Source organism: Nicotiana tabacum, chromosome 5, assembly GCF_000715075.1.
Source record: "Nicotiana tabacum cultivar K326 chromosome 5, ASM71507v2, whole genome shotgun sequence".
Classification (NCBI taxonomy): Eukaryota; Viridiplantae; Streptophyta; class Magnoliopsida; order Solanales; family Solanaceae; genus Nicotiana; species Nicotiana tabacum.
Window position 1 is genome coordinate 39,152,491 of NC_134084.1, and position 72,089 is coordinate 39,224,579.

General features: G+C 37.8%; 1 protein-coding gene and 1 pseudogene across 1 annotated transcript; one reads left to right on the forward strand and one right to left on the reverse strand.

Annotated features, from left to right (window-relative positions):
* Positions 1 to 31,524: 31,524 nt before the first annotated feature.
* On the forward strand, positions 31,525 to 32,174 carry LOC107762153 (large ribosomal subunit protein eL13y-like; annotated as a pseudogene).
* A 4,582-nt stretch (positions 32,175 to 36,756) lies between these two features.
* On the reverse strand, positions 36,757 to 57,055 carry LOC142180757 (uncharacterized). Its single transcript, XM_075252824.1, has 8 exons — positions 56,884 to 57,055; positions 41,121 to 41,208; positions 39,833 to 40,179; positions 39,396 to 39,654; positions 38,871 to 39,290; positions 37,624 to 38,511; positions 36,974 to 37,546; positions 36,757 to 36,871 (listed from the first exon to the last, which is right to left on the reverse strand). Exons 1-8 carry the CDS (start codon positions 57,053 to 57,055, stop codon positions 36,757 to 36,759), a joined length of 2,862 nt encoding a protein of 953 aa, XP_075108925.1.
* Between the last annotated feature and the right edge of the window lie 15,034 nt (positions 57,056 to 72,089).

Genomic DNA, 72,089 nt, shown 5'->3' on the forward strand with positions numbered 1-72,089 from the left:
TACCTTTTCCAAGTACTATTGCATCCTTGCTTCCCTGGCTGTATAAGTCCCCAGCATTTGATTAACTACGAGTTGTGAATCACTCTTGATTATAATCTGATTTATGCTAAGTTCCCATGCCAGTTCTAAACCTGCAATCATAGCCTCATATTCTGCCTCATTGTTAGTTATGGAATGATATTTAATAGCTTGCCGAATGGTTTCACCCGTAGGTAGTACCAATACTACCCCCAAACCTGCTCCTCTCACGTTAGATGAGCCATCAGTGAATAAAGTCCAAGTTCCTAGGTTAGCTCCATTGAACACCTGTAATTCTTTTTCTGCTTCTAACTGTATTCCCTGACTAAAATCAGCCACGAAATCAGCCAATACTTGTGATTTTATAGCAGTTCTAGGTTGGTATGCAATTTCGTATTCACTTAACTCTATTTCCCACTTAGGTAACCTACCTGATAACTCATGCTTATGTAATATGTTACGTAAAGGGTAGGTAGTTACCACAACGATAGGATGACACTGAAAGTAAGGTCTTAACTTTCTAGATGCCATGATTAACGCAAATGCAAGTTTTTCTAAATGAGGATACCTCGTCTCTGCATCTAACAAAAATTTACTTACGTAATAGATAGGTGATTGTTTACCTTGCTCTTCTCGGACCAAAACAGCACTTACCGCCACCTACGAAACAACAAGGTAGAGGAGTAGCTTTTCCCCAGCCTTTGGTTTTGCCAACAAAGATGGATTTGATAAGTACGTTTTCAAATTCCTAAGTGCTTGTTGACATTCCCCATTCCATTCAAAATGATCCTGCTTCTTAAGGGCTGAGAAGAATTTAAAACACTTCTCTGATGATTTAGAGATGAATCTTCCCAAGGCCGCAATTCTCCCTGTTAATCTTTGAACTTCTTTCTTGTTTGAAAGTATGTCAGGGATTTCCTCAATGTCTTTAATCTGTGCAGGATTTACTTCAATTCCACGGTTAGAAACAAGAAAACCAAAAACTTGCCTGATGCAATGCAAAATGCACATTTTTCGGGATTTAACTTCATATTAAATTTGCGCAAAATTGAAAATGTGTCAGATAAGTGTGATATGTGATTTTTTGAGTACTGAGTTTTAATAAGCATATCATCTATATATACCTCCATTATCTTTCCTAAATATTCCTGAAACATTTTGGTAACTAACCTCTGATACGTTGCACCTGCATTCTTTAGACCAAAGGACATTACTTTATAACAATAAGTCCCCCTGTTTGTTATAAATGAAGTTTTTTCTTCATCTGCCGGATCCATTTTAATCTGATTATAACTTGAATATGCATCTAAAAAACTTAACAATTCGTGACCTGCAGTTGCATCAATCAATTGATCTATGTGTGGTAGTGGAAAAGAATCTTTAGGGCAGGCTTTGTTAAGATCTGTATAATCTACACAAACCCGCCACTTACCGTTTTTCTTTGGAACCACAATAGTATTGGCTAACCATTTAGGATATTTTACCTCTCGAATGGAACCAATTTTTAGCAATTTTTGGACTTCTTCTTGAATCACCTGATTCTTGAAAGTTCCCTGCTTTCTTTTCTTTTGCTTCACAGGAGGATATCTTTTAGTTTATGAGTCATCACCTCCGGTGGTACTCCTGTCATGTCGGAGTGGGACCAAGCAAAGCAGTCCATGTTAGTTTTTAAAAATTCAATTAACTTACCTTTCATTACTTGGTCAAGATTAGCTCCGACATAGACTTTTTTATCAGGCCATTGAGCGAATAACACGACAGGTTCTAATTCCTCTATCGTTGTTTTGATATCTTCATTCTCTTCTGGTTCTTGAAAGGTATCATGCCTTGAGTCTACATCTATTCGCTCTTGTTCAGTTGAGGTTTGTGTTGTGATGTCCTCAACTGCCTTTTGTGATTGCTATTTGCCTCCACTTCTCGTGCTTGTATCTGCAACGGAGTTAATAGCCCTGGACGTATGTTGATCTCCGCTAATTTGACAAATTCCACATGGCGATGGAAATTTGATAACTTGATGCAAGGTTGAAGGAACAACATTCATTTCATGGATCCATGGTCTCCCCAGAATCATGTTATAAGCCATCTCCATGTCTACTACCTGGAACTTTGTATCTTTGACGACCCCTTCAGCAAAAGTGGTGAGTGTTACCTCTCCTTTTGTGATGACACTGGAATTATCAAATCCAGATAGAGTATGCGCCTTTGGTATTACTCCATCTTCAGTTTGCATCTCACGTAGCACTCTTAGCAAAATAATGTTCACGGAACTACCTGGATCAATCAAAATTCGTTTCACATTAGTATCATGCACAATTAAAGATATTACCAGTGCATCGTTATGAGGGATTAATACGCCATCTGTATCTGCATCATTGAATGTAATATTGCCTTCTTCTAGAACATGCCGCACCCATTTCCCTTAGGTAATAGTTACTTTGGAAGTTTTGTTAGATGCAGTATATGACACACCATTGATGTCTTCACCCCCACTTATAACGTTAACAGTTCTTTTGGAAGAAGGTCTTTTTGGAGGCTCCTGCATGTTCTTCATATAAGCTTGCTTGCCTTTCTCGCTGAACAACTCAGTAAGATATCCTTGTTTTAATAAATGATCAACTTCACTTTGTAAAAATCTGCAATCTGATATTTTATGCCCGTGATCATTATGGAACTCGCACCAATGGTCAGGGTTGCGCCTGTTTGGATTCGATCTCATTTCCTTTGGCCATCGAACCTTATCTCCCATGCTTTTCAAAATAGCTACGAGCTCGAAGGTGTTGACGTTGAAGTTGTAACCTCCGAATCCCACTTTTAAATTTCTATCATCATCATATGACTCATAGTTGTTTTGCTCGTTCCTAAATCTTGATGAAGAACCTGATTCTCTGTTTCTTGATCTGTGATCGTGCCTTTGATTATCCTGTTTTGACCGTGAGTCTTTTTCCGCAGGTCCCATATAGGGCTCGTACCTATTTTTACCGGGTCTTTTTTTGTTCTCTGCACGTCTTGAACGTATACTTTCTTCTTTTTGAGATCGGGGAACGGTATCTTCCTCAATCCTCAACTTCGTGCTATACCTGTTATAAACATCATTCCACGTTGTAGCTGGGAATTCTCGAAGGCTTTCCTTGAATCTCCTCGTAGCTTCCGAGCTTTTTTCATTCAAATTGCTTGTGAAATCTATAGCTACCCAATTATCAGGTACAAGCGGCAATGTCATTCTTTCGCGTTGAAATCTTTCCACGAATTCTCTAAGCAATTCTGAATCTCCTTGCTTAATTTTGAAAATATCCTCCGTTCTTTTTTCCACTTTTTGGGCTCCCAAGTGTCCTTTGATGAAAGAATCTGCAAGCTCAGCAAAAGAGTTTATAGAATTTTCAGGTAAAAGGGAATACCATGTTAGTGCTCCTTTGGTGAGTGTTTCACCAAATTTCTTGACTAATACCGATTCGATCTCCTGCTTAGTCAAATCATTGCCTTTTACGCCTGTTGTGAATATAGCCACGTGGTCTCGTGGGTCTGTTGTTTTATCATACTTTGGAATATCAAGCATTTTGAACTTTTTTGGAATTGGGAGTGGGGCAGCACTTGGCTTCCAAGGTTGTTGCGAATATCTGTCCATGTCTACCCCTTTGATTATGGGTGGCACCCCGGGTATATACTCTATGCATTCACTTTGCTCCTTGAGCTGTCTCTGCAAGGTTAGTACTAAATTTTGTAAATCAGAATTAATTACATTACCTGGTTCTCTCTCCTGCGGTTTACTGGGAGGTCCACCCGCTGCCTGAGTTAACAAGCCCGGAACGAGGGTATTCTATAGTGTTATTATTTGGAGAAGGTGTGGGTGTTGCAACAAGTAACTGGTTAACAAGCGCCTCAACAACTTTGTTGACCTGAGCAGTAATTAATTTCTGCAAAGCTTCAGCAACAGCTTCAGCATTTTCAAATTGAGCATACTCGTTTATTTGAGATCCATCAGGAGTACCCTCACGAGATTGCCGCGGAGAGTCCTGCGGAGTTGGAACTTGAATGTTAATATTTTGTGGGCTTCCCTAACATTGTTGGTTCTCTTGGTTTCCTGGGGTGTTGTCATTGTTATTCGACATAATTGATGTAACAAGGAAGGTCAAGTGAACAGAAAATAGATTATCAGATTCCCGGTAACGGAACTAATTTGTTTAACCAAAAAAATAGAATTTCAGTCAAAGTTAGAATTTAGAAGAACGCGGGTTACTGATAATCAAAAGAATATGTAGAAGAAAGTAATTTAGAGTAACCAGAGTGTAATCAGGAGAAAAACAAGTGTATCAAAGTATATTCCGATTGTGTCTTGTCTTTAGAAGTGACCAGATACCTCCCTTTTATAGGTATCTTGAAGATATGCGTTTCCTCCAAATCGTAATGAAGCTATTATGAATAATTAAAGACATTGAATGCCACGTTACACAATCATTGTAATAAATAAAATTCTCTAACGTATCCAGTATTTAATGGCCGTTGAATTCCGTATCTGCTCTCTTTATTATGGTCAGATCCATTCCTTTTGATAAATGATTTAAATAGGTACGAGCGCTGAATCCTTCAAATGTCCTCCCGTGCCTCTTCCTTTGCCTTTGCTCGTTTCTACTGCTGCCAGTGCCTCTTGACTAATTATAATTCTTTGACTATTTGACCAGTCCACGTGTCTCAACATGTCACTTGCATATATAAATGCAATTTTTCCCAATACAAAAATATACTTACTTAATTTGTAGTAAGATATTTAACTTATCGAGGAAAAAATATTATAGACTCTAAGTAGTAGAAGAAAGTGTTTCTTATACATGAAGCATACAGTGAACGTAGTCCACTCTTTGGATCTAGAAGAGTAATTTAATTTCTCAGTACAAAATTTATATTTATGTTGAATTTTGACCCATGTACTTGAATTTCTCGTAGTCCTTTATTTGCATTGTCTACTTTCCGCAAAGGCTTACTAGGGACTGTTTCGATAAATTAGTCCGGCATTTTAATAACTCTCTTTTACTTTAATGCATAATAATAATCAGCGAAGAAGAAGAACCGAGGGAGTAAATTTCACGAGTAGTTCCAAAACTAAAATTACATTGTCTCACAGTAGTATCGAAAACTTAATTTTGTAACTTTAATATACCTATACTGTATCTATATACATTAGAAAGTATTACTCACTGGAAAGGTAAACTTCCGGCCATCTTTATATGAAATAAGTTTAAAATCTCATTAATTTTGTATTACCCATTTTTAAGAACACAACCCAATTATTTATCCATTTGAGAGAGAACCAACCCACTTTTTTAATACTGGTCACTAAGTAAAATAAATAAGAGTTGACCCACTTGACACCTAATAGGCAACCTCACCAAGCGAACCATGTTGTATGAATCTCTGATTTTACTAAACATATTCACACGATAGACCTAAAAAATCTCAATTAGACTAGGAATTTTATAGCTTCTAGGGAATTTCTATGCACAAGCTAGGGTTGCCTCATATATATTCAATAACATACTCTTAACATTACAGCATGAAATGCTAATATAATGATAAAATATGTACATAAAGATGAAGGAACTTTGTGTTTATAGTGCACCCAAGCTTTCTTTTACAATGTAAAAGGTCAGAAAAGGCCCTTCGAATTTGTTGAATGTTCAGCAGTGGTTGGTGTTCTTCATCCTTCTTCCTTTCGTCTGGAAGTCACTGGATTAATGATCTTCTCAAATATATTATTTCAAAAATATGTATTGGTTGAAAATTTGAAATAATTTATTAGTGGGACGAAAGGAATACCTATTAGTTGCAGTTTTCATCTCATGCAGTTGTTAAAGGTTGTCGACTAATAGGTAGGACAGGCAAACTACTGATAATTACTTGAATAGCGTGATTCATAATTTTAATTACTTTTGTTCGGTCATAAATGGTCCATATATTCACATTGACTGTGAACAGCCGTTGACTTTTTTAATCTTTAACATTAAACTATTATGCAGAAAAAAAAAGAGAAATTTAAACAAAACACAACTTTTTAAAGTAATTTACAAAAATTACAACTACTTTCACAAAATTTTACAAATAATAGACTATATGCAATTTTCATATCTATTCTTTCTCACCTAAATATATCTATCCATATCCCTAAAAGATTGCGTTTTGTTTAAATTTCTCAACCAAAAAAAAATAAAAATAAAAATAAAGTACAACAAGAACACAACCCAAAAATTCTCCACCTAGCTACTAATATTCAAGCTCTATAGTCATACCTGCATGTAGGCATGCAAAATTCATTGGATCTAAATTTATAAAATAATTTGGACCATATTTTAAATATATTATTTTAAATAAATATTATGGGCTAATATAATTGGATTAATTATATAAGTTCAATATGTATGAGTTAAATAAATGAGTCTGAATACACTAGGCTAACCCATTTAATTAGGCTACAAGTGATGAACCCATTTTATTAAGCCCAAAATGTCACTTTCTTAGAGGCCCACTTTGGTGTCACGTGTCAAATAACGTGGCACGCAAAGTCGAATGAAAGAGCCAATAAGATCATGACACATGTCAAAATGACAAGGCATGCCAAGTAAAATTAAAAGGCCAATGAAACTGTGCCACATGTGCAAATGACATGCTCTATCCAATTAAATGTGGTCTTGTCACTTCACAACTATAAATAGAGATCTTCACAACACAGAAAAGACACCAGAAATCATAACAAGAAGCAAGAGAGAGCTTGTGGATCAAACGCCACAAAATTTACTAAAAGCTTCAAGGTACCAAGTTTAAGTTCAAGAATCAAGTGCAAGCTCAAGAACAAAGAACAAATCAAGGTTCAAGGAGTATGATTTCAAATCAAAGTCCGTGCTAGTTAAATTCAAGATCATCCTTCGTGGCAATAAATATAGATCCAAGATCAAGCTCAAAGGTGCTTCAATTTATCTTAGAAAAGAAGAATCAGAGGATTCAAATATATTGTTCAATCATATTGTTTGAAATAAAAAATACTGTGATTGTCACAATATTTTTTAGTCTCGGTTATTTTCTTGACATAAATTTATTGTCAACAGTCTGGCGCACTCAGTGGAACCATCTCTATCTTTCATCTCAACGTTTTAATGATTAAAGTTCAAGAATATCGAAATAGTTTCACAGAAAATCAACTCCATATCAACTTCCACTAAGGCCGCTAATTTCAAGTTTTATATTGATGTAGAAAGCATCATCGATGTTACCTTTAAAAGGTTTGGGATAGTTACAGGGAGCAAAGAAAACTTTTTTGGATAGATAACACTCCAAGTGTCGCCTTCATCAACCCTTATTTTCGGATCTTCATCCTCAAAAGGAGCAAGATCCTCTACAAGCACGACCCAAAAAGGAATGGTGTTTCCAAAAGGATCGAAAAGGTTCTTTCCCAACATAGTTTATCTATGTCCAAGAAACCTTTTATGTAAGCCGATGATGATGACTTGAGCACTGGATCTACTTTAGTCTCCATTAATGCAACATCTAAGCTCTATCCCAATAATGATCCATATCATTCTTCATCCCCTACGTTGATCATGCAAATAATGGTTATTGATTCTACCGCAGAAGAACAACTTGCAAATTTAACGAAAGAAGTTGAAGGCTTGTCAAAGTGCGTGCAAGACTAAGATGCTAAACTTTCCAAGTTAACAAATAAATTGGATAGCATAGTAAAACGAGAATCCACATAAACACAATTAAATCTTCAAAGGTCACAAGAGAAAGGAGACTCCTCCGAAAATAAGGGCAACGACAACCAAGGAGATCCAAGTCATCGTTAAAGGTCTGATTGTAATTAAAAAATTGTTGGACTTCATTATGGATGCTATCAAAGATAAGCCTGAGTCGTCATCCAAGTTATCTCACACATATGCAAAGCCTTATACGCAAAGAATTGGTAACTTGAAGATGCATTTTGGTTATCAACCTCCTAAGTTGCAATGATTCGACGACAATAAAAATCTAAAACAACATGTAGTGCACTTTTTTTGAAACTTGCAACAATGCTGGAATGTACGACGATTATATTGTCAAATAGTTTGTTCTTATCTTGCAAAGTTAATGCATTCGATTGGTACACAGATCTCGAATTTGGTTCCATTGATAGCTTAGAGCAGTTGGAACAAGAGCCTCTCAATCATTTCTGTAGCACAAGACACATCACAAACATGAACGAAATTAGAAATGCTCATCAAAGAAAGGATAAATTCTTTTATTGACTTCATCAACCGCTGGAGGAGCTTAAGACTCAACTGCAAAGATCACCTTAGTGAAACTTCTGGCATCAAAATGTGCATTCAAGGTATGCATTGGGGGTCGTCTCTACATCTTACAAGGCATAAAGCCCAAAATTATTTGAGGAACTAGTAACTGGTGCTCAAGATATGGAACTAAATATGGACACAAGTGGAGACCAAGGGCTACCTATCTTTGAGCCTAGAAGAAGAAGGATGAGGAGGAGAAGGAGGGAAAATTTCCATCCATAAATAAAACTGAAGCATCTATGCATATCACTATGCTCCTAAATGCACGAGCCTAAACTACAAGTTATAATGCTCCTCAATACACGAGCCTAAATTGCAAGTTATAATGCTTTTTAGTACATGAGCCTATATTATATGACATGAATCTCCATAAATTTGGACTAAACATTTAAGATGTAAAGCTCTTCAAAATCGAGCAAAGTCTTCAAGTTGTAAAGCCCTTCAAATTCGAGCAAAGTGTTCAAGTCGCAAAGCTCTTCAAATTCGATCAAAGACTTAAGTCGAAAGCTCTTAAAATTCAAGCAAAGACTCAAGTCAAAAGTTCTTCAAAGTCGAGCAAGTCACAAAGCTTTTCAAATTCGAGCCAAACTTCAAGTAGCAAAGCTCTTCAACTTTGAGTTAAATCGTCAAATCACGAAGCTCTTCAAATTCGAGCCGAACTTCAAGTTGATGTTTCCAAATTTTCCAAGTCTTCGAGTTGCAAAGCATTTTAAATTGTAAGCTAAATATTCAAATTACAACTCTCCTGGACACACGAGCCTAAACTGCATGTCATGAAGCTCCTCAAATTTGATCAAAATCATTAACTTGCAAAGCTCCTCAAAATACGAGATTAAACTACAAGCAGCTACGCTCCTTAATGTATGAACATAAATTGCATGTTGCTCTTGGAAGCAGAAGTCTAAACTGCATGTCATGAAGCTCTTCAAATTTGAGAAAAAATCTTCAAGTTGCAAAAATCATCAAATTTCAAGTTGAAACTACAAGTCGCTACGCTCCTTAATGTATGAACATAAACTGCATGTTACTCCTAGACCGCAAGAGTATGAACTGTGTAAATCCAAAAAAAAAGGAAAAAAGTCTACTAGGTTGAAAACCTTGAAAGAGGCGGCCTAGAAAAAAGTTAGGACATTAAAAAACCTCACACATTCTGAACTAAGTTATGACTTGATCCTTTTCACCGAGGTACGTGGGCAACTTAGAGTTTAATTCTACGTTTAGTTGCAAGAGTTCAAAATTATATATATCATCCCTAGCATTGTACGAATTGAAGTATAACTGTCACGACTCCAATATCCCATTTTAGGATGTTGTAATGGCACTTAGTATCTAAGACTAGGTAAACCTAACATTCATTGATAGGTAAAAATAAATAACAAAACTGAGATAATAAAAATCGATGAGCTCATAATAACTTCCAAAATGGAGCATCAACAACATAATCCCCAAAATCGATAGAACTGAGTCATAAGCTCTATAGAATACTCTAAAATCTCTAATACAACATTGTTTGATAAAATGATAAACAGTAATAAGAAGGTAGCAGAAGGTGACTCCATGGCGTGCAAACGTCAAGCATGTATACCTTGAAGTCTCTGAAAATAGTTGAATGATCACTAGCATCCGGCACGGGCAGATGTACATGGATTTGCACAAAAATGTGCAGAAGCATAGTATGAGTAAATCACAACGGTACCGAGTAAGTATCAAGCCTAAACTCGGTAGAGTAGTGACGAGACCAGGTCAAAATGCCTACAGGACAAGATAAATTGAACAAAGTATAATAAAGACCAATAACGGAGAACGAGGTACTGAATGATAAGAAAGGAATATAATAATGTAGGCTAATAACAGAATTTAAGGCAAGAAAAGCAACGAGAAGTGAACATATAATGAGAACATTAATTAATCAAAGGACAAATACAAGTAAGACAGTGAAGAAAATAACAAGAACTGTTCAACCAACAAGCCTTTTTAATCATGGAATGTAAAACAAGAACCACAACTGAGGTACTACACCTCATATTCACATTTCACACATTCAATCACAATCTTTCCTTAAATCACCGCGTGAGCCTTACATTTGTTTAAAAAAAAATATATTTTCGCGAAATAGCTACTCACGTTTTAGCCCTCTAATCTTGCCGCATGGCTTCAAGTAATTCTATTACTAGCAACACACGTATAAATCCCACCTTATCTCATCACATGCATATCAACCCCTTTATTTACACCACTGCATGAGTATCAATATTACAACACAATAATCAACTCGCACCACATGTACACATATGCCACAACACTTGCCGAATCAACAATACTAATGTTACCACAATATATAGCCCATCGCTCAATCATGATGTGTACAAGAATCTCAAAAACAACAAAATGAATGAGGGATACTGAACAAGGAAAGATATCACAACAATTAACAACTCCAACCTCAATATGATAATGGCTTTTAAAACTTCAACACCAATAACTCAACAAGAAGATATTCCATGAAATAACAACTTCAAGTAAGAGTAATTCAACAATAAAGAGGGTAACAAGACAATACGGGAGATAAAAACTTCTACTAAAGTATATAAGAGCAATTACAACAATAAAGGATAAAATAATTGTTAATAGCATCAATTAGAGCATGTGAAAGTAAATTTAACGATGAAAGATGTAACATGTTATAACAAATCCAATTAAATACATGGAAGAAGTATAAAAGTCTAAACCGGTCAAAATATCACATATAACTCATGTACACACTCGTCACCTTGTTTACACGTCTTTCACATAGTACAATTAATACAAACAACCCAAATCCTAAAGGGTTTTCCTCACAAACAAAGTTAGGTAGTATACTTTCTCAACTAGGCCAAATTAACCCTCAAATATAGATTTTCCCCTAATATTTGCCTCCACATGGCTCAAATCTAACCAAAAATATCATCAAACAATGAAAGAGAAACCAATTACAATTGATAAAGATTTGATCTTTACTCAATTCTCCAAAAGTCAACAAAAGCCAACCTTGGGCCTACCCGATCAAAACCCAGGTCCAAGGATAGATTCCGACTACCAATAACCTCATGAGTCCATTAATGTATTTTGTTTACAAATTAGAGTCCAAATCGACTCTCAAAACTCAAATCTTCATTTTCCAAAACATTGACAAAAAAATCCTATTTTTCTCTTTGATTCTCATAAGTTTGATGTTAAATCTAAGATATAATCATGAAATATAGTTGGAAATTGAATAGAATCACTTACCCAATATTTGTAGATAAACATTCCCTTCCAAATCACCTCTTACCGAGTCAAGGGGTTATAAAATATGAAAATGAGACAAAATCTCGACTTTCCATCCCTCATGTTCAGTTGCAGATATCGCAATTGCGACATTGTCTTCGCAATTGTGAAGAAAATATCGCAAATATGGCTACTGACAGCCTAAGGGAACTTCACAAATGCGACATTTGGTTCACAATTTCGAACCATGTACCCATCGTAAATGTGACAATGTATGTCGCAGTTGCGATCCTACCCAAACCTGCCTATGTTCACAATTAGGAGTGAGGTATCGTAATTGTGATACCTGACCCTCACCTGATAATTTCGTAATTTCGAGGCTGGTGCTCGCAATTGCGACGTTAAAGAACCAGCACACCAACAACCTAATTTCAGTCCAAACCTTTCAGAAATACGTTTGAAACTCATCTGAGTCATCGGGGCTCCAAACAAAACATCCGCACAAGTCTAAGAACATCATATGAACTCGCTCGCGCGATCAAAATACAAAAATAACATTTAAAACTACGAATCAGACATCAAACGCATGAATTTCAAAGAAAAGTTCAAGAACCTCTAGAATTCCAACCAAGCGTCAGAATCATATTAAATCAAATTCAAATGACACCAAATTTTGCAGACAAGTTTCAAATATAATTATGGACCTATTCCAAGTCCCAAAACCAAATTTTGAACCTAATAGATGAAGGTCAATCTACGGTCAAACTTGGAAAATCTTCTAAACCTCAAATTGCCAACTTTTGACCAAACAAGTCAAATCAACCTAGGGACCTCCGTATTTGATTCCGGCCATACCCCAAGTACAAAATCACGATACTATACAAAAATAATCAGTCGAATCATTATATTCTCCCACTCTTAAAACAAGCATTCGTCCTCGAACGTACATAAAGACATACCTGAAGGGATGAAAAGGAGAGGATAATGAATCTGAATATCATGCTCGGTCTCCCAGGTCACCTACTCGGATAACCCCCTCTATCGAACCTTTACTAAAGAAATGTTCTTTGATATCAACTTCCAGACCTACCGGTCCAAGATAGCCAATGAATCCTCAACATAAGTCAAATCCTTGTCCAATTGGACTGAGCTTAAGTCCAATACATGGGACAGATCGCCATAATACTTTCGGAGCATGGAAACACAGAACACCAGGTTGATTGCTAATAGGCTAGGGGGAAATACAAGTTTGTAGGCCACCTCACCAACTCTCTCAAGGATCTCAAAAGAAAAAATACACATAGGACTCAAAATTTCCCTTCTTCCCGAACCTCACCACACCCTTCATGGGTGAAACCCTCAGCAAAGCTCTCTCCCCCACTATAAATGCTACGTCATGAGCCCTCCGATCAGTGTAACTCTTTTGCCTAGACTGGGCTGTACGAAGCTAATCCTAATTCAACTTGACTTTCTCCAAGGCATCCAAACCAAATCAGTGCTCAACAACCTAGCCTATCCCCGCTCAAACCAACTAACTAGAGAACGACACTGCCTCTCATATAAGGCTTCATAAGGAGCCATCTATATACTCGATTGGTAGCTATTGTTGCTGGCGAACTCTTTAATCGGTAGGAACTAATCCCATGAACCTCGATATCCATAACACAAGCACGTAGCATATCTTCCAAGATATGAATGGTGCGCTCGGACTGTCCATCCGTCTGGGGGTGAAATGATATACCTAACTCAACCGGTGTGCCTAAATCACGCTTCACGACTCTCCAAAAATGCAATGTGAACTATGTGCCTCGATCGGAGATAATGGATACCAACACGCCATGGAGGAAAACAATCTCACGAATATAGATATGAGCCAACTACTCCGAAGAATAGATAGTCACTACTAGAATGAAATATGCTGACTTGGTCAGCCTATCCACAATCACCCACAATGCGTCAAATTTCTTCAAAGTCCGTAGGAGCCTAACAATGAAATCCATGGTAATACGCTTCCGCTTCCACTTAGGAATCTCATGTCTCTGAAGTAAATCGCCTGGTTTTTGATGCTCGTACTTTACTTGCTGATAGTTCAAGCGTCGAGCCACATACTCACTATATATTTATTCATTCTTATCTAGTAGTATTGTTGCCTTAAATCCATATACATATTTGCGACACTCAGATGAATGGAGTACCGCGAACTGTGGTCCTCCTCAAGAACCAACTCACGCAACCCATCTATATTTCGCACACATATCCAGACCTGCATCTGCAACACCTTATCATCTCCAATAGATACCTCATTGGCATAGCCAGGTTGCACTGTGTCCTTAAATACATGCAAATAGGGCTTGTCATATTGACGCTCTCTGATGTGCTCATAGAAATAAGACCGATAAACCACACAAGTGAGAATCTAGCTAGGCTGCGAAACATCTAATCTCACGATCTGGTTGGGTAAAGCCGAACATCCATGGCCAGTGGACTCTCTACTACAGGTAGATATGCCAAACTACCCATACTCTCGGCCTTTCTATCAAGGCATCGACCAGCATATTGGCCTTCCCGGGATAATACAAAATAGTGATATCATGATCTTTCAGCAATTCTAACCATTTCTGTTGCCGTAACTTTTGGTCCTCTGCTTGAAAATATGTTGGAGACTCCGATGGTTGGTATAGACCTCACATAAGACACCGTGTAGATAGTGTCTCCAAATCTTCAATGCATGAACAATAGTTGTTAATTCCAAGTCGTGCACCAGATAATTCTTCTCATGAACCTTCAGCTACTGATATGCATAGGAAAATACCCTACCGTCTTGCATCAACACCGTGCCAAGACAAATACGTGATGCATCACAACACTAGTTTAAGGCCCTCAGCCCGTAGGCAACACCAACACTGGGTTTGTAGTCAAAGCAGTGTTACGCTTTTGAAAGCTCACCTCACACTCCTCGGACCATCTTAAAGGAGCACCCTTCTAGGTTAATCTAATCAAAGGTGCAACAATGGATGGGAAACCTTCTACGAAATGATGATAATATCTGGCCAAACCCAAGGAAACTCCCAATCACAGTAGTTCAAGAGGGTCTGGGCTAACTCTGAATTACCTCATTCTTCTTCAAATCTAGCTTGATCCCTTCTTTGAACATCATATGACCTAAAACTACCACCGAATCAAGCCAGCACTCACACTTGGAGAATTTTGTATATAAATTCTTCTACCTTGAGGTCTGGAGCACGATCCTCAAGTATTGCTCATGATCCTCCCGACTGCAAAAATATTCCAAGATGTCAACAATAAATACAATGACGAATGAGTCGAGATATGGCTGACATACATTTGTAACGACCCGACTCGTCGTTTTGAGAAATTGCACTTCGCTCAATTGTTTAAGGGCAGGAGTAGCTCCATATGATGTATTATGACTTATGTGAATCATCAATTTTGGTTTTCAGGTTATTCAGAATTGATTTGGAAGAATGATTCTCAACTAGTAGCTTTAAATTTGAAAGGTTTGGCCAAGTTTGACTTTTTTAGTATTTGACCTCGGATTGGATTTCTAATAGTTCTCTTAGCTCCGTTGGGTGATTTTGGACTTAGGAGCGCATCCGGATTATGATTTAGAGGTCTGTAGTAGAATTTGGCTTGAAGTGGCGAAAGTGGACATTTGGAAAGTTTGACCGGGAGTGGACTTTTTGATATTAGGGTCAGCCTCCTATTCCAGAAGTTGGAGCAGGTCTGTAATGTCAAATGTGACTTGTGTGCAAAATTTAAGGTCAATCGGACGTGATTTGATAGGTTTCGACATCGGTTGTGGAAGTGTAAAGTTTCAAAGTTCATTGATTTTGAATTGAGGTATGATTCGTATATTAGTGTTGTTTGATATGATTTAAGGCCTCCACTAAGTCTGTGTTATGTTTTGAGACTTGTTGGTATGTTTGTACGGGGTCCCGAGGGACTCGGGTGAGTTTCGGAGTGGTTTCAGACCATTTCTAGTTGTTGCTTTTTAGATTCAGGGGTGTACAGTGTGTTATCATAGATCTGGCTGCGTTAGCATAGAGAAAATGCGGAAAAATGGAGTTGTGCTATGCAATTGCGTAAGTCTTCCCGTGATCGCATAGAGTAAAATCTCTACTGCACTTACCCGACTTTAAAAGCTTATAACTCACAATCTATAAGGAATTTGAAGATGATCCAAAAATGAAAGTTGTATCTCTTGATGTCTAGTTTTCAAAAAGTTAAACAATTGTAATTTGGAGTTTTGTACTAAAGATTATGACCATTATACTAGAGGTTGTCCAGAAGAGTTGGAGAAGGCTGTTGGAAAAATGTGTTCTACGCGATCGCGGGAGAATGGCCGCGATCTCATAGGGTAAAAGAAGGGCTGGAAAATTTTGTGCTTCTCTATCGCATTAGCTTGTCCGCGATAGCATAGGGTAGATACCTGGGCAGATTATAAAGTACTCTATTTCGAGGTAAATACCTGGCCATTTTAGCATTTTTGGAGCTATGGAGCTCGAATGGAGGCAATTGTTGAAGGGATTCTTTTGAGAAGTGATTGGGGTAAGTGTTCTTCACTCAAATTTGGATAAATTCCATGATTGTGTCTTCATTTTTATCATTTAATTTGGAAATTTGGGGTGAATATTTGGTAAAATGGAAGAAATTTTGGAGAGTTGATTTTGAGAATTTGGATGGCCATTTTATATCGGATTTTTGTGAATTTGTTATGGGTGGACTCGTGAGTTAATGGGATTTTTAGTTTTGTGATTTTTATCTAATTTCAAGACGTGGACCAGGGGCCGGGTTTGAGCCAAATTCGGAATTTTTGGTCTAATTTGATAATTTTTGTATGGGTTTCATTCTTTTAGCGTATATTGATGATAATATACTGATTTTGGTTAGATTCAGAGCATTTGAAGGCCAAATCGAGAGGCAAGGGCATCGCGGGCTAGAGTTTTGGCTTGGTTTGAGGTAAGTAACGCTTCCAAACTTGGTTCTGAGGGTTCAAAACCCCGAACGTTGTGCTATATGATTTGTATTGAGGTGATGCAAATGCCAAGTGACGAGCGAGTGGGCGTGCACCGTAAGAGAGTGGATGGCGTAAATTAAGTGATTCTTTCTTGCTGATATATGTGTTGTGATTTTTTAATTAAGTAAAAGAATTGTAACTTATGCTAATTATCATGTCAGGTCTTCACGCTAATACTATTGAGACCCGAGTGGTTGTTTTTTGCCGTCATCTCATTAGTTTGATTGATATTCTGTACTCAGTCTTGTTCATGCATATCATATCATATCTCAGTCTAGGTTGTTAACATTTGGCACATCATATCATTGTTTCTAGGCTAGTATTATTGAAATTGTAAGCCCGTGTGTATGAGACTAAAGAGTGATGACTAAGTGAGGTCGGGAGTCTGATTATGAGTAATAGTTAGGGGATCAGGCTGCACGCCACAACAGATTATTGATTATACCTTTGTTGGCTTGTTATGGTGCTTGGGCTGAAAGGAGCCCCTCTGGAGTCCACATACCCCCAGTGAGCGCAGATGATACTATTGAGGGATGGATCTTCCCTGGACATGGATCTTGTCCGAAGTACTTATACCTGGAGCTGGAGATGTGTCTTCTCCATAGGACTGGAATGACCTTCCTCGATACTTGATGACTATTGTCAGTGATGTGTATACATTCCGGGATGGATCTTCCCTGGGCCTTATGAGACATGTACAGTACCGAGTGGTTGTGAGGTTGTTATTGTTATTATCTGGAGATGGACTTTCTCCATAGGCTGGAATGGCCTTCCTCAGTACTGAGTGACTGTTGCCAGAGATGTATATATTTTGGTATGGATCTTCCCTGGGCCGTATGAGCCATATACAGTATTGAGTGGACGAACATTTGAGATTATGGGCACATGAGGCACTCATCATGGTGCATTTCATAGAGCATGTGCATTGGCATGCAGACGTAGCAGAGTTACACTTTCTTAGCCTGTATATACCTGCTCTGTTTTTCTGTTCGAGCTACTTATTTAACTGAAAGAATGCCTACGTTTCTGTAAATTATTTCTGTTACCTTTGATGAGGTTGAGTTCGTCACTACCTCTCAGTCCAAAGGTTGAACCTATTACATACTGAGTTGGTGTACTCACGTTACCCCCTGTACTTTGTGTGCAGATCCAGGTACTTTTCGCCCCAGTGGCAGCCACTGATTGAGGTTGTAGGCTGTGGAGTTTGTTGAGGTATCTGTATGGCATTCGTAGGCCTTGGCTCTCCTTCTCACTATTAGTTGTATTATAGTTGCCCCTTTAGACACTTTAATAGACTATGTATTCATCTTAGATGCTCATGTACTCCGTGACACCCTAGTTTTGGGATGGTTGTATCGTAATATAAATCTTTATTTTATGTCTTAAATAATTATTTAAAATGATAAATGTTTTTCCGCAAATCATTCGGTTTTAGTATTGTGGTTTTAGCTTGCGTTGAGTTGAGGCTGGCCTAGTTCCACGATAGCCGCCATCACGACGGGATGAGTTTTGGGTCGTGACAAGTTGTTATCAGAGCCTAGGTTACATAGGTCTCACGGGTCATGAGCGGGTTTAGTAGAGTCTTGCGGATCGGTACAGAGATGTCTTTACTTATCTTCGAGAGGCTACAGAACCTTTAGGAAATTCCACACTCTTGAATTCTTATCATGCGTCATTGATTCAGCTTGAATCATAACTCATTAAATTCCTTCCACGCATTCGTATGCGCGCATGTGCGCTTGGTATCAGCTGTGCATCGACGACTTGTGATTCCCTGAATGAGGGACAGGATGTGGTTTCTGTGTGTTGATGTTGGGCTAGTCTGGAGGACTTGAGGCCAGTCTTTTCCTGTAGCTTGAGCACTGAGGCGTTAATTATGTAAGCACGTGTTTTTGGATTTATATGTTCGGTAATGTCCCTATTAGTGAAAGTGATGGCTGGATGACTACGTGATGAGTATGATGTGACTATGAGATGTGTTTATATGATTTGGATATGTCAAGGAGGGTCTGCTTGGGGGTAGAAAGAACTATTTGGTGCTTGATTTCCGTCTTGATTTGATGTATAACCCTGAGTTATAGGTGTGTTAAAGGATCTTTTCATGTTGTTTAGTTGGGGAATGAAGTAGATTTCATGTCGTGATATGAGTTCAAACTCAGGAAGATTAAGTGATTGCGTGATGTTTATGACAGTAGAAGGGTATAAAGAGATGTTAGTTTGAGGCGAAGCAGGTGGGTTATCTTATGCGGGGTGTCCTGAGGGCGTGTGATCCCTATGTTATTTTGTAGTGAGTCCTCCTTTACCAATAAATTATATGTGCTGCAGTTTGAGTTTGGATCGCGTATGAGAGTTGTCTTGACTGTTATGAGGGTGAATGTGAGATTTGCAAATGATTTGAGGTATTAGATAGGTTGTGTTACATGAGCTTATTAAGGATTTAGTTTAATCTCACTATGGAAGTATGACACTAATAGAGTGTGGGTATCGTGAGTTATTGTATGTTTTGATCTATGACTTTGAGCCAAGTGGGGAGTCTGTTATTCATCAATTGATTGCACGTTTATGTGTTGTATTGGTTGGTTGGAGGTATACTGGTGAATCAGTTGTGGCTTACAAGGGTTGAGATCGAGGATGACTCGAGTAAAGGAAATTTTGGATAAGGGTTGTGTTATGCTTTATGGGTGTATGAGAATTACGGAATGACTTGAATTGTTATTGTGAAGGATGTAATATGCATGAAGCAAGAATTTATTTGGTTGCATTAAGATGGGGTTACTTCCTAGGGTGTTGGAGTGCTAATGGGGCACATGTCATTCAGTTCGTTTGATCAGTTTAATTGAGACCTGAAGAGACTGGATGACTTCCGAGAATGGTTCTAATGGATTTAAGATTTATATGTAATAATTGGGGATCTTCAGGATGTGTATTTGGCTAGAATTTGAGGTTTACATTGGAGGGTGTCAAGACTTGTGGAATTTATATGTCATTATGGATTCTATATATCGATATCAGGAAGGAAATGACTTTAGATTTGCAGGAAGTCTTTCAGGGTAAGTATTTTGAATGTGGTACTTTTGGGGATATTTAAGAGAGTATTCAATGGCTTATGATCCTTAGGGCAGTGTCGTTGTATGCTCGGGTCTCGTGTGGTGAGTTTGAGTTGAGGATTGTGGTGTTATGGTGAGGAGATGTATTAATTTGAAGGTAATTCAGGAGGAACTTGAATAGATAGGATGGCTTGGTAGTATGTTGGGTCGTCATGGTAATGGGTATGATTAGTTCTTTGGGTGTTTATAAGGTAATGAGTTTCTACAGGTGTTTTGTGGCAATGCTCTTAGGTTTTTGGTGACCTGCGTAGCTTGGTTGAATTAGAAGGATTCAGTCCTGACGGTTGGTTTTGTGCAAATGGAATTCGGAAAGTTCTTGATGGTTTCTACCATGGTTAGAGATGTATATTTTCTACTAGTGTGAGGAGCATGTGATGTATAGTGATTTTCTCTTAGATGGGAACAAATGGAAAGTTCTTGACTAGTTGAGTACGTAGTTGCTTGTGACTCGGAGTGGATTATGAAGTTCTCACATTTATCATAGGATGGCATGGTATATGCTGTATGTTGTGTCGGATTGAGATTTGCACGTGTAAGGTCATGGTTCAGTTCTGAAAGGAAGGTCATAAATTCTTAGGCAGCATAAACAGTTTCAGATGACTAGGTAAATGATATTATCAATTGGTATGGTTTGATGAGAGTATACATTCGGAAAGGGCGATGTGCTTGAGTTATGGATACTTTATTGGTATTGCGGCACTCTCTTGTTTGATCGATTCCTGGAGTTCAAATTTTTCCTTGTGGCATAGAAGAATTTTAGAAGTATTCCTCATGGGATAACCGTGTAATTGAAAAAATGTAGACATTCGGGCGGTGGAGTCAAGAACAGAGATAGTGACTCGTGTGTTCTAGGGATTTGGAGGCTGGGAGTTCTCATGATTAGATTGTTTCGTGGTTGTGATTCAGTTATTATGGACTTTTGGAGGGTTACTTATCTATCATGGGTGATTAGAGCTGATTTGGGGATCATTGGTAGGCCCAATATGGGTGTGTGTTCTGCATCGAGTCGGATTTGTTGACTTCGAACTGCTATTGTTAAGGGAGGTGCTATTTAATGGTTGTTGAGCTTATTCATGTTTTGAAATGATCTGTGAGTTACCCTTATGTGTTACGAGGAGTTATGATTTGTTGGTTAAATTCACATATGGTGCAGTTCTATTGGGGTATTATAGCAGAATTTGAGCGGGAAAAGTATTGGCTATTGCTTGGTGGATGGCGTATTGGTTATGTTCTTTCGGGTTTTGTGTGGTGTTGTGTCATTTGCTTCTCTGTGGTTATGGTAATGCACTTTGAGTACTTGATGTCGAATTGCACGTGGTTATTGATTTTGAGCAAGGTGGCTTGAAGTATTTCATGTTGACCAGCGTTTGGATGGGATCATGCATTGTAGCGGAGTTATGTAGAGGTATGATCCTTAGTGTCGGATTCGTGTGTTTTGGTTCTACAATGTGTAACAGGCTCTTAGCATGTTGTTGTGATGGTACTTGTTAAGCTGGCGGGATCGTCATCTCGTGTGAATCTTTTCTATGATCTGAGTATGTTTGGGATGTTGCTATTGGGTGCACGAATTACACAGGTTATGGATTTGGATTGTATTGATGTGTCATGTCATCCGAGTGGTCGTGTTTGAATAAAAGAGGTCATTGGACCTATAATGAATACTATCAGAATTGACTACATCATGGTTGGAAGGATAATATTGGAAGTCGACTTAGAAATCTTCTATAGTTCCTATTGGAGAAGGGGGAGCTCCATGACTGGTTGATTGGACGAATAGTTACGAGTTTATGCGTGTTTCTTTTATCATTGGCAGTATATGAAAGTGTTAGAACGAGGCTTTGATTGATAAGAGGTTATTTACCGGTATTGGGTTGTTTTGAGCAGCTATTGTGATTAGGAGTTATCGTTATGAGTGTTTGAGTCATGTGGAATATCATGTGATTACATCTTGGGTCACGAATATGGTTTGATATAGCTTTTTCGGACTTATACAGTGTGTAGATGCGAGATTCTGATTTTATGGAAATTTCGGATATGAAAAATTTGGTTCTAAGGCTTATGGGCTAGGTTGAATTATGCAATTTCAGTTATTTTGTCTTATCAAACCTAATGGGGTAGGGTGACTTGGGATCACCCCCAGGTATGTGCATGGTAAGGTTACACAGTGATTTGATGGCTTTTGAAACAACTCTGGGCACGTTCGCGAACGAACGTATGTTTAAGTGGGGGAGGATGTAACGACCTAACCGGTCATTTTGAGCAATTGCACTTTGCTCGGATGTTTGAGGGCAGGAGTAGATTTGGATGATGTATTATGACTTATGTGAATCGTCGGTTTTGGTTTTCAGGTTATTCGAAATTGATTTAGAAGAATGATTCTCAGCTAGTAGCTTTAAATTTATAAGGTTTGACCAAGTTTGACTTTTTTAGTATTTCACCTCGGATTGGATTTCTGATGGTTCTGTTAGCTCCGTTGGGTGATTTTGGACTTAGGAGCGCTTCCAGATTGTGAATTAGAGGTCCGTAGTAAATTTGGCTTGAAATGGCGAAAGTGGAAATTTTTGAAAGTTTGACCGGGAGTGGACTTTTTGATATCAGGGCCGGACTCCCATTCCTCAAGTTGGAGCTGGTCCGTAATGTCAAATGTGACTTGTGTGCAAAATTTGAGGTCAATCGGACGTGATTTAATAGGTTTCGGCATCGGTTGTGGAAGTTTAAAGTTTCAAAGTTTATTGTTTTTGAATTGAGGCATGATTCATGTTTTTAGCGTTGTTTGATTTGATTTAAGGCCTCCACTAAGTCCGTGTTATGTTTTGAGACTTGTTGTTATGTTCGAACGGGGCCCCGAGGGGCTCGGGTGAGTTTCGGGGTGGTTTCATACCATTTCTAGTTGTTGGTTTTTGGCTTCAGAGGTGTATAGTGCGTTAGCATAGATCTGGCCGCATTAACATAGAGAAAATTTGGAAAAATGGAGTTGTACTATAGGATTGCGTAAGTCTTCCCGCGATCGCATAGAGTACAATTTCTACTGCACTGACCCGACGTTGGAAGCTTATAACTCACAATCTGTAAGGAATTTGAAGATGATCCAAAAATGATTGTAGCCCTTGATGTCTAGTTTTCAGAAAGTTAAATTAATTACAATTTGGAGTTTTGTACAAAAGGTTATGACCATTATTTTAGAGGTTGTCCGGAAGAGTTGGAGAAGGCTGTTGGAAAAATTTGTTCTACGCGATCGCATAGGTTAAAAGAAGGGCTGGAAAATTCTTCGCTATCGCATTAGTTTGTCCGCGATAGCATAGGGTAAATACCTGAACAAATTATAAAATACTCTATTTCGAGTCATTTTTGAATTTTTGGAGCTATAGAGCTCGGATTGAGGCGATGTTTTAAGGGATTTTTAGAGGAGTAATTGGGGTAAGTGTTCTTCATTCAAATTTGGCTAAATTCCATGATTGTGTCTTGATTTGTATCATTTAATTTGGGAATTTGGGGTGAAAATTGGGAAAATGGAAGAAAATTTGGAGAGTTGATTTTGGGGATTTGGATGGCCATTTGATGTCGGATTTTGGTGAATTTGATATGGGTGGACTCTTGACCGAATGTGCTTTCTAGTTTTGTGATTTTTATCGGATTTCATACGTGGGCACGGGGGGCCGGGTTTGAGCCAAATTCAGGATTTTTGGTCTAATTTGATAACTTTCGTATGGGTTTCATTCCTTCAGCGTATATTGATGTTAATATATTGATTTTAGTTAGATTTAGAGCATTTGGAGGCCGAATCGAGAGGCAAGGGCATCACAGGTTAGTGTTTTGGCTAGATTTGAGGTTTGTAACGCTTCAAAACTTGGTTCTGAGGGTTCGAAACACTAAACGTTGTGCTATATGATTTGTATTGAGGTGACGCAAATGGCAAGTGACGGGCGAGTGGGCATGCACCGTAAGAATTGTGGCCTAGTTCATTCCATGGCACAGCTTAGTGATTTTTCTTGCTGATATCTATGTTATGATTTTGTGATTAAGTAAAAGAACTGTAAATCATGCTAATCATCATGTAAGGGCTTCACACCAATACTATTGAGACCCGAGTGGTCGTTTATTGCTGTCATCTCATTAGTTTCATTGATATTCTATACTCAGTATTGTTTATGGATATCATATTATGTCTCAGTCTTGGTTGTTATCATTTGGCATATCATATCATTGTTTCGGGCTAGTATTATGGCAATTATGAGCGCGTGTGTATGAGACTGGAGAGTGATGACTGAGGGAGGCCGAGAGCCTGATTATGAGTGACAGTTATGGATCGGGTTGCACGCCACAACAAATTATTGATTATGCCTTTGTTGGCTTGTTATGGCGCTTGGGCTTAAAGGAGCCCCTCCGGAGTCTACACACCCCCAGTGAACGCAGATGATATTATTGAGGGATGGATCTTCCCTGGACATGTATCTTGTCCGAAGTACTTATACCTAGAGATGGATCTTCTCCATAGGGCTGGAATAACCTTCCTTGGTACTTGATGACTGTTGTCAGTGATGTGTATATATTCCGGAATGGATCTTCCTTGGGCCTTGTGAGCCATATACAGTACCAAGTGGTTGTGAGGTTGTTATTGTTATTATCTGGAGATAGAACTTCTCTATAGGCTGGAATGGCCTTCCTCAGTACTGAGTGACTGCTGTCAGAGTTGTATATATTCCAGGATGGATCTTCCCTAGGCCGTATGGGCCATATACAATACTGAGTGGACGAGCATTTGAGATTGTGGGCACATGAGGCACTCAGCATGGTGCATTTCATACAGCATGTGCATTGGAACGTAGACGTAGAAGAGATACACTTCCTTACCCAGTATATACCTGGTCTATTTTACTGTTCGAGCTGTTTATTTAACTGAAAACATGCCTACTTTTCTGTACATTATTTATGTTACCTTTGTTGAGGTTAAGATCGTCACTACCTCTTAGTCCAAAGGTTGGACTTGTTACTTACTGACTTGGTGTACTCACGTTACCCCCTACACCTTGTGTGCAGATCCAAGGTACTTTTGGCTCCAGTGGCAGTCGCTAATTGAGGTTGCAGGCTATGGAGTTTGTTGAGGTATCTGCATGGCATTTTCAGGCTTTGGCTCTCCTTCTCCTTTTCCAGTTGTACTATAGTTGCCTTTTTAGAAACATTGATATACCATGTATTCACCTTAGATGCTCATGTACTCGGTGAAATCTTGGTTTTGGGATGGTTGTATCGTAATATAAATCTTTATTTTATGTCTTAAATAATTTATTTAAAATGATAAAAGTTTTTCCGCAAATGATTAGATTTTAGTGTTGTGGTTTTGGGTTGCATTGAGTTGAGGCTGGCCTAGTTCCACGATAGGCGCCATTACAACAGGATGAGTTTTTGGTCGTGACAACATTGTTGATCAACTGCATAAATGTTGTTGGTGTGTTGGTCAACCCAAATAACATCACTAGAAACTCGTAGTGACCATAACAAGTCCTGATAGCTATATTCAAATTATCTGAATCTCAAATATTCAACTGATGATACTCTGACCACAAATCAATCTTCGAGAACATTCTGGCACATTGAGCACCCCAAGGTGACACGCTAAGCCGAATAAAACCCTTATTAAGCAAATCTTGCAACTATTCCTTTAACTCTTTCAACTCTGCTGATGCCATACAATATGGTGGATAGAAATGGGCTGAGTGACCAGCACCAGGTCAATACCAAAATTGATATCTCTATTTGGCGGCATGCCCAGTAGGTCTACTGGGAACATATGTGGGAAATCTCACTACCAAAACTGACTCAATGGTAGAAGCATCAAGACTGACATCTCTCATAAATGCTAGATATTCTTCACATGGTGCCTTGAGAAAGTACGCAACTGTGCTTGGAATATAATCCAATCTACCCCTCCACTCCAACCCCGGCAAACCTAGCATAGCCAGTGTCACAGTCTTGGCTTAACAATCTAGAATAGCATGATAGGGTGACAACCAGTCCATGACCAAGATCACATCAATTTCTATCATATTTAGTAATAATAGATCAACTCTGGTCTCAAAACCACCAATAACAACTAAACACGACCGATAAATACGGTCTACAATAATAGAATCTCCCACAGGCATGGACACATATACAGGAGAACTCAAAGAATCACGAGATATATCCAAATATGGAGCAAAGTAAGGTGACACGTATGAATAAGTTGATCCCAGATCAAATAAGATTGATGCATCCCTATGACAAACCAGAACCATACCTATGATGAAAGCATCTGATGCAACCGCCTCCGTCTTACTAGGAAAAGCATAGAAACGAGCATGGCCTCCCCCTATAGGGCGGCCTGTACCTTCCTGACCTCCACCCCTGGCTGGTGGGGCAGGTGGAGCAGCAACTGGAGTAACAACCATGGCGTGTGAACCTTGTGGACCCTATGGAATCTATGGAGCCTATGTAGTCTGTACAGGTTCACCCTTCCTGAGTTTGGGGCAGCCCCTCACCATATGTATTATATCACCACACTCAAAACAAGCTATTAGTGACTGTGGCTACTGAAATCGACCCTATCTTGGTCGAATAAGCTGAACGCTGAAGGCACCCTATGGAGAAGGTGCACTAGAAAGTGGCTGAGCAAAATGGGCAATCTAAGACCTCGGAATAGCCAGAGCACCACTAGTAGCTGGAGTTCTGAATGAACTAGGTGGCTCACATAGCCTCTTCCTTGAATATGCTACAACTGGAGCTCGAGCACCATTATATCTTCCAGAATATCGAGGACTCTTATCCTCCTTGTCCTCTCTCTCACGCCCCGCATACCCTCCAACCTCCATGCAATCTCTATCACCTGCTTATACGTAGTATACGTCTCTAACTCTCAGACCATACTGAATTTAAGATCATAGTTGAGCCCCTCGATGAATATGTGGGCTTGCTCTCTGAATTTAGAAACCAACATAGGTGTATGTTGGGATAGCTCACTGAATATGATAGCATACTCTAACACTGTCATAGTCCCATGATGCAGCTACTCAAACTCTATGTGCCATGCATCCCGAAGGGTCTGGGGAACAAACTCTCTCAAAAACATCTCTAAAATACGAGCCCAAGTGAGTGGGGCTACACTAGCTTGCCTACCCTTCTCGTAAGCTTGCCACCACTGATATGATGCTCATAGCACCTGAAATGTAAGAAAAGTAACTCCGCTCACTTTCATAATACCCATGGTGCAGATAATATAGTGTCACTTCTTTAGAAAACCTTGTGCATCCTCGAAAGTTGTGCCACCTAAAGTACGATGATCATAATTTTTGAACCTCTCAAGTCTCTTCTGCCCCTCCACAGATGCCATTGGCCTGACCTCAGGTTGAGCCGGAGTAATTGATTGTGCTGGCATGACACCTGGGACCTGATCAACATGAACTCGCTGCCTAGAGTATAGACCACATGAGTTTGAGCTCCTCCCCCAGCCTGAGATTTATCTGGTGCAAGGGGAATCAATCCCGCTTGAGCTAGAGTGCCGAACATGGTCAATAACTATGGTAGGATCTCCTGAAGTCCAAGGGGCGATAACAGGTGACACGAGTGCCTATTCAACAATTGGAACTACTAGTGGCACATCAATCGCTACTCAGGCAGGTGCTTTGGCTGTAGTACGTGCCCCTCCTCAGCCTCTGCCCCAGCCTCGGCCTTGCACGGCTCTAGTAGGGGCACAGGTATTTGATCATCAGATCTAGAAGTGTATGTGAGAGAATATAAATACAAAGATTCAAACTTCAAAGTCAACCAATTCACACGATAAGGAATCAAATGAGTGGAGATTTCCTAAATATTCTGTAGCCTCTCGAAGATAAGTACAATGTCTCCATATTAATCCGCAAGATTTGACTAAACCTGATTATGACTCGTAATACCTATGAACCTAGAGCTCTGGTACCAACTTGTCACTATCCCAATTTCCTATCTTAGGATGTCATGATGTCACCTAGTCTCTAAGATTAGGTAAGATTATATTCATTGATAGCTTTATAGAAATAACTAAGTTGAGATAATAAAAATAAACCGATTAGCTCATAATAACTTCCAAATTGGAACATCAACAACATAATCCCCAAAACCGGTGGAATTAAGTCATAAGCTCTACAAAATGCTCTAAACTCTCAAATACAACAATGTCTGATAAAAGCATAAATAGTAATGAGAAGGTAACATAATGTGACTCTAAGGCATGCGGAAGTCAAGCATGTATACCTTGAAGTCTCCAAAAATATCTGAATGATCACTAGCATCCGACACGAGAAGAAGGTAACATAAGGTGACTCTGAGGCATGCGGAAGTCAAGTAGGTATACCTTGAAGTCTTCAAAAATAGCTGAATGATCACTAGCATCTAACACGAGAAGATATACTTGGATCTGCACAAAAATGTGTAGAAGTGTAGTATGAGTACACCACAACGGTACTCAGTAAGTATCAAGCCTAAGCTAGGTAGAGTAGTGATGAGGCCAGGTAAACACGCCTATAAGGACAAGATAAACTGAACAGAGCATAATAAAAACCAATAACGGATAACAGGTAACTAAATGATATCAAAGCAATATAATAATGTAGGCTAATAACAGAATTAAAGGCAAGAAAGACAACGGGAAGTGAACACAAAATGAGAACCACAATTAATGAAATGTTGACAAATACAAGTAAGACAATAAAGAAAACAACAAGTACTATTCAATTAACAAGCCTCTTTAATCATGGAAAGTACAACAAGAACCACAACCGAGGTATCACGCCTCATATTTACATTTTAAAATTTCAAACGCAGTCTTTCCTTATATCACCTCATGAGCCTTGCATTTATTTTTAAAATAAACATTTTCCCGAAATAGCTACTCATGATTTAGCCCCCTCATCTCACCGTATGGCTTCAAGTAATTCCATTAATAGCAACACGTGTATAAATCTCACTTTATCTCACCGCATGCATGTCAACAGCTATCCTTATACCACCGCATGTGTATCAATATCATAACACAATAATCAACTCGTACCACATGTACCCATATGCCACAACACTTTCCGAATCAACAATACCAGTGTTACTACAACATATTGCTCATGGCTCAATCACGATGTGTACAAGAATCTCAATAACAACAAAATAAATGAGAGATACTAAACAAGAAAATATATCAAAACAATTAACAACTGCAACCTTAATGTGATAATGACTTTTTCAACTTCAACACCAATAATTAAACAAGAAGATATTCCACGAAATAACAAATTCAAGTAAGAGTAATTCAACAATAAAAGGGGTAAACAGACAATAAGGGAGTAGCAACTTCAACTAAAGCATATAAGAGCAATTACAATAATAAAGGATAGAACAAGTGCTAATGACGTCAATTAGAGCATGTGAAAGTAAATTTAATGATGAAAGATATAACATGTTATAACAAATTCAATTAAGTACATGGAAGAAGTCTAAAAGTCTAGACCGATCAAAATACCATATATAGCCTTTGTGCACACTCGTAACCTTGTGTACACATCTTCCACATAGTACAATTAACACAAACAACCCAAATCCTAAGGGATAGTTCCCCTACACAAAGTTAGGCAAGATACTTACATCAACTAGGCCAAATAGACCCTCAAATATAGATTTTCCCCTAAAATTTGCCTCTAGACAGCTCAAATCTAACCAAAAATGACTTAATATCTTCAAACAATACAAGAGAAACCAATTACAATAGATAAATCTTTGATCTTTACTCAATTCCCCAAAAGTCAACAAAAGTAAACCCCGAGCTTGCCGGTCAAAACCCGGGTCTAAGGGTAGATTCCGACTATCCATAACCCCACGAGTCCATATATGTGTTTTGTTTTAAAATCCGAGTCGAAATCGACTCTCAAAACTTAAATCTTCATTTTTCAAAACTTTGAAAAAAATTCCCAATTTTCCTCTTTGATTTTCATAAATTTGATTTTAAGTCTAAGATATAATCATGAAATATAGTTGAAAATTGATTAGAATCATTTACCCAATATCTGTAGATGAAAATCCCCTCTCCATATCACCTCCTACCGAGTCTACGATTCTAAAGCATGAAAATAGACTAAATCCATATTTTCCATCCCTTTTGTTTAGTTGCAGATATCGAAACCTCTTCCCATCGCAAATGTGACAAAGTATGTCACAATTGCGAAATTACAAAATCTGCTTATGTTTGCAATTGCGAGTGAGGCATCGCAATTGCGATATCGGACCTCACTTGCTCACTTCAAAATTGCGAGGTTGGTGCTCGCAGTTGTGAAATCAGAGATACGACTCACGAGCACACCATTAACATGTGTTTCAGTCCAAACCTTTCTGAAACACGTCTGACACTCATCCGAGCCTTCGGGGCTCCAAACCAAATATCCACACAGATCTAAAAATATCATACGAACTCGCTCGCACAATCAAAACACAAAAACAACATCTAAAACTACAGAATCAGACATCAAGACGCATGAATTTCAAAGAAAAGTTCAAGAACCTCTAGAATTGCAACCAAATGTCTGAATCCTATCAAATCAACTCCAAATAATATCAGATTATGCAAACAAGTTCTAAATATCATAACAGACCTATTCTAAGCACTACTGGAAAATGAGCCTATTGCAACAGCCGTAAACCGTTGCAATAGAGAGTTAAACCGTTGCCATAGAGTTTTTGAAACGGTTTAGCAACCGTTACATATGTTGTCGTGCCAGTAGATCTAGAGTAACGGTTCTTGCAACGGTTACCTGAACCATTGCTTAAGGTATATATATAGCAACGGTTGTTCCTCTGTCTGAAGCAACGAGTATTTCTTTCCAGTTGTAACGGTTACAAACCGTTTCCATATAGTTTATAGCAACGGTTGGCAGCCGTTACCATATAATATGTTGCAACGGTTATTTAAGCTATTGCAACGTTTATTTACAAATATTCTAATGGTTTCATTACGCTACTGTAAAGGTTTTATTTCTTTTGCAACGGTTTTAACTACCTATTGTGTCAGTTTGTTGCATATTTTGGAACGATTTGTAAGCCCCAATGGAACGGTTTTGAATACCTATTGGAACGGTTCTTGTAGACTATTTTGGAGCAATTTGCCATACCTATTGGAATGGTTTGCAAGACCTATTGGAACGGTTCTATTAGACTATTACGTTCTGGCTGTAAATGAATATTTAGATATATAAAATTTGTAATAACCTGAAATTTATATAAATAAAAAGATAAAACACTTCATAATCTATATTATCTCCATAAAACCAAAATATTTTAACCCAATCACATAAGTTTTACATCAATACTTACTCCATAAAACCAAAATATTTTAACCCAATCACATAAGTTTTACATCAACACTTCAAGAGTTAGTTCAAATGTTGATAACAAAAGATTCCTAGAACATGGACAACAATTCAAAATTTTTAAGTAAGGTCTAGATCTTCACAATCTCCATCTTCCCTTTCTTCAATTGCTCCACCTACAAAAGAGGATAAATAAATCCATTATCCTTCAAGAGTTGGTTTATCATTATAAGAATGGGTATGGTCCATAAACAATGCATAAAGCACAAAGTTTTCAAATGTACTAGAATGTCGATCTCTAAGTCTTCAGTTCTTTTCGCTAGGATGAAACAATCTTATATCCAGTAAAAATCTTAAAGCACGAAATTTTTCAAAAACAAGTCAGAGATGACAACAAGTAATTGGTTGTCTTTAAATCCATGTAAGAATGCAAAAGACTTTGTACTCCCAAAGCCTCCAGAAGTAGTAGCTAACCAGGTAAGAGATGAATCACAACAATGTTATACCCAATGGGCACTTCAAGAAGCATTGGCAAAACTATGTAAGGACTTGGTTCAACTAGCCAGCTAGGAAAACAAGGAGACGTGTTGCTAGATAGCAGAAGGCTGTGAAGATCTTCCATAGGCCAACTGCGGGATCACTTCGACCTATTTTTCATGGACAAACACTGAAATGCAACATGAAAGTCCGGGCTGGGAGGGAATTTTCTCTTGAAGAACTGAAAGCAGCTGGTATTCCCAAGAAACTAGCACCAACCATTGGCATTGTTGTTGATCATCGCCGCAGGATTAGCTAAGCTTACAAAGCTAAGCTTGTCATCTTCCCAAGGCGTGCTAAGAAAGTCAAGGCTGGTGATTCTAGTGCATAGGAACTTGCTACTGCCACCCAGGTCCAGGGTTTATACATGCCTATTACTAGGGAGCAACTAACTATTGACCTTATCAAGGTCACAGATGATATGAAATCATTCAATGCCTATGGCAAGTTGCGTATCGAGCGTACAAATGTGTGACACATCGGAGCCAAGTTGAAGAGGGCAGCTGAAGCAGAAAAGGAAGATCATGCAAATCTTTTGATGGTGTTTATGTTATAGCATAAGTTCTACTGCTCTCTTGAAAAAAAATGCAAAAGAAACTTTAATAGAATTCCAAACTGGGAATTCACAACTTAAAAAACCAGCCACTGATACCTAATAATATTATCTTCATCTTTCCTAATTCATTAGTTTACCACATTGCCGAAAGCTTATATAATACTTCTCTTATTCACTTCCTTCCAGACACAGTAACAGTGTTTCACCAGATGACTTTCTTCAGCTTAACAAACTGTTCAGTTAGTTATTTTCATTTTTCATTTTCATATCAAACATTGAAACTAGTTAAACACAATATAAGCAACAAAAAAAGGCAAATTTTGCATCCTTTTGAAGAATACCCTTATAAATCTTTCTTGGGACCAATGTAACAAAGGGAAAACAAGAGAAGAGTTAACAGAAGCTCAACTATAGCTAGTTGACAGAAGCCTTCAATCTAGAGAGTCTACTATGAGGATTTAGAAAGAAAATAAAAAAAGCAAATGGTAAGCAATTGAAACAAATGGTCACTAATGAAGTATCGAGTTGAGCCCAACTAGTTTGTAACTGAAACGTAGTTGACTGATTAATTGATTTACGTTCCAAAGATGCAAAAACCAGCCAGCCACACAATGGATGTTGCTTTTGCCAATCAATAGATGGCTTTGTACAGAAAACCAAGATAAAGAGGAAGCAACATGTGTGAGGAAGCAACATGTGTTGATATTATAAGCCAATTATTCTCTTTATAAAAGGTTATAGCTAATCCGAATATGTTTAAGTGAAACTTTAAAAAACAAGCAGAAGGAGGAGAAAAAGAAAGCAAGAAAGAAACAAAGATAGAGGTACTGACCTTGATTATTACTCCCAGTAGATAGGCGATTGATTAATTGCATAGCAGCTTGTTGTGCAGAGGAAGCTTCTCCAGGTGAACGAGCATTGAAACCTAGCATGCTGGGATCAACCCGTAAATCTGGATTCATATGCTTAAGTTGTGAAATGATGTTAACTGCAACTTGTAGTTCCATGACATCTTTTTGTGCATTGAACTTTTCTTGTAATCTTTGCTGCATCCTTTCTTCCATTTCCTCTAATTTTTGCTGCATCACCTCATCAGTAGAACTTAAAGAGGGTCCAAAATCTCCCAATTTTCTTTTTAAGGATGTCTTGGTAACCCCACGTCCATACAATCTTAGGCGACCTGGATGCTCAGGTCCCATTACTGATGCAAATGCATCAACTGATTGACTATCATCTTCACTTTCTTGTGTTGATTGTAGTCTTTCCATTTCAGCCTACAAGACCAAATTGAGTCATTATTAAATCATAAAGTATATGACACTGAGTCAATAACTAATAACAGACAAATGATAACAACAAACTTTAAATTAATAACTCTTACAATTTTATTAAGAGTATCCGCATACGAGGCCTTGTATACTCGATCAACTTTTCTTTTTCTCGTAGCCACAAAGATGTCCTTGCTTGATAGAGGCTCAGAAGTTTCTTTCTTTTTTTCCTGATTATATAAAAAGTGGTATAAAAATATCTTGGACTAAAGTTAATAAGTTCATATTTAAAAGAATAATAATAAGAAAAAAAATATCAAACCTCGCATATTCGAGCAAAACTTCTTTTTCCATCAGCGTGTGGATATTTCAACTTTTTGCGATTCTCGGTATTGGTTTGGGACATTTTCTGCAAATCGGCCAATAAATACAAAGTTGTCAAGTTCAGTTGTCCCAACAGATTCAAATCAAACTTAAATTTTGCACTATGTCATGTAACCTAAGTGCATTTGATGTATAAAAATAATAAAGTGATTTCTAATTAAACATAAACCAGACATTCTCAGCAAATCATGGGACAGTACTTAGTTTTACCTTGTAGGCATCAGAGTTCCAATAATTAAGAAGATTCCTTCAATTGAGATTCAGGAACATCAACCTGCCTTTTCTCCATTCGAAGCTCGTCATTCTCATAGGGTTTATAATGGTCATCAAATAGTTGATTCTTATACTTTCTCCAAGCATTCTGAATCGAATCAAAAAACCCACCTTTTTGCAGCATCAGGAATATCATATTTTCCCTACAAATTTAATTTGGTACAGTTAGGTTAGTGTAAAAATATGAAATATCTACACAGAATATTGCGAACTTCAAACCTTGATATATATCCACATATCTTCTTTTGTTTGAAGTTTTCTCCAATTAAATACATTATGAGGACAAAAGGCCGCATTCCTTGCCAATGTGCCGAGGAAGCTACCCAACTCTGCTACAACATCACCAGTAGGACCTATGGGTTGATTGTTCTCGTTTAGCACAATTAGCTTGCGCTCTTTCCTACCATGAACACTTGGCATCAAAGTTTTTCCTCTTTTTCTTTTTTCGTCAGAAGGACCTGCATTAATATTAAGTAAGAATAATAACCATATATCACATCCATATTGTTTGCTAATTTAACGAAATAAAATTTATATGTTCTTACCTTGTTCCTCGGATTGTTCATTTGTTTCATGATTGGAAGAATTCTCAAATTGTTCACGTACCATTTGTGAAGTACGAGTGGTGGAATCCAGTGGCAGTTGGTGCAATTGTTCACGTACTGCTTGTGATTCAAGAGAGGTAGAGTTCAGTGACTTTTGTTGCACATGTTCATGTACATTTTGTGTTGGAGGAGAAGTGGAAGGCTGAGGCAGTTGCAACAATTGTTCTTGCACTTGAGATCCTAATTGCGGAAGTTGTTTTTCAATAAAATTCAGATGATGCTTGTCATTTGTCCTTGTAGATTGAACAATTCTTTTTGTTTTCAATGATGAAACTTTTTGGTTCAGCAAATATGCAAGTGATCCAGCTGCAATGCAATTTTTAGCTTTTTTGTTTTTACTTGAGTGCCCTTCCTGATTCATGACTATTCAAATTTCTGTCAAATTCAGAAAATTAAATAAAAAATAAGTTATCAAAGCATTAACAACAAGACCACTAATATGCTTGAAGAAGGAAAGGTGACATGCACAAGCATGAGAATGAAACCATGGACTTGCTTAAGCTTAAATATTTCATGCACAAAGGCTACAACAAGAATCAGATGGAGGCTACAGGAAATGGAAGCAAAAAGCAGCAGAAATATGCAGGCACAGACTCATGGGCAGCACTTTTTTTGCTTTACAATTCTGGACACGAGGACTGCAATCTGGGTTGAAGATGCAATGCAATATGATGCTATGTTACCTCAGGAAGTATTGCATCCACAAAATACAGCAGGAGCAGAAAAAGAAATATGCAAAAAGGACAGTACAAGTATAGGCATCGCACAGTACTTGACAGTACAAATACTCTCTACAGGTATATTTAATGAAAGCGTGCACTACTGAGAGGAAATTCTAGACAACTGGACAAAGCAAATGACAATACAAGTTCAGAAAATACAGCCTCAATGTGCTATACGCTTGACAATAGCTATCACTATGCAAAGAGGCTATTTGTACAAACACGAGGCAGCATCACAGGGGAGTACCTCACTCACCTTTGATAATAGGGTCTATGTATTTATCAGAATGTTTAGAGAAGACAATAGCAACACCGGATGTTACAAGGCTACTGAGCCAGTTTGTGAAGAAGTAAACTGTCCGTGATGGTGATTCGAGTCCAAGGGTACTTCCTGCGCAAGTTTATGAAATTTGGGAATGGTAGAGTTGTCTTTGAGTTGTTTGGATCATAATTGGCTCTTTTTTATGCTTCATATGGAAAAATAAGCTGAAACACTTAGTTCGTACCTGCCAATATTCACTGATTGTGTCGACACCAATGATGCCAAGGTCTAAATCTCCTAATACCAACTTCTGAACAATGTCTTTTGGCCGTTGAAACCAAATCTGGACCAGATTAGATATCTGTAACCCACAAAGAAAAAGAAGGAGTGTAATTAAAGTAGACCATGTGTTCTCCTAAATAATAAGCTCTAGATTCCAAAGAGATAATCCAAAAAAAATGCTTAAATTAGACATTTCCATGCAACTTCGGCTAATTATTCACTTAAATACAACATTGTGATGAAAAGCATGTTTCACCACTCCTATCTCCTAGGCTTAGAAATATTAACAGACCTGCATTATGCAGAGGGAGTTTAAGCACATGTTCTGTTGGTTTCACAATAGAGCTAAGAGCAGGCACACATCTCACTAAGACATGGTCACCTTGATAGTTAAACTAACAACTCACAACATATTAACACACAAATATGCAAATAGGTCCAATTAGTACATGAGTTAGTATATGGTCCATTATAACACATTGGCTTAGCTTAATAGATAAAATTATTTGAACAAGGACAAATCATTAAGGTAAGTTCTTTACAGGATCACTTACACTAACCATTTCCTTTATCACAAAAGATTAGGAACTACTAGAAGGGAACAAAGGGATGTAAAGATAAACTTATTCAAGCTACTGTCATGAAATGCCTTATGGGTATATAAATTATTAAAATTATATAAACAAGAGTAATTATAAAATATTGATAAAAAATATTATTACTCACTCTAAACAGAATATATTTAAAAGAATATAAGAAGTTTCTTCTTTAATCATCTGATTCCATCTAGTCCCAATCAGTATCATCAAACTTATTCTCCTCTTCCGATGTTTCTATAATTGTATCATGTGAATGTTGTGCATTAGATGGAATATCAACAACATCAACGAGTACATCAATTCTTGAGCATCCAAACTCAACATCAACTAATCCACGTAAGGAACCAACGTCATCATTAGGCTCCCTCCAAAATGCGTCATTAATATTGGGGCAATTCTCTTACTCTAAATCATATAAATCAACAGGGACTTTATTCCTTGCATAATAAACATCTTTCTCAGCAGGATCCTCCACATAAAAAACTTGATAAACTTGTGATGCTAATACAAAAGGGTCATTTGTACTACATAATTTCTTAAAGTACACACGGGTTAACCCATATTCATCTATTTCATTACGAAACCAGTCGCATCTAAATAGTACAACACTAAAATAACCCCAATAATTAATCTCAATGATATCCTGAATAGCTCTATAATAGATAACCTCACCATCGATGGGATTTTGGTCCCTAGAGCTAGCAAAGCTATCGGTTGTTGCCGATAAAGTCACTCCATTGTTTTGAGTCTTGCATCGGGAATCCCGTTCTATGGTATGAAATCGGTATCCATTAATGAAATATGCAGTATATCTTTTGGCGATCGCATTAGGCCATTTAGCTAACCATCTTACATAATTGGGCACTTCAATATTTTTAACTTTCTCAGCAAACCAATTGTTGAATTCCCGACTATGATTTCTTGCCCTTTCCCATGCATTTGATCTACTGCGATTACCAATTAAATTCTTATGTTCCCTGCAATCATGAATATTTTAAGAACAATTATATCATTAAAAAATGAAGTATAGAATAAGTGTTATAATTTATCTTACTCGATAAACTTTTCCACTTGTTCATCTCCAGTATTGAATAGAGCATATCGATGTGCTTCATAACATAACTGTGGATCCATGAGAAAAGTATTTTTCTTCTTACTTCCAATTGGATGGCCTATAACAGGGAATATAGATGACAAATGTTGAGGGCACTCATCATCTACAATTGGGTATCTACTGAATCTTGTCTTCACGCTGTTATGTAGGTATCTTGAACAAAAAATCAAACACTCTTCTGCCAAAAACCCCTCTGCTATCGATGCTTCTAGACAAGATCGATTACGAACAAATGCCTTGTATTTACAAAGGTTCCTCTCAATGGGATACATCCAATGAAGATGAGCTGGACTCCCAAGCTTAATTTCATTCACCAAATGAATAGGCAAATGTGGCATTATATCGAAAAATGTTAGATGAAAAATCTTTTCAAGCTCACAATTTATTTCAACAATTTCAGAGTTCATTTTTTCAAGATCTCTTCGCCTTATGACCTTACTACATATGGCTCTAAAAAAATTACCCAACCTAATCAAGGCCAATGAAACACTCTTGGGCAATGCTTTTCTAACAGTAACCTGGAGCAAGTAATGCATTATAAAATGAGCATCATGACTCTTGTACCCTGATATTTTCATCTCCTTCACTTGCACGCGTTCTGTAATATTTGAAGCACAACCTTTTGGTAACTTGGAATTTTTTATGACGGTACAAAATAAACTTTTCTGTTTTGGTTCCATGTAGAAACAAGCTTTAGCCAAACTCACTGATCCATCATCATCTTCTCTTGGTTGTAACTCCTCTCGTATCCCCATTTCTTTTAAGTCATAGCGAGCATTTACATGATCCTTTGACTTTTTTTCTATTTCCAATAAAGTCCCAAGCAAACTGTCACATATATTTTTCTCGATGTGCATCACATCAAGATTGTGCCTCAATTTGTTATGCGCCCAATATGGCAATTCAAAAAAATAGATCTTTTTTTCCACGGACCCTTGTTATCCCGAGGTCTTTTCTTTTTGCCCTTTCCAAAAATATTGTTGAATTCAAGCAGCTCTTGAAACACTTCTACACCCGACAAAGGAGTAGGTGCAGGTCTATGTTCCTCCTTACCATCAAATGACTTCTTATCTTTCCGCAAAGGATGATCATGCGGCAAAAATCTTCGATAGCCCATGTAACACATCTTATGACTATGTTTGAGATATAGAGAGCATGTGTCATAATTACAAGTGGGGCATTCCAACCTCCCCTTGGTGCTCCATCCTGAAAGCATAGCTAATGCTGGAAAATTATTAATTATCCACAGCAAGGCTGCACGCATTTGAAATGTTTGCTTTGTCTTAGCATCATATGTTTCTATCCCAGTTTCCCATAGTTCCTTCAATTCTGCAATAAGTGGTTGTAAGTACACATCTATATCATTTCCTGGAGATGAAGGACCTGGAATGATCATTGACAACATGATATATTCTGGCTTCATGCAAATCCATGGTGATAAATTATAGTTCATTAACATGACAAGCCACGTGCTATGAGAAATGCTCATGGTTCGAAATGGGTTGAAACCATCACTTGAAAGACCCAACCTAACATTGCGTGGATCTTTGGAAAAGTCAGGATGTAGAGAATCAAAATCCTTCCAAGCTTCTCCATCAGCGGGATGCCTCAAATTCCCATCATTAGGTCGTTCATTAACATGCCATCACATTGCAATAGCTGTTTCAGGACACATGAATATCCTCTGAAGCCTAGGCTTCAAGGGAAAGTACCTTAAAACCTTTGCAGGAACTTTAGAACTTGTATTAGTCAAGGCATGATTAGAACTTTTCCATCTAGAAGACCCACAAATAGAGCAATTATCGGCCTTTGCATTGTCATTCCAAAATAGCATGCAATCATTAGGGCATGCATGTATTTTTTCATAATGAAGACCCAAATCTTTTATCATATTTTTAACCTTGTTGAAAGACTCTGGCAGCTTAGCAAGGGGAAATGCCTCTTTTAACAACTCTAACAAGTCTGAAAAGGCTACATTACTCAACCCATGCAAAGACTTAAACAAGTACAATCGGATGGTGAAACTCAGTTTACTGAAGTTTTTCACACCCTGGATATAATTCTTGTTTCCCTTCCTCTAATAATTTAAAAAATCTCTTAGCATCTTCAGATAGAGCCTCTCTCATCCCTTCTTCTTATACCGACTCACCTTCTATATTTCTGAATGTGTCATGAAGTAATCCATCAATATCATCATGCATGTTAGAACCTTCATCATTATTGCTTTGATGAGGTGTAATTCTAGAGGAAAATCCTTCACTATGGAAAACCCATTCGGTGTAACCATCAACAAAGTCATTAACAACCAAGTGATCCTCCACCACATTTCTATAATGCCAATTGTGATTAATGCACTTTTGGCAAGGACATAATATTTCATTTCCTTGTGAAGCTCGTTCAAATGCCTTATCAAGAAAATCATTTACTCCACGTATATACTCATCCGTCCATCTTAGGAGATGCATCCAACTTTTATCTACTTTATCCATGAAATTCCTATACGACAAAAGTAATCAACAAAATTAACTCAATAAACCAAGGTACATACTAATTTGACATTGACCAAAACTTAAAGGGGATGAAGTCAAAGAGTTACAAATAGTAAAGTAGTTTTTACATTGAGAAAGAATGATAAAACCATTAGAGAAGAGATTTGTAATCTAATAGTATCTTAAATATTGTACTAATCTTCAGTCTCAATCTGAGGCAGATATAGGGAACAAGTTAAGACTGTTAGTTGGATAATTGGATTCACTTTTTATGTTTGAAGTATCATGTAGATTCTCTTCTATGAGTTTCAATAATTTGGTTTAATGTAATATGTATAACCAAAAACCTTTATTATCTTCCGATACTTGTTCACCTTGGGCATTAAAAATGAATCTGTGGAGAAATCATCACATTCGAGAAACAAAATTTTTCTCACCATGAGTCATACATAATCACTCATGATGGTTGCATCTTAACTAATTTTACTCTTTAATTTCTATGCTGAGTTGCTAAAATTCTAAGATCTTAAAGACAATAGAAGAAACATACTAGATTAGTCTTTTGCTCTGTTTCAAATATTTTCTGTTCCTAGGTTCTTATGTTGCTCTATTAGAAACTCACCGGATTCAATGCTTTTAGGTTCTTTTCTATATCTTACTATTAAGGTCCCTGATCATATCTTTCCTAATCTTCCATTTAATTTACTCCTATAAACTTTACATTGTAGCCCTTTCTAAACTTGTAAATTAGATTCCAACTCTACTACCTTAATAAATCAATCTTTTCTAATCTTATATATTGTCTGTTTTAAATTATATTTCTTAATTTTAATCCTCATCCTCCTCCTCTCTTTGTTGTGGAACTCAAATTTAATATGAATAAAAACAGAGAAAGATAATCACCGATTTGTAACACATTCCGAGGAACTCAATAATTCCTCCAAATACACAACACCCAAATCTTCAAACACCACAACATTAGACTCATCTTTTCTTACTCTGTTTCTACACTTCATTTCACTTAAAGACTCTTTCACTAAAAAGGTATTTCTTAAAACAGTTCACCCAAATTGCCATCCACAAAAGGAAAAACATTTGCTTCCCGTCGACATACAGATATTTCCAAAATTATTTTTAACTTCTAATAAATGGCATATTCTTGTAATATGAAGGAAGTAGATATACGATAACAAGTTCGGAACATATTAATAAATGACATCAAAAATAGCTTCAAGGAAAACATGGGATGCTAAAGAATTTCAACGAGCAGAAAGTTGAAATAGAATACATTTAAATTACATCTTTTTTACACCAATATCATTTTTACATCATTAAATTACATCGATTTTAGGAAAACATCGTTTCTCCCATTTCCAATAACATTACCTAGTACTAAATAAAAGCTACTTCCAGCTCCAATTACATATACATATAGAAACGAATACCAATGTAACAGAGAAAAGGAGAAAGAAATAAAATTACATCAAACCAAACTAATCAAATATTAAGAAACAATACTGAAATCAAAAAGCACAAGAAATAAACCAATATTGAAAGAGTAATTCTAACAACACCTAGGTGAAGAAAAAGAATGAGATTAACATAACTTTCTGAATAATCAGAAGACATGCAACAACAATCTCCCTTTTTTAAGAACCTCTACAGTCAAGAATCGGCTTGTTTCACAAAAACCTAGATTTATTTGGACAGCATCTTCGAATCGACCATAAAATAGATTTTGGAATTTGGGGATTTTGATCTATCCTTGGGATGAATCTACAGGGAAAGTGAGGATTTTGAGATGAATCTGTTTCTGAATTTGGATTTTAGAAGTTAAAGAGAGGATTTTGAAGAATGGATTTAGAGATGATTTTGGAGATGGTCTCGTTCTAGCGTGCAGGTGAGTGTGTTGTGAAAAGGGAAAATAAAGATTATGGTTTTATGTTTTATATTATTAAAATTAATCAAAAAATAAAAAGTAAAAAAAAATGGGGTTCATTTGGCGGGTTTACCAAATTTTTGGGGGGAAAGTGAAGAGGGAATGAAAATCGTTCCCATAAAAATAAATAATTTCAGAACCGTTCCAATAGATCGGTCTATTGGAACGGTGCACAGACTGTTGCGGTAAAATACTCTATCGCAACGGTTCCAATACAACTGGAACGGTTGTATAGTTAAAGTGTGCTGATATCTCTCCAATCCTATTGTAACGGTTGTACCCGTTACTATATCCAGTCTATTGCAACGGTTTGTGAACCGTTGCTAAATAACCGTTGCCGTAGACCCATTTTCTACTAGTGAAGTCCTAAAACCAAATTCTAAGTCTGATAGACAAAAGTCAACCTAGGATTTGTCACACCTCCTTTTTCCGCGCCCGCGGGGCGCGTAGGGAGTTTTCTCCAATTGAAGGACAGTCGAAACGGGATTTATTTAATTATTTCAGAGTCGCCACCTGGGAATTTTAAAGCGTCCCAAGTCACCGGTTTTAATCCCTGAATCGAGGAGAATATGACTCTGTTTATTATTCTGCGAACCAGAAATCCTGAGTAAGGAATTCTGTTAATCCGGAAGAAGGTGTTAGGCATTTCCGAATTCCGTAGTTCTAGCACGGTCGCTCAACTGTTTTTATTATTGGCTTAATTATCTTGATTTTACTAAATACGTTTTTTATTGCATGATTTTACTACCGCTTTTACTTATTGTTTACAATTATATAAACGAATTACGCGTACGTATATTCGTATTATATACTTTCCATAATTACGGGGATCATGTCACGCATACGTGTACACAATATAATTGACCATATTATATCCTTTATTACAAATTCATATGTTCGTGATTTAAAATAGAATTAAGAACGTCACCACCCTTATATTTAAACAGTGAACTGCACATCCCGGGTTATATGAAATTATTTTACATCCTCGAAGAAATCCCTTTTATTAAAATGTTCACTCGAAGTTGCGCGAACGCATAATTCGAATTGCTTTTAGCAATATAATCAGGTTACGCGAACGTATCCCTAATTACGCCAAATATTCTTAATGGTATTATGGGTTTTCCACGAATTGTTTATTATATCTACACATTTTATATGAAAATCCTGAGAAATTCACATTTAAGGGATGCCTTTAAATTTTTTTTAAAAGAATTCACAACTTATTAAATGTTGCCCGTCGATTATAATTTCCGAGTATAAATCATATTTATCCAAACTATTCAAATTCAAAGAAAAGAATAAAAATATGATTAATACTATTTTTAGCAAATACAACATATATATATATATATATGCCAAAGAATGAATTGTATATGAAACTAAAAAATGATTTATGAAGGGAAGAAGTATTTTTGAACAATTTTTCATTATTTTTATTTAGTGCAAATTCTATTTCTAATTACCATTGATATAAAGTGTTGCAATTTGTGCTTGTACATCTCATCTTATTCTCATATACTTGCCTTTAATCCAATAGGCCTAATTATTTTGTTAATTCTGCTTATGGTTGAACGTAAGATATATATATATAATCTAACCGATTTGATTCTCAATTTATGTGAACCATTGTTAAACACTAACATTCGCATTGTAAAAATCCTAGGCCATTTGTTACTAAGAGAGAGAACAAATCTACATAATTGACTCAATAAGATGATATTGCATACAACATTATTCGTCAATTTTTTGACATTTGCAAACATAGCAAAAGATACTAATACAACTTTCGACTATTGATTATAATCATAATCACTATTACGCCATATATGGACAAAATGCAACCAACATCATCTAGCCTTAATCCACAACCAAAAATCGAAATACGCTAACCATGCATTTTCTTGATATTTTAGAATACTCTATACCTGACTAACAATGTCATAGGACTTAATTAATAGCCAACTTCATGCCATGTTCCCTATCTTAACAATTCAATCATAACTATACTTTAATGAAATTCTGGAATAGATAATATTATTACAACACTTATATGAATTTCAAAAGAGAATGATCAACTGATAATTATCATGTCAAGCATAATACTATATTAACCAACATGAAACAAAACTGAAATTTACAATAATGAACTTAGATAATGAAGAATAGAATTGCAATTCAAGCTTCATTGATTTGTCATGAAGAGTCTCTTTCCAACATAGAATTTAAAAGATATGTACCTGGAAATAAAGGAGTAAATTTCAGCAGTTGCAACAGTAATAAAAATCAGCAGAATAGCAGTATTTCCACAGACTTGAGCAATAATAAGACCCGAGGAACCCAGATGCACAGTAGCAGTGTTTTTAAGAAATTTCAGATTTTAACTGAACAATGGGATCAAATAAATCCGAACAGATACAATGAAAGACTAATATTTCAGATTTCAATTCTTTCCTGTTTTAGATTCCTATTTCTGATTTTTTTCTCTCTTTCCTCTTCTTACAAAATAATCTGATTTCCTTTCTTTTTCTTCCAAATCTGAATTTCAAAATCAGTTTCCTAAAAATCTGCCCCTCTCTTAAAAACTCTCTCTCAAACTCTTATCTTCAGTCTTAAAATCTGATCTCCTAAAAACTCTCTAAAAAAACTCTCTTCAAAGTCTGCCTTTCAAATCAGATTTTTTTTTTCTCTTCCCAATCTCTGTCCAGCTCCCTGTATTTATACAGGTCTGCCCCTTTCTTTTTTAAATGTTGCCTGGACCCTTTTCTCTTTTTTAAAAATCAGAAAGTTCCATTAAAAACTGCTTTTTAATACTTTAAATCCTATTAAGTGCTCTTTTCTTGATTTTCAGCAGCCCCATTATCCCTTGTTCCTCATTATTATCTTAAACTATAGCCACTAACATTACATTATAATACACTAGCACTAACACACTGTTTTTACTGTTTCATTCACAGAAATGCCCCTGACCTACTGTTTTCTACTGCCCATTAATACAAGATCAGAATCTATTTAGATTTAAAAAAATTTGTTCAAACCTAATTATCACCTAGTTTAAAACAGCTAATACCAATTCTCTTAAGTTCCTAACCTAGTGGTATCTATCCAACAATTGTGAAATTGAATTTACCTAACATCTCAACAACATTATACTGAATTTCAACAATAATTCAAACTGAACTTCAACTTTTGAACTAAGATCAAACAGACAGGAGCATTGTCAATATATTGACAATGCCCTGAAACTTAATGTTCAGGAAACAATATACATACAACAATTATTCTGACAGACTTATTGATTTACAAACAAGGGTGATTTAACTGACGAGTATTAACTTAAACTGATTATCTACAACAATTGTCAACAAACAGTCTATAGAAACAGATTATTTCAATCAGTATTATCACAAACGGGAATTCATAATGTAACTAATCGACGAATTTAATCGAGTCGATTACACACATTGTGAACAAACATAACCAACAGAAACAATTAATTTATTTGATCAGACATACGGGTATGAGACAAAAATGACAGAATTAAATCAAACAAAAATATGAAAAATTAACAGGTTATTAAAACAAATAAAAATACACGTAGAATACACAAAAGAAATAGAAAAATACCTCTGAACCTTCAAATTTATTCAGACTAGAACTCCACTTGGATTCGGACTTTTTTGAAACCAAACAGACCTTAGTCGAAGTATTTTCAACTGAAAATACTTTGACTAAGGTCGATTAAACCTCAATCCTTCATTTGAATTGAAAAAGATTCCAAGATTGGAAATTTAGGGTTTCAGATCTTGGATTTTAAATCCGAACATTTCCGGGTTGATTCGAAGGGAACCAAAGACGACACAAGGGTGAGGTAAGCCTAGGGGTGATTTGGTGTTAGTTTAGAACAGATCTAGGTGAGTTTATGTTTGGCTCGAATCTTCAAATGAAGATTCGAGAAGCTCTGAAGTGATTCGAGCCAAACAAACACCGGATCCATAACGAGGCATGCTAGGGGGTGCTATGGTGTTAACTAGGGGCTGTTTGGTTTAGATCTGAGTTTGGCTCGAATCTTCAAATGAAGATTCGAGAACCTTCAGGAAGATTCGAGCCAAGCGGCTAACATATTCGGATAGAGGGTGTTCAGGGGGTTCTGGGGTGTTAAGGTGGTGACCGGCGGCGTTGATGCCGCCGGGTTTCAGGCGGTGGGGAATAAGGGCGGCTAGGGTTAGGGGTTTGGTTCGGGGAAGACGATGAACATGAGAGGAGGGGGGTGTTTAGTTAGGGGGGCCGGGTAAGGATTTGGGGTTTATATAGGGGGAAGGTGGATTGATACTGACCATTAGATCAAGTAGAATGAAAGGCCAGAATCTATCCACTTAACCAAACGATGTCGTTTGGTTTAAGTTGGGAGGGGGGGGACGGGTTGAACCGGGTATTGGATCGGGTAAGGATTATGGGTTAGGTTCGTAGGATCTCAGCCGTTGTTTGGCTTTGATCCAACGGTCCTTGATAAAATGGGACCAAACGTCGTCGTTTGGTCTTTGCCTTGAATTGGACCAGACCTGGGTTGTCTGGATTGGGATGAGGGGGTTTATTTTGTTTGGGCCTGGATTTAGGTCCAGGTCCGATTTTTCTTTTACAACTTATTATTTTTTTTTCTAATTTTATTCTTAATTATAAAAAATCCTAATAAAAATTATAAAACAATTTTTAACCTTACACAAAATATTAATTACTTTATAACAACTATTTAACACATAGTCAAAACATTAATCACACAGTGACATATTTAAAAATAGAACGAATGCATATTTTTGTGATTTTATTTAAATTATCTTTTAAATGCATAATTAAATCCTATATGCATGCAACATGTATTTTATTTTATTTTTCATTTTATTATGACAATGTAAACATTTACGGACATAACACAAATTTTTTAATAAACACCACGCAAATTTAAAAAATTGCACACTAAAGAAACTTATTTTATTTTTTTTTGATTTATTTTGGAGTAGTTTTCGTGAGGCAAAAATCACGTGCTCACAGCTGCCCCTCTTTGCGCGGAAACTCGAAGAGTTTTTGTGCAAAGATAAAGTGAGCGGATACGAGAGATTTTTTGCCCGTTCAAATACTCTGTGGGAAGCATTTTTTGAAAGATTTGACCGAACCCCTGCTTCAAAGGTTTCCTACATATCCTTGGCTATAAAGGAATCAGGTCAATGTAGTTCGGGAAGTTTTGGGTAGCTGGGACTACCATGGGACTGTGATGTTACTGCTGCTTCGTGCTGTTTTAACTGCTTGCTGACCTCCTTATTACACCTTGCTTTAAAGTTAATACAAAAAGCTAAACTAGACTATGGTACATGAATTATAAAATCTTATCTAGATCATTCCCTTGCGTTTCTTGTTGTCTTGATATCTTGGTGACTCTTGGGCATTTGGCTTATTCCGTATTCCTTTTCATTGTGTCCCGTACTTTCTTTATCTGTTTGGGACTCTTGTTGTTTCCTGCTGGGGACTTTGTTGGACTCCTCTGCTTTATTGACTCTAAGTGTGCTCCTTTCTCATATGAGCGGGCTTTTGACGTCAACACTTCAATTGTATTCCCTTGTTCTCCAGGTGGGTGCCTGACTTCGGCTATTTTAATTGTATTCCCTTGTTCTCCAGGTGGGCGCCTGACTGCTTCTTTTCTTTCTTCATCCTCATTCTCCAGGTGGATGCCTGACTTCTTCAATTCTTATCCTCATTCTCCAGGTGGACGCCTGACTTCTTTATTTCTCATCCTCATTCTCCAGGTGGACGCCTGATTTCTTCAATTCTCATCCTCATTCTCCAGGTGGACGCCTGATTTCTTCAATTCTCATCCTCATTCTCCAGGTGGACGCCTGATTTCTTTAATTCTCATCCCCATTCTCCAGGTAGACGCCTGACTTCTTCAATTCTTATCCTCATTCTCCAGGTGGACGCCTGACTTCTTTAATTCTCATCCTCATTCTCCAGGTGGACGCCTGATTTCTTCAATTCTCATCCTCATTCTCCAGGTGGACGCCTGATTTCTTCTTCATCCTCATTCTCCAGGTGGACGCCTGATTTCTTCAATTCTTATCCTCATTCTCCAGGTGGACGCCTGATTTCTTTAATTCTCATCCTCATTCTCCAGGTGGATGCCTGACTTCTTCAATTCTTATCCTCATTCTCCAGGTGGACGCCTGACTTCTTTAATTCTCATCCTCATTCTCCAGGTGGACGCCTGATTTCTTCAATTCTCATCCTCATTCTCCAGGTGGACGCCTGATTTCTTTAATTCTCATCCTCATTCTCCAGGTGGACGCCTGACTTCTTCAATTCTTATCCTCATTCTCCAGGTGGACGCCTGACTTCTTTAATTCTTCATCCTCATTCTCCAGGTGGACGCCTGATTTTTCAATTCTTTGTCCTCATTCTCCAGGTGGACGCCTGATTTCTTCAATTCTCATCCTCATTCTCCAGGTGGATGCCTGATTTCTTCTTTTTCTTTATCCTCATTCTCCAGGTGGACCCCTGATTTCTTCTTTTCTTTGTCCTCATTGATGCCTGATTTCTTTAATTCCCATCCTCATTCTCCAGGTGGACGCCTGACTTCTTCAATTCTTATCCTCATTCTCCAGGTGGACGCCTGACTTCTTTAATTCTCATCCTCATTCTCCAGGTGGACGCCTGATTTCTTCAATTCTCATCCTCATTCTCCAGGTGGACGCCTGATTTCTTCAATTCTCATCCTCATTCTCCAGGTGGACGCCTGATTTCTTTAATTCTCATCCTCATTCTCCAGGTGGACGCCTGACTTCTTCAATTCTCATCCTCATTCTCCAGGTGGACGCTTGACTTCTTTAATTCTTATCCTCATTCTCCAGGTGGACGCCTGATTTCTTCAATTCTCATCCTTATTCTCCAGGTGGACGCCTGATTTCTTCAATTCTCATCCTCATTCTCCAGGTGGACGCCTGATTTCTTCTTCATCCTCATTCTCCAGGTGGACGCCTGATTTCCTCAATTCTCATCCTCATTCTCCAGGTGGACGCCTGATTTCTTTAATTCCCATCCTCATTCTCCAGGTGGACGCCTGACTTCATCAATTCTTATCCTCATTCTCCAGGTGGACGCCTGACTTCTTTATTTCTCATCCTCATTCTCCAGGTGGACGCCTGATTTCTTCAATTCTCATCCTCATTCTCCAAGTGGACGCCTGATTTCTTAAATTCTCATCCCCATTCTCCAGGTGGACGCCTGATTTCTTTAATTCTCATCCTCATTCTCCAGGTAGACGCCTGACTTCTTCAATTCTTATCCTCATTCTCCAGGTGGACGCCTGATTTCTTCAATTCTCATCCTCATTCTCCAGGTGGACACCTGATTTCTTCAATTCTCATCCTCATTCTCCAGGTGGACGCCTGACTTCTTTAATTCTCATCCTCATTCTCCAGGTGGACGCCTGACTTCTTCAATTCTTATCCTCATTCTCCAGGTGGACGCCTGACTTCTTTAATTCTCATCCTCATTCTCCAGGTGGACGCCTGATTTCTTCAATTCTCATCCTCATTCTCCAGGTGGACGCCTGATTTCTTCAATTCTCATCCTCATTCTCCAGGTGGACGCCTGATTTCTTCAATTCTCATCCTCATTCTCCAGGTGGACGCCTTATTTCTTCAATTTTCATCCTCATTCTCCAGGTGGACGCCTGATTTCTTTACTTCTCATCCTCATTCTCCAGGTGGACGCCTGACTTCTTCAATTCTTATCCTCATTCTTCTTCATCCTCATTCTCCAGGTGGACGCCTGATTTCCTCAATTCTCATCCTCATTCTCTAGGTGGACGCCTGATTTCTTCAATTCTTATCCTCATTCTCCAGGTGGACGCCTGACTTCTTTAATTCTCATCCTTATTCTCCAGGTGGACGCCTGATTTCTTCAATTCTCATCCTCATTCTCCAGGTGGACGCCTGATTTCTTCTTCATCCTCATTCTCCAGGTGGATGCCTGATTTCCTCAATTCTCATCCTCATTCTCCAGGTGGACGCCTGATTTCTTTAATTCTCATCCTCATTCTCCAGGTGGACGCCTGATTTCTTCAATTCTTATCCTCATTCTCCAGGTGGACGCCTGACTTCTTTAATTCTCATCCTCATTCTCCAGGTGGACGTCTGATTTCTTCAATTCTCATCCTCATTCACCAGGTGGACGCCTGATTTCTTCAATTCTCATCCTGATTCTCCAGGTGGACGCCTGATTTCTTTAATTCCTTTATCCTCTATCAAGTGTTTCCTGACACAAATGTTGTTTTTGCCCCTGTTTTAAATCAAAGAAAACTTTGTTAGTTTAAAGCAGGGTGGTTAACTGGGGTATTCTTGCCGATGGTGGGGCTTCTTCTTCGTCTTGTTTTATTGCCTTGGAATGGTTGAAAAAGACTGTTTTGTCCTTGTAATTGATCCTTGACTATAGGATTCCCCTCTGTATGTTTTCCTTCAAACCCTTTTAACCGTAATCATATGTCTCTCCTGACATTGCTGATCCACTTTTGATTTCACTTTTCTTCCTCCCATATCTTATTTTTTTTATCTCCCGCCTTTCATGGCCGTTTTTTGCATCATGTAATCCTGAATCTTGGTAGTATACCCTGACATTCCTTCTTATTTTTTTGGAATAAAACTTATCTCAAAGCTTTAGAAAAGTAAGATTATTAGTGACGAAACGCGCTGATTTCGACAATTATAGAATGAAAAGAAAAATCCAAATTTGGATGACTGTTGGAGAAGGAATAAAAACTTATCTGATGGGAGTTACTGGCTCCAATGATCAGGGTATGTATTTTGGATTAATCAACCCAGTCTTTTAATCAATCTCCTTTTAATTGTCTTATTTTTGTTTTCCCCAAAATTCTCGTAATCCAACTTCATTTTTCATTTTACAAACCTGTTGGACTTGCAATATCTCAAAGAGTTTTCACCGATAAACCTTCCTCATTAGTTCATTTCTTACTTCCTTTTCGCCTTACGGTGCCTGCGAAGGTTTTCACCAATAAAACTCTCTCATTTTACTTTCTCTCAACTTCTCATCTTATGGTGCCCGCGTGGGTTTTCACCTATAAGAATCTCTCATTTTACCTTATTTTCTTGTTCGTACCAGAGTGTTATGAACCATCTTCATTTGCTTGATTCAGCATTTTTCTGAGATTGATCAAAAGGTCTTTTTGGTATGTGGTTGGAAATGGAAAGGTATCAAAAGCTAAACAGTTTTGATATGGGTTTAAACTTACAACTCTTGGAATCTTTTCTTATTTCTGCCCCAGTTTCTTGATTGGGGTCTCTTGATGTTTTCTTTTCGTGCACATTATGTATATTGTGCACCCTATGACCGAGCCATGAGGCGCCTACGTATCCTTCTTTGAGGAATCAGGTCAAACGTAGTTCACTAAATAATAGTGATTTTTTTTTATTTCATATTTGATTTTCATTGATTCCAAGAGAGGGTAAGAAAGAAACAAATATGGCTCGAAGGGGAAGCAAATGGTATAGTGTTTGGATAGCAGAATAAATTGCCTTTGTCATTCCAATCTTTGAAATAATGCTAAATACAAACATAAAAAGAAATTATGCATAATATCTCTTTACCGCGTCAGAATTGATCGTCATGTTTATGCATTTGCCTTCAATGTCTGTTAAGCATAGTGCACCATTCAATAATACTCTGGTCACAATGAATGGTCCTTGCCAATTCGGGGCAAATTTGCCTTTTGCCTCAACCTGATGTGGAAGAATACGTTTAAGCACATGTTGACCCACTTCAAACTTCCGTGGACGCACTTTTTTGTTGTATGCTCTTGCTATTCTTCTTTGATATAATTGACCATGACATACTGCGGCTAATCATTTTTCATCAATCAAGTTTAACTGTTCCAGACGGGTTTTGACCCATTCATCATCATCAATCTTTGCTTCGGCGATGATCCGAAGGGAAGGAATCTCAACTTCTGCAGGAATTACTGCTTCAGTGCCATATACCAACAAATAAGGAGTTGCTCCTCCTGAAGTGCGAACAGTAGTGCGGTATCCCAATAATGCAAATGGTAATTTTTCATGCCATTGTCTTGAACCTTCTACCATTTTCCAAAGTATCTTCTTTATGTTTTTGTTGGCTGCCTCGACTGCTCCATTAGCCTTGGGTCGATATGGGGTAGAGTTTCGATGTGTAATCTTAAACTGTTGACATACTTCCTTCATTAAGTTGCTGTTAAGATTAGCACCGTTATCTGTGATGATCACCTTTTGGATTCCGAATCGACATATGATATTTGAGTGGACAAAATCGACCACAGCTTTCTTGGTCACCGATTTGAATGTCTTGGCCTCAACCCATTTTGTAAAATAATTAATGGCTACCAGAATGAACCTGTGCCCATTGGATGTTGCCGGCTCAATTGGTCCAATCACATCCATCCCCCAGGCAACGAAGGGCCATGGTGCCGACATTGTGTGTAACTCGGATGGTGGAGAATGAATCAAATCTCCGTGTATCTGGCTTTGATGACACTTGCGCACAAAACTGATACAATATCGCTCCATGGTAAGCCAATAGTAACCAGCTCGGAGGATTTTCTTTGCTAATACATATCCGCTCATGTGGGGTCCACAAACTCCAGAATGTATTTCAGACATGACAGCTGTAGCTTGTCTGGCATCTATGCATCTTAATAATCCAAGGTCTGGTGTTCTTTTATACAAAATTCCACCGCTCAAGAAGAATCCATTTGCCAATCGCCTAATGGTCCTCTTTTGATCTCCTGTGGCTTGTGCGGGATATATCCCCATCCTGATATACTCCTTGATGTCGTGGAACCATGGTTCACCATCAAATTCTTCTTCAACCATATTACAATAAGCGTGCTGATCGTGGACTCGAATATGTAGTGGATCCACATAAGCTTTGTCTGGATGGTGCAACATTGATGCCAAAGTAGCCAATGCATCGGCAACCTCATTATGAATCCTTGGAATATGCCGAAATTCCACTGATTGAAACCGCTGACAAAGATCATGTAGACATTGTCGGTATGGTATGAGCTTTAAGTCTCGGGTTTCCCATTCTCCTTGAATTTGATGTACTAAAAGATCCGAATCTCCCATGACTAAGATTTCTTGGATACCCATGTCTGCGGCTAGCCTTAAACCCATAATACAAGCTTCATATTCAGCCATATTATTGGTGCAATAAAATCGCAGTTGAGCCGTAACAGGATAGTGATGCCCTGTTTCAGAGATGATTACAGCTCCTATTCCGACTCCTTTCATGTTAGCGGCTCCATCAAAGAAAAGTTTCCAGCCAGGTTTTTCAATTCGCTCCACCTCGTCGATATGCATTATTTCTTCATCAGAAAAATAGGTTTTCAATGGCTCGTATTCCTCATCGACCGGGTTTTCGGCTAAATGATCGGCCAGTGCTTGGGCTTTCATTGCAGTCCGAGTCACATAGATGATGTCAAACTCTGTGAGCAAAATCTGCCACTTTGCAAGTCTTCCCGTTGGCATAGGCTTTTGAAAAATATATTTCAATGGATCCAAACGCGAAATGAGGTAAGTAGTGTAGGATGACAAATAGTGTTTCTACTTCTGAGCCACCCATGTTAGGGCACAACATGTCTTTTCCAGATGAGTATACTTGACCTCATAAGCTGTGAACTTCTTGCTAAGGTAGTAGATGTCATGTTCTTTTCTGCAGTGAGGTCATGTTGCCCCAATACACAACCAAATGAATTTTCCAAGACCGTCAAGTAAAGAATCAAAGGTCTTCCTGGCTCTGGCGGGACCAATACGGGTGGGTTCGACAAGTACCCTTTTATATTATTGAACACTTCTTGACACTCATCGGTCCATTTGACCGCAGCATCCTTTTTCAACAATTTGAAAATTGGCTCACAGGTTGTTGTGAGGTGAGCAATAAACCTGCTGATGTAATTTAACCTTCCCAGCAAACTCATTACTTCAGTTTTGTTCCTTGGAGGTGGCAATTCTTGGATGGCTTTGATTTTTGATGGGTCTAGCTCGATGCCTCGCCGACTGACTATGAATCCCAGCAACTTTCCAGATGGAACTCCAAATGCGCATTTGGCAGGGTTAAGCTTGAGGTTGTACCTGCAAAGTCTTAAGAAGAACTTCCTCAAATCCCCAACGTGGTCGGCCTGATGCTTTGATTTTATGATCACATCGTCCACGTATACCTCAATCTCCTTGTGTATCATATCATGAAACACTGTGGTCATTGCTCTCATGTAGGTGGCTCCGACATTCTTCAAACCAAATGGCATTACCCGGTAGCAATAAGTTCCCCATGTTGTGATGAATGCCGTCTTTTCTGCGTCTTCTTCATCCATTAGAATTTGATGATACCCAGCATAACAATCCACGAAAGATCCTATATCATGCTTGGCACAATTATCGATCAAAATATGGATATTGGGTAATGGGAAATTATCCTTCGGACTTGCTTTGTTGAGATTGCGGTAATCGACGCATACTCTAATTTTGCCGTCTTTCTTTGGTACAGGAACGATATTAGCTAACCAAACAGGATATCGAGTGACTCGAATGACCTTCACTTCCAACTGTTTGGTAATTTCTTCCTTAATTCTCATACTCATATCAGGCTTAAATTTTCTCAGTCTCTGCTTGACAGGAGGCACCGTTGGATCGGTGGGCAATTTGTGAACCACTAAATCAGTGCTCAGGCCCGGCATGTCGTCATATGACCTTGCAAAAACATCTTTGAATTCTATGAGTGCTTTAATTAACTCTTCTCGGATCTCTGGTTCGAGATGGACACTTATTTTAGTTTCCCGGATATTACTCGTGTCCCCTATATTGATGTCCTCGGTATCACTCAAGTTAGGTTTGATTTTTTCCTCAAAGTGAATTAACTCTTTACTAATCTCTTCAAAAACCTCATCATATTCTGATTCATAATCACAATATATTTCTTGAATTAATATTTCGGAACCAGATTGATTTTTAAGACTGGGCTGAGGATTCCTCATGCATGCCATATCACTAGAGCCAGCGTAAAAAGAACTGTACAGGAAAGAAGAAAAAGAAAAGAAAACTATCAGGAATGATAATAAAAAGGAAACTGCTTTTTATTGGATAATGAAAGATAACAAGGTTTTGCACACTTTAAACAAACTGTAAGATAAGCTTTGGGATTACAACCCTGAAGTAACCCAAACAAACTGAAAGAAAATCAAAATAAACTACCAAGACTCCTTTCGAATGGGGATAGGAGTGGCTTTCCAATTATTAAGCTTTGTTTCTGGCCCAACGAATTGAACTTCTGCGTTGCTACACCCTTCTCTGCTTTCCAACATATTCACATCATTAAACAAATTCTCGAATCTTTCAATTAATTCCTCCTCAAGATTGACCCGGGATTTAGGAATTGTTGTTATCGGGCGATTTTTAGCACCGGTCTTGACAAAAGACTTTGACAGATGTGGGACTGGTTTTGGAAGAACCCATGCCTTGTGTTTCAACTTTCTGGCCTTTATCACGCCATTGACAGTGGGTATGAACCCCAAACCGAATGTTCCCCAGTTCTCGGGGAGAGATACTGGTTGTATAATTCCTTGCAAAGATGAGCCCAGACCTTTGCCAGGTATAAAACCATTTTTTAACATTTCATAAGCTACCATGACTGAAGCAGAGGTTATCTTTGGATTCGGAAGGTACTTCCCTTCTGGAATTTTCTCTACCGACACTGTATCGGACACTTGGTATACCCATGGTCCCTGGTCATTTTCTATTCCCTCGACCGGTACAATGGTACTGCTGCGAGCATTTAAACTTTCTTCCCCATGCACAACTATTTCTTGATGATCCCATTCAAACTTGACAGCCTGATGTAGTGTTGACGGGATTGCTTTAGCAGCATGGATCCATGGTCGACCCAACAACAAGTTGTAAGAAACAGTTATGTCCAACACTTGAAATTCCATTGTGAATTCAACTGGACCTATTGTTAGTTCCAACACTATGTCGCCAAATGAATCTCTGCTTCCACCGTCAAACCCCCGTACGCAGATACTATTCTTCTGGATCCTCTCCTCTTTAATTTTTAATTTGCTTAAAGTGGAGAGAGGACAGATGTTTGCACTTGACCCGTTGTCAACCAATACCCAGGTTACTACGGAGTTTTCACATTTCACGATGAGGTAAAGAGCTTTGTTGTGCTCAGTACCTTCCATAGGCAATTCATCATCAGAAAATGTAATTCTGTTTGCCTCAAAGATTCTGTTGGCTATTCTTCCCAAATGATTTACAGAGATTTTTTCAGGAACGTGAGCTTCATTCAAGATTTTCATCAAAGCCAGACGGTGCTCCTCTGAATGGATCAGTAATGACAATAATGAAATTTGAGCGGGCGTCTTCTTCAATTGATCCACAACAGAATAGTCAAGGAGTTTCATTTTTCTTAAAAACTCCTCCGCTTCTTCTTCTGTCACAGCTCTCTTTATTGGCGTTGGATTATCTTTAGTTTTTCTTAACTCTTCGGGAGTAAAACATCTTCCCGAACGAGTCAAGCCTTGCACCTCACACACTTCTTCCTTGACTTCTTTTCCCTTGTACATTACAGTCACCCGTTCATAGTTCCATGGGATGGCTTTGTTGTTGATCACTGGCAGCTGGGTTACAAGTTTGATAATAACCCGATCTACACGGGCTCCCTCCACGGCTATAATGGGTTTACTGGCAACCCCTGCTACTATCACTTTCAACCTTTCTTGCTTTGTGGCAACCTTGCTTGAAGACCCATTCTCGTCTACCACAGATGGTTCGTCACCATTTCTACTCTCTTTAGGTACCGGCTTCTCCTCTGTTAACTTCTTATCTGGCTTAGCTTCATGAGACTTGATCATCATGACAGTTTGTGACGGCTTCTTTGTCTCCCCATCAGCTTGTATGATTTCTATCATATTGGCCTCTTGATGTGCTGGCATTGGATTTTTATTGATATTGGGAGCTTCGGGGGTTTGAACCTCGATTTTATTAGTATCAATCAGCTCTTGTATTGCATTTTCAAATGCCAGCATTTCTCCGTATCATGGCCTGGTGTACCGGAGCAATACTCACAGCTAATGGTGTAGTACAGATTCTTTGGAGGAGGATTGGGTAGCTTGGATTGTATTGGTCTTAGCATATCCAGTTGTCTCAGCCTGTGGAACAGACTGGTGTATGATTCTTCCAATGGAGTGTAGGTTTTCTTTTTCTGTTCCCTTTCTCCCCTGAATGCTGGCCTCGGCCTGAAACCTGGTCCGGGATAGGCTCGTGGGTAAGTACTTGGTATAGTAGGAGCACGCCAATTAGCGTGAAAAGGTGGCTGGTTGTATGTTTGTGCATGGTTAATGGAAAAATGAGGCTCCGAAGGGTGATAGTAATGTTGGGATGAATCGTGGTGGTAAGTTGATTGGCGAGGTTATTGTTGATTATAGTAAGGCGGTGAACCTCTTGGTCTTGACCAAATTCCTGAATCAACTACTGTTGCCTCTTCCCTCTTCTTTCTTCTGATTCCTTATACCCCGCCTTGAATAGCTTGATTAGTCGCCTTAATCGCTGAATAGCTCATAATTCTATTTGTCTTGAGGCCTTCTTCGACCATACCTCCCATATTTACTACTTCGTTGAATGATTTCCCAACCGCTGAAACCAAATGGGCATAGTAAGTTGGTTCCAAGGCTTGGAGGAAGTAGTCTACCATTTCACTCTCCTTCATAGGAGGATCTACTCTTACTGCCTGTTCTCTCCACCGAAAGCCATACTCTCTGAAACTTTCATTGTGTTTCTTCTCAAACTTTGTCAAAGATAATCGATCTGGGATGATTTCCAGATTGTATTGGAAATGGTATGCGAATGCCTGTGCCAGGTCATCCCAGGTGTACCATCTCCCATGGTCCTGGCGCGTATGCCATTCCAAAGCTGATCCGCTTAAACTTTGGCTGAAGTAAGCCATTAATAATTCGTCCTTTCCCCCAGCTCCTCGCATCTTGCTGCAGAATCCCCTTAAGTGGGCTACTGGGTCGCCGTGCCCATTGTATAGGTCAAATTTAGGCATCTTGAAACCAACTGGTAATTGTACATTTGGGAATAAGCACAAATCCTTGTATGCTACACTGACTTGCCCGCCTAATCCTCGCATGTCTCTGAATGATTGTTCTAGACTTTTGACCTTCCTGAACATCTCTTCTTGTTCATGGCTGGCTTGTCAATTTCGGTTGGGAGATCAAAACGAGAAGCAGTTGAATGGATTTCGGAGGCTTTGAGGGTGGGCTCCGGGGGGTAATATTGGTTGTCCTGGGCCTGGAATGCTCACTAGGAGATTTGTGGAATGTAGCCGGGGGAGGTGCTACGAAAACAGGAGTCACAGGTGGATGAAAGTATGGAACTGGTTTCGGAGGTGGAGACTTCGGTGTCTGAGAGGTGGTGTCTAGGTAGTGCTGGTAAATGGGGAAATTTGGGGATAATTCAGTGGTAATATTATCCTGAGTTTGGGTCATTGATGGAGCAGGGTTATTTGGGTAAGATTGGGGTAGCTGTCCTGTAGACCAGGCTTGGTACATCTCAGCCATTTGCTCCTTGAGTTTAAACATCTCTTCTTTCATTTTCCCGACGTCCATCTCCTCTATCTCAATACCTGTGTCAACATCTGGGATATACATACTTTCGGGTATTGGTCCTTTTGATCTTATGTGATAATGATAATATGCCATTATACTCTTTAGAGAAACTAACTGCTTGAATTCTGAAAACGAACAAACTTGTTAGTTTAACACATATATAATTACACGTTGAGATGCAATGCTCCTAGACAAATATCCCCTTTCTATTATGCATTTGCTCGGCCGCTTGTGTCATCCCAGCTTTTCTTGAAATTTTTATTGTTACTCACTTTTATTTTATTTATTATATTCATTTTATTGTGGTGGTCGAATCTTATAAAAATTGCCTACGTATCATGCCCCCGCATGAATTAGACCTTGCGTAGTTCAGACATAAGGCAAACTTTTTTATTCATTATACAAAGATGGAATTACATTTGAAAGCTTTAAGAAAATGGTTTGAAACACACACACTTAAATAAAAATAAAGATACAATTCTTAACATCTCACAACATGCCCCACTTTCCACTTTTGTTGTCAATTATTGGATTATCTGCTCAATGTGGGGCTTGACCTGGATGACCTCCCAGCGTACGATACATCCTTTCCAACTCTATTTCTAGATGACGGGAAAAAATGGGTGCATGCTCTGTAAACCTTTCATAATCCATTCCATGGCAGTTTACGTAACTTTGAGAGGTGTAGACCGCCAGGTCGTGGATTTGTGCCCTGAAATCTTGGAGACGTTGGTCTTGGTTCTGCAATTGCTACTGGCGAGTGCTGGCTATATCTCTGACACGGTTTTCACGATCTAGAGCTGACTCTAATAGAGCTCGGAGTCTGGCCTGCTCTAATCTTGCATGCGCTCTTTCCCTGTCGATGTCTGCTTGTTGATGTTCTCTGTTGCATCTTCTTGCCTCTTCTAGTTGTGCACGAAGCTGGTCTTCTGATCGTATCCAATGGTCTTTTTCCTTCTTGAATTGTGCCCTGTCTTCTTCGGATTGCCTTACTTGGCGTTCCTTATTAGATCTGGCCTCTTCGTTTAATTGTTGGATTTTTTCTTTAGCTTTGCTCAACGCCCTTTCGTTTTCCGCAAGAATGGAATCATAATCTTGCATTCTTTCAAAAAGATTGGCGATGGTTTTTTGATCCTTCCAGCTCCTCTTTGGTGTTTCAGAAACTCTTTTCATTTTTTGGAATCGAGCGTGAAGATTTTCATTCTCACAAGCTAGACTCTTCTTCTCGCCTTCGGCTTCTTGTGCTTGCAAATCTTTCTCCAGACTGAGGCTCCTCAGACTTTCCTTTAGGGCATGGATAGTTGCTTTGTACCCCTTTTCCTTTTCTCCCCAAATCAATAGCTCTTGGATTTTATCATTAAAGCTTTGAACATGGGGTCTTTTTGTTGGCCTACTTAGCTCGGTTTCTGGTACATCATCCACGCGAGACCGTTTCTCGAACCACCTTGCATACCCAAGATTTATTTTACCCCTTGTAGTGTCTGGGACTTGAGTATCACTTTTCAAGTATCGACATCCATTCCACATTTGCTGAATTAAAGCCTCGGGAATAGTGGCTTCAGGGTGTAATTCGATTACTTGCATACTCAAATCTTCATCATCAGGAACCACTTGGTATCTCCCTAGTTGTCTTAGGACTCTTAGTGGCGCATATGGCTGGATGCTTCTCAATCCCAATAATAGCAAATAACTATTTGAGGTTGACATGTGTATCACTTCCTTCATCGGGAGCCATCCCAAAGTCCACTCTATTTGATTTGACGTTAAAGCCCTTAGATGAGATACCCATGCTTCTATCCCTTCTGGAGCCTGATAATTTTTCATTCTCTCTTCATAACTCTCGATGAAATTATCGTTGCTTGGCCCATACTGTATGATCTTGGGCTGTTGTTTGAGATGTTCAATCACCCACATTTGCAACAAAATTTTGCATCCTTCGAAGACATTTTGCTCCTGATTTACATAAAGTCAAAGCCCGATAAATGTCTGAGAGAATGATGGGGACAAGGGTGTGATTTTCTTTGGTGGTGAGGATTTGCACAACTTTTGCGGTGCGAATATCAATTGTTCGCTCTTTGTTTGGGAAGACCATGATTCCTAGAAAAGCCACCATGAAGGCAAAGCGACGGTGAATCTACCAAGTGTCTTTGTTTTGCTTGTTAGTAAGGCCTTTCTCATGAATTTCGAACCCATCTGACTTCCCGAACCTTGAATACAAAAATTTGAAAGAACAACATCCATTGATGACATTGCTTTTCCTGATTTGACTGTTGATGTTCAAAAGACCGAAGAATCGATGTACCGAGGGAGCCTTTGTGAATATCAGGCTTTGATTTCTTAGACTTCCGTCAAAACCAGCATATCCAGCTATCTCCTCTAATGTAGGAGTAAGTTCGAAGTTAGAGAAACGAAAGACATTGTGAACAGGGTCCCAAAGAGTTACTAACGCCGCAATCAGATCATCACGGGGTTTAACTTTCATAATATCCGTGAGATTTCCCAAATGCTTGACAACCCATTTTTGACCATCTTCGCCTAAATCATACCACCACATTTGAAGCTGAAATAGAAACTCTTCTGTATTCGTGGATGGGGGGTTTTGCGTGGTGCTCATTTTGTATCTGAAATTTAATTTAATAAAGTCAAGACTCATTTTGAAAATATACACTAAAAAAATCATTTTCAAAAATTTTTATTTATTAAATACCTTTATTTCAAGATTTAAAACTATTTTTTGGAAATTTTTAAAACAACCCATTTTATTCCTCGGTTCTCACCATGATTTCATTTAAGCTGGTCAACAAGCATGTTCGAGGCAAATGAATGCACAAGTAGCAAGTAGGATGCATCAGGATGGTCTTTTTGTTTCGGGTTCACCTGTCCTAGACAGACCCTACCCCTGTGTTGAGTCTCCAAGGCCAAATGTACATGATGCAAATAGACGTTCCTACTAGGGATCCGGTACATGGCTGAGTTATTATAGGTGAAAAACCTGAGGTTGATTGTTCTAAACCTGGCTTACCCAAACAGACAGTTTGAGCCGAAGCGGGGGCAACGTACCGGGAGCACGAAAGTCTACCCAGCCTAGTTACTTGTCCCAACTTCGTCTTATTTGGTATGACTTTAACAGAAAGGTGGGTCACGCGCACGTGTGCACCATAAATTTAGAAGACTCAGAAAGAAGGAGGTTTCGTAGCAATTGTATATGCACAATTCAAATAATATTAAAGTAGTAAAAATTTCATTTAGCATATTGAGCATATATCATGTAAAAATCAGATAATAAATAAAGCCAGTTATAACAGTTATTTTAAGCTTGAATTCTTTAAACCCTGAACCAGTGGTTTTGGGTTACAGAAGATAACACAGTTGGTCCCCAGCAGAGTCGCCAGAGCTGTCACACCTCCTTTTTCCGCGCCCCGGAGTTTTCTCCAATTGAAGGACAGTCGAAACGGGATTTATTTAATTATTTCAGAGTTGCCACCTGGGAATTTTAAGGCGTCCCAAGTCACCGGTTTTAATCCCTGAATCGAGGAGAATATGACTCTGTTTATTATTCTGCGAACCAGAAATCCTGAGTAAGGAATTCTGTTAATCCGGAAGAAGGTGTTAGGCATTTCCGAATTCCGTGGTTCTAGCACGGTCGCTCAACTGTTTTTATTATTGGCTTAATTATCTTGATTTTACTAAATACGTTTTTTATTGCATGATTTTACTACCGCTTTTACTTATTGTTTACAATTATATAAACGAATTACGCGTACGTATATTCGTATTATATACCTTCCATAATTACGGGGATCATGTCACGCATACGTGTACACAATATAATTGACCATATTATATCCTTTATTACAAATTCATATGTTCGTGATTTAAAATAGAATTAAGAACGTCACCACCCTTATATTTAAACAGTGAACTGCACATCCCGGGTTATATGAAATTATTTTACATCCTCGAAGAAATCCCTTTTATTAAAATGTTCACTCGAAGTTGCGCGAACGCATAATTCGAATTGCTTTTAGCAATATAATCAGGTTACACGAACGTATCCCTAATTACGCCAAATATTCTTAATGGTATTATGGGTTTTCCACGAATTGTTTATTATATCTACACATTTTATATGAAAATCCTGAGAAATTCACATTTAAGGGATGCCTTTAAATTTTTTTTAAAAGAATTCACAACTTATTAAATGTTGCCCGTCGATTATAATTTCCGAGTATAAATCATATTTATCCAAACTATTCAAATTCAAAGAAAAGAATAAAAATATGATTAATACTATTTTTAGCAAATACAACACATATATATGCCAAAGAATGAATTGTATATGAAACTAAAAAATGATTTATGAAGGGAAGAAGTATTTTTGAACAATTTTTCATTATTTTTATTTAGTGCAAATTCTATTTCTAATTACCATTGATATAAAGTGTTGCAATTTGTGCTTGTACATCTCATCTTATTCTCATATACTTTCCTTTAATCCAATAGGCCTAATTATTTTGTTAATTCTGCTTATGGTTGAACATAAGATATATATATAGTCTAACCTATTTGATTCTCAATTTATGTGAACCATTGCTAAACACTAACATTCACATTGTAAAAATCCTAGGCCATTTGTTATTAAGAGAGAGAACAAATCTACATAATTGACTTAATAAGATGATATTGCATACAACATTATTCGTCATATTTTTTGACATTTGCAAACATAGCAAAAGATACTAATACAACTTTCGACTATTGATTATAATCATAATCACTATTACGCCATATATGGACTAAATGCAACCAACATCATCTAGCCTTAATCCACAACCAAAAATCGAAATACGCTAACCATGCATTTTCTTGATATTTTAGAATACTCTATACCTGACTAACAATGTCATAGGACTTAATTAATAGCCAACTTCATGTCATGTTCCCTATCTTAACAATTCAATCATAACTATACTTTAATGAAATTCTGGAATAGATAATACTATTACAACACTTATATGAATTTCAAAAGAGAATGATCAACTGATAATTATCATGTCAAGCATAATACTATATTAACCAATATGAAACAAAACTGAAATTTACAATAATGAACTTAGATAAATGAAGAATAGAATTGCAATTCAAGCTTCATTGATTTGTCATGAAGAGTCTCTTTCCAACATAGAATTTAAAAGATATGTACCTGGAAATGAAGGAGTAAATTTCAGCAGTTGCAACAGTAATAAAAATCAGCAGAATAGCAGTATTTCCACAGACTTGAGCAATAATAAGACCCGAGGAACCCAGATGCACAGTAGCAGTGTTTTTAAGAAATTTCAGATTTTAACTGAACAATGGGATCAAATAAATCCGAACAGATTCAATGAAAGACTAATATTTCAGATTTCAATTCTTTCCTGTTTCAGATTCCTATTTCTGATTTTTTCTCTCTTTCCTCTTCTTACAAAATAATCTGATTTCCTTTCTTTTTCTTCCAAATCTGAATTTCAAAATCAGTTTCCTAAAAATCTGCCCCTCTCTTAAAAACTCTCTCTCAAACTCTTATCTTCAGTCTTAAAATCTGATCTCCTAAAAACTCTCTAAAAAAACTCTCTTCAAAGTCTGCCTTTCAAATCAGATTTTTTTTTTCTCTTCCCAATCTCTGTCCAGCTCCCTGTATTTATACAGGTCTGCCCCTTTCTTTTTTAAATGCTGCCTGGACCCTTTTCTCTTTTTTAAAAATCAGAAAGTTCCATTAAAAACTGCTTTTTAATACTTTAAATCCTATTAAGTGCTCTTATCCTGATTTTCAGCAGCCCCATTATCCCTTGTTCCCCATTATTATCTTAAACTATAGCCACTAACATTACATTATAATACACTAGCACTAACACACTGTTTTTACTGTTTCATTCCCAGAAATGTCCCTGACCTATTGTTTTCTACTGCCCATTAATACAAGATCAGAATCTATTATGAAACAGATTTAAAAAAATCTGTTCAAACCTAATTATCAACCTGGTTTAAAACAGCTAATACCAATTCTCTTAAGTTCCTAACCTAGTGGTATCTATCCAACAATTGTGAAATTGAATTTACCTAACATCTCAACAACATTATATTGAATTTCAACAATAATTCAAACTGAACTTCAGCTTTTGAACTAAGATCAAACAGACAGGAGCATTGTCAATATATTGACAATGCCCTGAAACTTAATGTTCAGGAAACAATATACATACAACAATTATTCTGACAGACTTATTGATTTACAAACAAGGGTGATTTAACTGACGAGTATTAACTTAAACTGATTATCTACAACAATTGTCAACAAACAGTCTATAGAAACAGATTATTTCAATCAGTATTATCACAAACGGGAATTCATAATGTAACTAATCGACGAATTTAATCGAGTCGATTACACACATTGTGAACAAACATAACCAACAGAAACAATTAATTTATTTGATCAGACATACGGGTATGAGACAAAAATGACAGAATTAAATCAAACAAAAATATGAAAAATTAACAGGTTATTAAAACAAATAAAAATACACGTAGAATACACAAAAGAAATAGAAAAATACCTCTGAACCTTCAAATTTATTCAGACTAGAACTCCACTTGGATTCAGACTTTTTTGAAATCAAACAGACCTTAGTCGAAGTATTTTCAACTGAAAATACTTTGACTAAGGTCGATTAAACCTCAATCCTTCATTTGAATTGAAAAAGATTCCAAGATTGGAAATTTAGGGTTTCAGATCTTGGATTTTAAATCCGAACATTTCCGGGTAGATTCGAAGGGAACCAAAGATGACACAAGGGTGAGGGAAGCCTAGGGGTGATTTGGTATTAGTTTAGAACAGATCTGGGTGAGTTTATGTTTGGCTCAAATCTTCAAATGAAGATTCGAGAAGCTCTGAAGTGATTCGAGCCAAACAAACACCAGATCCATAACGAGGCATGCTAGGGGGTGCTATGGTGTTAACTAGGGGCTGTTTGGTTTAGATCTGAGTTTGGCTCGAATCTTCAAATGAAGATTCGAGAACCTTCAGGAAGATTCGAGCCAAGCGGCTAACATATTCGGATAGAGGGTGTTCGGGGGGTTTTGGGGTGTTAATGTGGTGACCGGCGGTGTTGATGCCGCCAGGTTTCAGGCGGTGGGGAATAAGGGCAGCTAGGGTTAGGGGTTTGGTTCGGGGAAGACGATGAACAGGAGAGGAGGGGGGTGTTTAGTTAGGGGGCCGGGGTAAGGATTTGGGGTTTATATAGGGGGAAGGTGGATTGATACTGACCGTTAGATCAAGTAGAATGAAAGGCCAGGATCTATCCACTTAACCAAACGATGTCGTTTGGTTTAAGTTGGGGGGGACGGGTTGAACTGGGTATTGGATCGGGTAAGGATTATGGGTTAGGTTCGTAGGATCTCAGCCGTTGGTTGGCTTTGATCCAACGGTCCTTGATAAAATGGGACCAAACGTCGTCGTTTGGTCTTTGCCTTGAATTGGACCGGACCGGGGTTGTATGGATTGGGCTGAGGGGGTTTATTTTGTTTGGGCCTGGATTTAGGTCCAGGTCCGATTTTTCTTTTACAACTTATTATTTTTTTTCTAATTTTATTCTTAATTATAAAAAATCCTAATAAAAATTATAAAACAATTTTTAACCTTACACAAAATATTAATTACTTTATAACAATTATTTAACACATAGTCAAAACATTAATCACACAGTGACATATTTAAAAATAGAACGAATGCATATTTTTTTGTGATTTTATTTAAATTATCTTTTAAATGCATAATTAAATCCTATATGCATGCAATATGTATTTTATTTTATTTTTCATTTTATTATGACAACGTAAACATTTACGGACATAACACAAATTTTTTAACAAACACCACGCAAATTTAAAAACTTTCACACTAAAGAAACTTATTTTATTTTTTATTTATTTATTTTGGAGTAGTTTTCGTGAGGCAAAAATCACGTGCTCACAGGATTAAACATGAGAAATCTTCTAAACCTCAAATTGCCAACTTTGGCAAAATAAGTCAAATCAACCTGGGGACCTCCAAATTCGATTTCGGCATACGCCCAAGTCCAAAATTATGATATGAGCCTATCAGAGCCATGAAAACACCATTCCAGGGTCATTTTCACAAAAGCCAAACGTGGGTAAATATTTCTAGATTAGGCTTCTAAATCAAGATCCAAAGGGTCCGAATCAACCCAAAACTTTCCCAGAATGAAACTAACAAACCCTGCAGGTCATCAAATAAAAAATACACATGTGAAAAGCATCAAAAGAGAAAATGGGGCGCAAATATACAAAATAACTGGTCGGGCCGTTATAATAACAAAATATAGGCCACTTGATTGGCACTTGAAAATTGGACTTGCATGTATTATTTCATTGAGCTTCGTGCCTTGTCGGATGTTGATTATTCAATGAGGGCATGACTTCATAGGAAATTCACATCTCTAATGAGATGGTTGTAGTATTCTATAAAGTGGCCAAGTATTCAAGTTGAAGTCGGCAAGTCCACAGGTCTTCAAGCTAAAGTTTTTAAGTTCGCTGGCCTTCAAGTTAAATGATTTTATAATGAACTTACCGGTTATTTTGAGTAAATGTATTTATAGTTTGATATTGTGAGTAGCTTCATATGATGTATTATGACGTATGTGTATGGTCGATTTTGGTTTTTGAGCGGTTCAAAATTTATGTAGAAGAATGATTCTTATTTTAGAAACTTTAAGTTAGAAGAGTTTACCAAGGTTTGATTTTTATGTAAACGATCCTAGATTCCTGATTTGATAATTCCAATAGGTTTGTATGGTGCTTTTAGACTTAGACGTACATCCGGATTTAGATTTGGTTGTTCCTAGGTTGATTTGGATCTTTTTGACTAAAGTTGATAATTTTAAGGTTTATAAATTTTCTAAGATTGAATATTGTTTGACTTTATAGCTATCAGGTTTGGATTTTGGTTTCAGAACTTGGAATAAGTCCATTTTTTCATTTAGAAATTTTATGCAAGGTTTGGTATCATTTTGAGTTGGTTTGGTAGACGTGCGGTTATAATTTTAGCGATTCTTGAATTTTATTGTAAGTTCTATGTATTTTGGTGTCCAGTTCGTAATTCTGGATGTTATTATGGTATTTTTTTAATCACTAACGAGTTTGTATGTTATTGTTTGACTTGTGTGGATGTTGGGTGTGGAGCCCGAGGGGCTCGAAGTGATTTTTGGACGTGTTTCGAATTGGTTTAGGCTCGCTTCATAGCAAGCGTTGTGCTTGTGATGCAGTTATCACAAATACGTGTACCAAATCATATTTCCGAAATAGTTATCGCATTTGCAAAGGGTGAGGTGGGGTGGCAGGCTACGCATCAGCATGGCAAATGCGAAAAGGGGTCTGGGCTTGGCAGATTGCATTTGCGACCAATTGGCTGCTTTTGCGAAGGAGGCTGACTTTGCAAATCCGAAGTCAGTGTTGCATTTGTGATATTACCAATGTTTAGTAGTCATCGCATTTGCGATGTGCCTGTTGCATTTGCAACATCTGCAGCTGAACAAAAGGTTGGGATTTTGGGACATAGTCCCATTTTATCACATTTTGGAGCCCTAGACTCGGTAGGAGGAGATTTTAGCAGAAGATTTTCATAAAAAGCTTTATGTAAGTGATTTTGACTCAATTTCAGTTATATAACATGATTATTCATGAGATTTAACATCTAAATCATGAAATTTGAATAGAAAGTCTGGGGATCTTTTTACTAGGTCTTGAACAATGGATATTTGAGATTGAGAGTCAATTTGGACTCAAATTTGAAAACCTAACACATAATTGGACTCGTGGGGTTACGGGTTGTCAAGATCTACCGCTTGACTCATGTTTTGACTGGACGATCTTGGGGTTAACTTCTGTTGAATTTTTGGAAAAGTGTAAAGATCTTAACTTCAATAATTGAAATTGGTTTCTCTTACATTGGTTTATATTATTTAGTCATTTTTTGCTAAATTTCAGCTAGGCGGAGGTGAATTTTAAAGAGAAAGCAACAACAACAACAACAACAACAACAACAACAACAACAACGGCCCAGTATAATCCCACAAGTGGGGTTTGGGGAGGGTAATATGTATGCAGACCTTACCCCTAACCCGAGGGGCAGAAAGGTTGTTTCCAGGAGAAAGCAGTTTTAGAATATTGCATTGGCATACTTGAGGTATGTATCTTGCCTAACTTTGTGTGGAGGAATTACCCCTTATGATTCGGTCTAATTGCATTACTTGAATTATGTGAAAAGACATATACATAAGGTGACGAGTGTTTACACAGCCATATGTGTCACGACTCAAAATCCATCAAGGATCGTGATGGCACCGGACACCGCTGTCAGGCAAGCCAACAATAATTAATTAATTTGGTTCTCATTTTAGTGTTTGTGTCATCATAATTATTCTTCAATTAAATAGTAGAAGATGGAAGTTACAGAGTACATAATAATGTTTTTAACAATCTTAATACTGAATAACTGATAACACCCTAGAACCCGATATCACAAGTGCATGAGTATCATTTAGGAAATAAAATAAAATATAGCATCTGTCTGGAATACAAATTTGGACAGGAAAGAAAATGTTAATACTTGAAGGAGACTCTGTTGGCTGCGGGTCGTAATATGGAATGCACCTCACCTAAGTCCCAGCATTAACCACGTCGCTGCGCCTACAAGGCCACTAAATAAATATATATGTGCCTCCAGAACAAAATGTGTAGCAACTAAGTATCCAGTCTAACCTCGAAAAAATAGTGACGAGGGGTTGACTCCGACACTTACTATGGGCTATAAATAAAATGCCGATGATATAGTTTAAACATGGGTTACATAGAACGACTGCAAGCTCAATATTTTGAAGTAAGTAAGCAATTATTTTATAATTGAGGAATATCCAAATTTATTTCTCATCATTTAACAATTTATCTTAGGCCAAAGAGGCAATATCATTCATTATAAATTCCAAAACAAGTAATTCAGTCATGCGCAAATCATGTCGAGGTCTTACGGACCGATCCAATATATAATATAGATTGTGCACTACTGAGGGTCAAACGTCATGAACCATAGATGCATCTATTAAATTTACCAAGGTGTTCGGCCCGCTCCACAAAAGATAAACACATTCAAACAACTACATCAAGAATTTGTTAAGGGGCAATTATTCAAGTAAATGCCAATTCTCATTTAACAGTCCAGAAAACGAATTTTTATCCTTTTAAAATTCCTTTACCAAGTTCAATGTGATTTGAGCAATCAAATTAACAAGAAGGTTGCAAACATTGCAAGTATAGCATAATTTGGGTCCTAGACTACCCGGACTTAAACATAATAGTAGCTACGCATGGACTCTCGTCACCTCGTGTGTACGTAGCCCCCACAAATAGAAGCGCATATTGAATCACTTCACCTATGGGGTTAATTCCCTCATACAACGTTATAAATGAGACTTACCTCTCTCCGAAATTCCATAACCGGCTCCCAAGCCCTTCTGGCGACTCAAACCGATGTCGAACGGTCAAAAAGTAGTCAATACGTGAGAAATTATATAAACATATACTCTAATACTCATTATAGTCCTATTTCAACAATTTCCAACTCCGTTTGAAAAGTCGATAAAAATCACCCTCGGATCCATGTACCCGGATCCCGAAATATTTGAAGATAAAATTTATCCATAACCCCACGAACTCAAATATATAATTTATTTCCAATTCCATGCCCAAATTCGTGGTCAAAATCCAAAGATACCTATTTCTAGGTTTTTCTTCAAAATCCAAAATTTTCTATAATTTTTCATGTCTAAATCCATATATTAGCCTCGTATTTAATTCAAAACTTACCTCTTGATGATGATGGAACCCCTCTCAAAATACTCTAAAAAATCGCCTAAGTCCAAGTGGGAAATAAGAGAAATGAGCCAAGTCTTGGAATAAAAATCCCTTGACTCCAGTCACAGATGTCGCATTTGCGACAGGGGGTTTGCAAATGCGAAGAATGCATCGCAAATGTGACCCCGGACAGAGTTGGACTTCATTGCAAATGCGATATAGAGTTCGCAAATGCGAACTCTTCAGGCTTCGCAAAAGTGACCCTATTGTCATAAATGTGATTCATTCTCTCAGCAGTCCAGGTTCGTAAATGCAAACACCACCTCCCAAAAGCGATGGTCGCATTTCCTATCACACCAGTACCAGCAATCCTACTTCTTAACAAGACCCTCCGAAGTGACTCCAAAACTCACCCGATCCCCCGGGGCTCCAAACAAAACACCCACACAAGTCGTAAAATATAACACGAACTTACCCAAGGCCTCAAATCACATCAAAAAATGCTAAAACCATTCCAATTCAAGCTTAATGAACTTTAGAACTTCAAATTTCTACATTCGATGTTGAAACCTATCATATTACGTCCTATTGACCTCAAATTTTACACACAAGTCATATTCAACATTATGGACCTACTCCAACTTCCGGAATCGGAATCCGACCCCGATATCTAAAAGTCCACTTACAGTCAAACTTCTCAAAAACCTTCAAATTTCTAGCTTTCTCCAAATGACCCCAAAATGACCTACGGACCTTTGAATCCACTTCCGGACATGCTTCCAATACCATAATTACCATACGGAGCTATTCTCGGACTCGGAATCCTTAACGGACCTAGGTAACGTTGAAATGCACTTTAACCCAAATTTATGAAATTCTTCCGAAATGCTAACTTTCCACAATAGGCGCTAAAATGCTCCCGGGTCATCCAAAACTCAATTCGGACATACGCCCAACTCCAAAATCATCATACAACCCTGTTGGATCCTTCAAATCCCGATTCTGAGGTCATTTAGTCAAAAATTCAACCTTAGTAAATTCTTCCAACTTAAAGCTTCCGAAATGAGAATTTTTCCTCCAAATCAGCTCTGACCTAAAATTCAATTTCGACCATGCGTACAAGTAATAATACCTAAAGTGAAGCTACTCCTAGCCTGAAATCATTGAAAGACACACTACGCCCAAAACGACCGGTCGGGTCGTTACAGTATGTGTGGTAACTGACCGGATTAGATCCTTGGGATATTAATATGCCTTGAAATAAAGTTATTGTTATATAAGGCCAATTCATTATTGATTCACTCCCCGTACCCTTATGTTATTGTTGTAATTCTTGTACTTATTATTGTTGAGCTGTGGGGTATATATTATGTGG

Excerpts from the sequence above, each read along its gene's own strand:
- LOC142180757 (XM_075252824.1), bottom strand. The coding sequence starts at position 57,055 with ATGATGATCAAGTCTCATGAAGCTAAGCCAGATAAGAAGTTAACAGAG. Across the intron at positions 38,512-38,870 it reads GGATGGAGCACCAAGGGGAG|TTTGCTTGGGACTTTATTGG; the intron begins GTTGGAATGCCC and ends TATATGTGACAG. Across the intron at positions 36,872-36,973 it reads GTTGATTTATATGATTTAGA|AATTGATGTACTCGTTGATG; the intron begins GTAAGAGAATTG and ends TGGATGCTCAAG.